This window comes from Bombina bombina, chromosome 4 (assembly GCF_027579735.1).
Source record: "Bombina bombina isolate aBomBom1 chromosome 4, aBomBom1.pri, whole genome shotgun sequence".
In the NCBI taxonomy this organism is placed as follows: domain Eukaryota; kingdom Metazoa; phylum Chordata; class Amphibia; order Anura; family Bombinatoridae; genus Bombina; species Bombina bombina.
Genome location: NC_069502.1, coordinates 948207860 through 948279948, shown reverse-complemented (window position 1 = coordinate 948279948; position 72089 = coordinate 948207860). Strand labels below are relative to the sequence as shown.

The 72089-nt window shown below is 39.9% G+C and overlaps 1 protein-coding gene across 1 annotated transcript; it reads left to right on the top strand.

Moving 5' to 3' along the window:
• Positions 1–30302: 30302 nt before the first annotated feature.
• Positions 30303–32546, top strand: MTLN (mitoregulin). The gene is made up of 2 exons (XM_053709292.1): positions 30303–30669; positions 32413–32546. Exon 1 carries the CDS (start codon positions 30444–30446, stop codon positions 30612–30614), a length of 171 nt encoding a protein of 56 aa, XP_053565267.1. The 5' UTR covers positions 30303–30443; the 3' UTR covers positions 30615–30669; positions 32413–32546.
• The last annotated feature ends 39543 nt before the right edge of the window (positions 32547–72089 follow it).

Here is a 72089-nt window from a genome sequence, read left to right as displayed (position 1 = left end):
GAGCAACCACGGCTGTAAGGGACTCACTAACTCTGCCTGTTAGCTGACTAAACAGCCCATTGAGAAAGGGCGCGAAAAGACGCCATATTGCCCGCCTCAGGCAAAGAAGAAAAGCCCAACTGCTGCACAGACAAGGGACTCAACGCAGCTAACTGCGGCCTAGATCATCTGCAGGACCCGGCAACTCACTGCGGACACGGCGGATGCCACTTCAAACCGGCATACAGACCTCCATCACAGCTTGCCTGCAGCCGACTGACAAGGTAACTTTGCCGATTCCCCCACACAAGTACATAGGGCCTATACTGGTAAAAAAAGGGATAAAGACGCTCACCACCCCAGACTCACTTTAGGCAGACTTGTTTCCTGCACCCGGACTTGGCCTGTGGGATTTTTGTCTGAGACATCAAATCTGGGTGGCGGAGGGTTGCCGGTCAGGCCTTGACACACTGTACCAGAAAGACTGCCCATTAACGCTGCCGGCTTTGGATTGCAAGTCGCCCTTCCATCTATACGGACATCTCCGGCAGGTTATAAATCTGAACTACTGAGTGGGTTTGTGCTGCCCTGACCACAGCCCTGCTGTCCTTCTGCAAAGCTTAATTTGCTTGATTTGTAATACCTACTGCAGGGGATTGGGGCTGCGTCGCTGAGAGACCAGATCTTGTCAGTAAAGGATTACAAACAGACCTCAATACACTATATTGCAGAAATTACTCCCTGCTGCAAGCTGCCACAGAACACAGGTCACCCCTCTCTCCCTGTAGACGTCTTCTTCATGTCATAAGTATGCCATGCTGAGGGGGGTTCTGCATTTCTAATCACAGACTTGCTGTGCTCCTGCATAGTTCATCTCTACTTTGTATATTGCTGATGCACTGTTTTTTTTTTCTTTTTTTTTTTTCTTTATTCTTTTTTTATTTATATATACCTGCATATAGCTACACTGTATTGTCATTGAATTGCTGTGGGGGATAGATAAGCACGCTTTGTATCAGGGGGAGATACTATATATATGGATAAATTTCTAGCTGGTGGAAAAATGTTGGGGAAAAATAAAAGCTCAGGAAAGACTAGGGGGGCTGCTGATCACCTGCATGATACATCCTCTAATGTGCAGGATACAAACACGCTACCATTTGAAACACATGTGGTGGTGCAGCAGCTCTCCTCCATCTTTCTCCCCAAAATGGAGAGCTTGCAGAGAGGCCTAGACCATCTGGCGGGCGAGATGAAACAGTTCTCGGTCCGCTTCACTGAAATAGAAAATAGGGTGTCATGGCTAGAGGACACTGCTGTCACCCATGGTACCCAAATTGATGTCCTGGTAAAAGAAAATGTGATCTTGCATCAACGGTTGGAGGATCTAGAAAATAGATCCCGCCGCAACAACTTGCGTATCTTAGGGATCCCTGAAAATGTCAAACCTAAAGACCTTATCCATTTTATAGAAAATACTTTACCACTATTACTTAACCTAATCCCGGCCATATTTAAAGGTAGTGTAGAGAGAGCACACAGGATGGGCCCCGATAGGCAACATGAAAGGGAAAACACACAACCCAGACAAGTGATGATTAAACTACTGCACTTCCAATTGAAAGTGGAAATGCTAAGGGCTTACAGAAAAGTCGCCCCAATAATGTATGAGGGCTCTAAAATACTCATTTTTCAAGATTACTCTGCCGAGCTCATGAGAAGGCGCAAAGAATTCTCCCCACTTTGCTCACGGTTAAATGGGGAGGGTAGGAAGGTATACCTCTTATATCCTGCTAAACTAAAAATGCTAACATCCTCGGGCCCCAAATTCTTTGACACCCCACGGGAAGTCAATGAGTACTTAAACAGGGAGCAAAATGAAATGGTGACTGGCTCATCTAGAGCGTCCCACTGAGACCCGGGCTGAAGAGTATTATCTGTACTATTATGAGTAGGTACGCACGTTCTTGTCTAGAGCGAACACTAATGAACCCCTAGTATATGTTATGATGGGGTTGTTAAATATGTATGATTATAGAGTTATTGTTATGACTGTTATAGTTTTGTTCTATGTTCAAATTGTATTTAATTTCAGACAATGTACCTCTCCAGGATCTGGGACAGTTGCCCGGGCCCCCGAGTCAGAGCAGATTCAGCCCCTTAGTTTAAATGTTCCTGACAATGCTGATGCAGATGAAATTCCCCGTCCTGGAGAGCACCAGCTACTCTGTTTGCTAGTAATGACGCTATCATATAGAACAGTAAGTTTATCCACCATACACCATGTTTTTTGGAAGAGCAAAGCTTTGCAAGTCTTAATACCACTCCTGTTTCAATATGTAACCAGGCTATGTGAGGCAATACTAGTCACTACACACGTTACAACCGCACACGCCTTAATCCATCGTAAGAATGGGTCAATGTATCTATGCCCGGGTGTGGCGAACCCGGAGTTCTTTAGTTTAAATAATCTAGACAATCCAAATGAGTTTATCAAACAACCCCATTCTGAAATGTCCCACAGCTCACCCTACCTACTCTTCAGACTGCATAGACTTAATCTTTTTGTACGCCTAATACTGATTTGTGGTTGTGAGAGTGTTGTGTTTCCCTTTTTTTTTTTTTTTTTTTTTTTTTTTTCCTCTTCTCTCTCCTCTTTCTCTTCTCCTCCTCTTCTCCTCTCTCTCCCCTTATCCTTACTAACTGCAGGTGTCTGGCCTGGTTCGGAATCGTGCATGACCATTTAAATGACGGTAAGACTTATGACATGGAACGTGGGAGGGATTAACTCCCCCACTAAGAGAAAAACTATACTTACACACTTAAGACGCCTAGGGACAAACATCGCACTGCTACAGGAGACCCACCTCTCTGAGGTGGAACATGAAAAACTGAAAAGAGACTGGGTGGGAGCAGTAGAGTATATTTCCTACACTAACTCTAGCAGAGGCATAGCAATTCTGTTTGGGAAGCAAGGGAATATAGAGGTTCTAAACACTCACAAGGACAGGGAGGGAAGATTTTTGATAGTTAAAGTCAGAATCCACCAGAAAGTTTTGGTTATATGTAACATCTATGCCCCCAACTGTAAATCCACAGCTTTCTGGACGAGACTAACTCAAACACTCTCACCGTACCTAGGCCTAGATATCATACTGGGGGGGGGGGATTTTAACCTGGCACCAAATCCCATCTGTGATAGACTAAGGGATCCAGAGCGCTTAACGGAGAGCTGTAGACCGAATGGCAAGGGTACTTTTGAACGGAAGATATTCTCGAGGCTCACAAATTCACTGCAACTAGTGGACATTTGGAGATTGCGGAATGCGGAGGGCAGAGACTTTACTTGCATTTCGAGGTCCGCGCCTACAGTGTCGCGAATCGATCTCTTTATGGTATCTTCTACTATAATCCCAAGAGTCACTAGCACCAAGATCCATAACGTAGTGGTCTCTGACCACGCGCCAGTTGAACTGGTGCTGTTGTCTGGCGCACGGATTGCTAACAAGCAAACGCTGAAATTTCCGGGATACTTATGTACCTCGGACGCTTTTACAAAACATCTGGTGCATGCATGGAATGATTACTATACTGATAATATGGCCCACCGTGATAACCCAGAACTGTTCTGGAATACGGCCAAAGCGGTCTTGACAGGCGACATTATTTCCTATGTTGCAACATTGCGGAGGAAAGCGCAAGCCAAGCTGCAAACGTTGCAAGAGGCTCTGGCGGAGTCCTATCAAACATATTGCGGAAATCCCTATCAATCCTCAAAAGATGAATACCTCACCCATAAAAATGCGCTGGATGTATATCTGAAGCACCAAGCGGTTTCTCAACTCCTGAGGTCCAGCGCTAAGTACTATAGAGAGGGTGATAGGTCTGGCAGATTGCTGGCCTCGCTGATCAACAAGAGAACGACTCGTAAACCCATTGCAGCCATTACATATCGCAAGCAAACACACAGGACTCCAGAATCCATAGTGGGTGCTTTGGCGAGTTACTATTCCTCATTATATGCAAGTCAAAAGATGCCACCTCAGGGGGCAATCGAGTCCTTCTGGAAGGGGCTAAATCTACCCCAGATCACAGCGGAACAGCTGGAGGCCCTCAACTCCCCTATCTCCTTAGAGGAGATCACAAAAACAATCTCCTCCATGTCCAATGGTAAGGCGGCGGGTCCAGATGGCCTTCCAATCGAATTCTTTAAACTATTGAAATCCCAGGTTGCACCTACCTTAACTCACTTATTTAACTTGTACTATAAAGACTCGGTCTCCCCTCCAAAAACGTTCACGATGGCGCACGTGTCCCTGATTCCGAAACCTGGGAAGAACCCCGGCTTGCCTGAATCTTACCGCCCCATTTCTCTTCTCAATTCGGATTACAAGATACTCATGAAGATCTTGACCGACAGGCTAAAGGGAATACTGACGGATATCATTCATCCGGATCAGACGGGCTTTATGTGCCACAGAACCTCAGTGACTAATGTACGGAGGATACTCCACGCAATGGCGCATTTTGCGACCGACTCGGGAGATCCGGGAGTACGGAGTGAGTCGGAGGCCTTCCTGCTGTCCTTGGACGCAGAGAAGGCCTTTGATAGAGTGGAATGGAGCCATCTGTTGGACACATTACAACGCTTTGGCTTCTCAGGATCCTTCCTGCAATACATAGGTAACATCTATGCAGCGCCATGGATCCACATCATGGCCAACGGCCTATTCTCGCCTCGTATTACTCTACAGAGGGGCACTCGACAGGGGTGCCCCCTATCCCCTCTTCTCTTCAACCTAGCCCTAGAGCCCCTGGCTATCAAACTGTGTGCGGTGTACCCAGGTATCTTACTGGGTGATGAAAGACTGCATCTTGCACTTTATGCAGATGACATGCTCCTGTTTGTGGAGCACCCAGCGAAACATATACCAAAAATCTTGGCAACTATCGAGGCGTTCGGATCCTTCTCGGGATACAGGGTGAACAACACCAAGTCGGAGATTCTGTGGCTCCGAAAACACGGGGTCCAGAACACTTCCTACCCTTTTCAAGAGGCCAAGCCCACTATGACCTACTTGGGCATTCAGCTGTCCACTGACAACCATACCCTGTACCGCACCAATGTTACTCAGATTTGTCGCGATATTGAACAGACTCTAGAGGGATGGAGAAACCTACCGGTCTCTCTTACAGGACGCATTAATCTGATAAAAATGGTGATCCTGCCACGGATTTTGTACCCTCTTTTAATGCTGCCACTTCTAATTACTAAAAAGGACTTGGCACTATACACCCGGGCCCTCTTAAAATTCCTATGGAGAGGGAGTAGACCTAGGATAGCGCTCGCGAAGCTGTACGCACATCCCTTGTTCGGCGGTTTGGGGCTCCCTAACCTAAAGCTGTATAACTGGGCGGCACTTGACCGCCTCATGCTCGACTGGCAACTACAAACAGGGCACTTCTACTCACCAGCACTGGAGAGACACGCCCTGGGGGGCTTCGACCTCTCTTTCTTACCATATGCCTCAATAAGTGACATTCCACCCAAAATCAAAGACAGCTTGTTATACAAAGATGTTTTGAGAGCTTGGCGGCTAACTCTTGGCCACATTGGCCGCTGCCGCGTGGCTTCGAGAATGATTCCACTACGGAATAATATTGAATTCCCCCCAGGGATCGACACCTCTCCGTTTGCTAATTGGGAAGGCAGGGGATTATGCTCTGTGGGGGATGCTCTGGATCTCTCTAGAAGGTGCATAAAGTCATTTATTGAACTACAAGTCCAATACGGGATTCCGAGGGTCCACTTTTTCGCTTACCTTCAGATGAGGCATTATATTGACAAGCTGATTAGAGGCGACCCACACTTCTGGGAACCACATGCACTTGCCATGCCGATGGCCTCCTTCAAAATAGGCTGTTTTTCAATTTCAGGGATCTATAAAACCTTGTTGAGCCAGATTGAATCTAAAAACTTACTCCTGCTAGAGAACAAATGGAACACAAGCCTGGAAAGGGAAGACTTAACAGAGATGATCCAACATAGTGTAGAAACTACCAAAAAAGCTACTCTGTCCATGACCCTTAGAGAGTCCCAGACTAGAATGTTACACAGGGATTACATTATCCCACGCAGACTATCTAAATGGAACCCCGGAGTGGTGAATGAGTGTAGCAAGTGCAGACTTTCCAACCCAGATTTCCTACACTACTTCCATGCCTGCCCCCGGGTCAGACAGTTTTGGGGTAGAATTGCCTTTTGGACCACTATGGTCCTCAAGCACAGGGTCCAAATTGAAATCGAGCAAATCTGCTTCCTGGAGTGGAGGGAACAGAGCCCTAGACACATCCCCCTGCTAACTACCATTATCTTGGTGGCTAGGAAGATCATTCTGAGAGTCTGGACGGAGAGTACGGCTCCGACATTCAATGCCTTTAAACATAGCTTGCATAAACAACTACTCACAGAACAGTTAGATACTAGGATGGACACCAATAGAAGACTAAAACACTTCATAAACAAATGGAAGGACTACATTATGACACTAAACGCTGACTTACAAAGCCAAATTTTAGGACCCTTTGCACACACTGAATACATGCTTACCGCCTCTTTGCGGGGAGAATGGGGTTTCTTGTATCGTACACGGGGCGACGCGGAGGGAGAGAGAGAGACAATCACTATATAAAAAATAACCCTACTGAACTGTTCCTGCTTCCCCCCCCCCCTTTTTTTTTTTTTTTTTTTTTTTTTATGCTCTCGCACCACAAGAGATTGGTGAACTGATTTCTAAGCTGCCACAGAGGCCGATTCTAATAGTTTCACTATATCCTGGTTAATTTGTTAATATGTTTAGGTACCCCACAACAGGGGACCAAGTTTGGAAGGGAAAAGAAAAAAAAAAGGGGAGGACCGAGAACCTGAACTTGTCAATATCATGATTGCATTCTTTGTATGTACATGTGATAATGTTGTTTAACCATGTCTCTTCTGATGTACTGAGAAAATGTACCTGTATACTGTTTTCGTGTCCTCAATAAAAAAAAGAATTTAAAAAAAAAAAAAAAAAACAGGTTCAGACTTGAAATCTATATCCATAATTTGAAAATAATCACATAAAATTGTTTAATCAATATTTTAATTACACATATTAGCATGTATAATTAGACAAAATAATGCATATCAAATTATGAAAATATAAAATTATTCGATTGTATGAGGGACATAATTGAATGTAATATTTCATGTCCATTAAAATAATAATATACCTAAATGTCAACTATAAAATGTATCCCTTTGTCTGATTGGTCAGAATCCTCTCTAGCACAAAGTAGGGGTAATGTATATAAAATAAACATATTCTAAAATAGGACCTGTATATATTCTGAATTCTTTGAACATTCTTCCTCCTACGATTCTTACATAGCATGCATTGTGAAAACTAACCTGGATGTATGGTCTTTGAAAGGCAATTCTCTTCAAAATATCAGTTTATCTTCATTAGGTGTCCTATTCATCATTTTCAAAATAGACGATTGTGAAATACCATCTAAAAATTATAAAAACAGAATTTATGTTTACCTGATAAATTTCTTTCTCCTACGGTGTATCCGGTCCACGGCTTCATCCTTACTTGTGGGATATTCTCATTCCCTACAGGAAGTGGCAAAGAGAACACACAGCAGAGCTGTCCATATAGCTCCCCCTAGGCTCCGCCCCCCCAGTCATTCGACCGACGGTTAGGAGAAAAAGGAGAACCATAGGGTGCAGTGGTGACTGTAGTTTGGAAAAATAAATTTAAACCTGACCAAATGCCAGGGTGGGCCGTGGACCGGATACACCGTAGGAGAAAGAAATTTATCAGGTAAACATAAATTCTGTTTTCTCCTACATTGGTGTATCCGGTCCACGGCTTCATCCTTACTTGTGGGAACCAATACCAAAGCTTTAGGACACGGATGAAGGGAGGGAACAAGTCAGGTAACCTAAACGGAAGGCACCACTGCTTGTAAAACCTTTCTCCCAAAAATAGCCTCCGAAGAAGCAAAAGTATCGAATTTGTAAAATTTGGTGAATGTATGCAGTGAAGACCAAGTCACTGCCTTACAAATCTGTTCAACAGAAGCCTCATTCTTGAAAGCCCATGTGGAAGCCACAGATCTGGTGGAATGAGCTGTAACTCGTTCAGGAGGCTGCTGTCCAGCAGTCTCATAAGCCAATCTGACAATGCTTTTCAGCCAGAAGGAAAGAGAGGTAGCAGTCACTTTCTGACCTCTCCTCTTACCAGAATAGACAACAAACAAGGATGATGTTTGTCTGAAATCTTTAGTCGCTTGTAAATAGAATTTTAAAGCACGAACCACATCAAGATTGTGCAACAGTCGTTCCTTCTTAGAAGCTGGATTAGGGCACAGAGAAGGAACAATGATTTCCTGGTTAATATTCTTATTAGAAACCACTTTTGGAAGAAAACCAGGTTTGGTACGCAAAACAACCTTACCTGCATGGAACACCAGATAAGGTGAATTACACTGCAAAGCAGACAATTCAGAAACTCTTCTAGCAGAAGAAATAGCTACCAAAAACAAAACCTTCCAAGATAGTAACTTAATACCTATGGAATGTAGAGGTTCAAACGGAACCCCTTGAAGAACTGAAAGTACTAAATTTAGACTCCATGGAGGAGCCACAGGTCTGTAGACAGGTTTGATTCTGACTAAAGCCTGTACAAACGCCTGAACATCTGGCACGGCTGCCAGACGCTTGTGTAACAAAACAGACAGAGCAGATATCTGTCCTTTTAAGGAACTAGCTGATAGACCTTTCTCCAATCCTTCTTGGAGAAAGGATAGTATCCTTGGAATCCTAATCTTACTCCATGAGTAACCCTTGGATTCGCACCAGCAAAGATATTTACGCCATATCTTATGGTAAATTTTCCTGGTGACAGGCTTTCTAGCCTGGATCAGAGTATCTATAACTGATTCCGAAAACCCACGCTTAACTAGAATCAAGCATTCAATCTTCAAGCGGTGGAACCGATGACATGTTCACCAAGTCCGCATACCAAGTCCTGCGTGGCCACGCAGGAGCTATCAGAATTACCGAAGCCTTCTCCTGTTTGATTCTGGCTACTAGTCAGGGGAGAAGAGGAAACGTTGGAAAGACATAAGCTAGATTGAATGACCAAGGCGCTATTAAGGCATCTACCAATGTCGCCTTGGGATCCCTGGACCTGGACCCGTAACGTGGAACTTTGGAGTTCTGACGTGACGCCATCAGATCCAGATCTGGAATGCCCCATAGTTGGGTTAACTGGGCAAAAACCTCCGGGTGAAGTTCCCACTCCCCCGGATGGAAAGTCTGATGACTCAGGAAATCCGCTTCCCAGTTGTCCACTCCTGGGATGTGAATTGCTGATAGATGGCAAGAGTGATCCTCTGCCCATTTGATGATTTTGGATACCTCTCTCATCGCCAGGGAACTCTTTGTTCCCCCCTGATGATTGATATATGCCACAGTCGTCATGTTGCCCGTCTGAAATCTGATGAATTTGGCCTCCGCTAGTTGAGGCCATGCCTGGAGCGCATTGAACATCGCTCTCAATTCCAAAATGTTTATCGGGAGAAGAGATTCTTCCCGAGACCATAGACCCTGAGCCTTCAGGGACTCCCAGACCGCGCCCCAGCCTAGGAGGCTGGCGTCGGTCGTGACAATGATCCACTCCGGTCTGCGGAAACTCATTCCCTGAGACAGGTGATCCAGAGACAACCACCAGAGGATTGAGTCTCTGGTTTTCTGGTCCATTTGAATCTGGGGAGACAAATCTGCATAATCCCCATTCCACTGTTTGAGCATGCACAGTTGCATTGGTCTTAAATGAATTCGAGCAAATGGAACCACGTCCATTGCTGCAACCATGAGTCCTATTACCTCCATGCACTGAGCTATGGAGGGTTGAGGAATGGATTGAAGAGCTCGACAAGTGTTCAGAAGTTTTAACTTCCTGGCCTCTGTCAGAAAGATCTTCATTTCTACTGAGTCTATTATTGTTCCCAGGAAGGGAACCCTTGTGAACGGGGACAGATAACTTTTTTCTATGTTCACCTTCCACCCGTGGGACCTTAGAAAGGCTAGAACAATGTCTGTATGAGCCTTTGCTTTGTGAAAGGACGACGCTTGTATTAAAATGTCGTCTAGGTAAGGTGCTACTGCAATGCCCCTTGGCCTTAGCACCGCTAGAAGAGACCCTAGCACCTTTGTGAAAATTCTGGGAGCAGTGGCCAATCCGAAGGGAAGAGCCACAAACTGGTAATGCTTGTCCAGATAAGCTAACCTCAGGAATTGATGGTGATCTTTGTGGATAGGAATATGCAGGTACGCATCCTTTAAGTCCACGGTAGTCATATATTGACCCTCCTGGATCATTGGTAAGATTGTCCGAATGGTTTCCATCTTGAATGATGGAACTCTGAGGAATTTGTTTAGGATCTTTAAGTCCAGAATTGGCCTGAAAGTTCCTTCCTTTTTGGGAACTACAAACAGGTTTGAGTAAAATCCCAGTCCTTGGTCTACTGTTGGAACTGGGTGTATCACTCCCATTTTTAAGAGGTCTTCTACGCAATGTAAGAATGCCTGTCTCTTTATCTGGTCTAAAGATAAGCGAGACATGTGGAACCTTCCCCTTGGAGGAAGGTCCTTGAATTCTAGAAGATACCCCTGAGAGACAATTTCTAATGCCCAGGGGTCCGGAACATCTCTCGCCCAGGCCTGAGCAAAGAGAGAAAGTCTGCCCCCTACTAGATCCGGTCCCGGATCGGGGGCTACCCCTTCATGCTGTCTTGGTAGCAGCAGCAGGCTTTTTGGCCTGTTTACCCTTGTTCCAGCCTTACATTGGTTTCCATGCCGGTTTGGGCTGGGGTGCGTTACCCTCTTGCCTAGTGGCTGTAGAGGTAGAAGCCGGTCCGTTCCTGAAATTGCGAAAGGAACGAAAATTAGACTTGTTTTTAGCTTTGAAAGGTCTATCCTGTGGGAGAGCATGGCCCTTTCCCCCAGTGATATCTGAAATAATTTCTTTCAACTCTGGCCCAAATAGGGTCTTACCCTTGAAAGGAATATTAAGCAATTTTGTTTTGGTCGACACATCCGCCGACCACGACTTTAGCCAAAGTGCTCTACGTGCTACTATTGCGAAGCTGGAATTTTTCGCCACTAATTTAGCTAACTGCATAGCGGCATCTGTAATGAAAGAATTAGCCAACTTGAGGGCGTGAATTCTATCCATGACTTCATCATAAGAAGTTTCCTTCTGGAGGGAGTTCTCTAATTCCTCAAACCAAAAAGCAGCTGCAGTGGTTACAGGAATAATGCAAGAAATTGGTTGTAGAAGAAAACCTTGTTGAACAAAAATTTTCTTAAGTAAACCTTCTAATTTTTTATCCATCGGATCTTTGAAAGCGCAACTGTCTTCTATTGGTATAGTCGTGCGCTTAGCTAGTGTTGAAACTGCCCCCTCTACCTTAGGGACCATCTGCCATGCGTCCCTTCTAGGGTCAACAATTGGGAACATTTTCTTAAATATGGGAGGGGGAACAAAGGGTACACCTGGCTTCTCCCACTCCTTAGTCACGATATCCGCATCGTAAATGCATCAGTGTGTACTGGGACTTCTAAGAATTTGTCCATTTTACACAATTTTTCAGGGATCACCAAAGGATCACAATCATCAAGTGTAGCTAGGACCTCCTTAAGTAGGGCGCGGAGGTGTTCTAGCTTAAATTTAAATGCTATGGCATCAGGCTCTGGCTGCTGAGAAACTTTCCCTGTGTCAGAAATTTCTCCCTCAGACAGGCCCTCCCTCACCGCCAAGTCAGATTGATGTGAGGGCACTACAGATAAATTATCCTCTGCGTCAGCTTGCTCATTTTCTGTGTTTAAAACTGAGCAATCACGCTTCCTAGGAAAAGCTGGCAGTTTAGATAAAAATGCTGAAAGAGAATTATCCATTACTGTCGCTAACTGTTGCATAGTAATCACAATTGGTGCGTTAGATGTACTGGGCAACGCTTGCGCGGGCATAGCTGGTATTGACACAGAAGGAGAGGATAGCGAGCTATCTTCACTACCTTCAGCTAAAGAATCATCTTGGGCTATGTTTTAAGTGTGATTGTATGGTCCTTAAGCTGCTTGGAAGCTATGGCACACTTCACACATAAATTTAATGGGGGAACCACCTTGGACTTTGAGCATACAGAACATAGGTTATCTGAAGGTTCAGACATGTTTGACAGACATCAACAGAACTTCAATGCAATAAAAATTATTTTTTACAAAAACGTTACTGTCTCTTTAAATAATAAAAGTGCACACTTTATTACTGAAACATCAAAAAACCATCAAATAAACATCCGATTTTAATGAAATTTTCACCACAGTGTCTTAATGCTTTGAAAAGATTGCACACAAGTTTTTAGACCAATTAACCCCTTAATGCCCAAACCGGAGCTAATAACAGTTATTAACCGGTTAACACAGTACAGTCCCCTGCCACAGCTTCCACTGTGGCCTTTACCTTCCTTAAGGGTTATTTTGGTAGCAAATAAGCCTCTCTGGAGTCCTTTTCTGAGCCTCTGGACTCCCCACGTGAAGCTGCATGAACTGCCTAGTCAATAAACACCCTGCAATTGAGGCGCGAAAATGAGGCCTCCTCCCTCTTCATTCCAGAGTGGAGGGGCCTTTCTGACTAGATTAGGTGTCTAACTAAGTGCCAGCCGCAAATTAAACCCCAAAAGTGTTTTAAAGTTTGAAAAAACACCTTATTTATAGCCAAAAACATGCTAAAAAGCAATCGATTAAGCCCACAATTAGTGTCAACCAGCATAGAGCCCTTAATATAAGCCATCAATTTATACTGAGTCTAAGAAAAATGGCTTACCTATCCCAGAGGGAAATTCTGACAGTCTTCTAGCATTACATGGTCTTGTTAGAAAAATGACTGATCATACCTGAAGCAGTTAAGCCTGCAAACTGTTCCCCCCAACTGATGTTCTCTGGTTTCAACAGTCCTGCGTGGGAACAGCCATGGATTTTAGTTACTGGTGCTAAAATCATATTCCTCTTAGCAGAAATCTTCATCACTTTCTGCTGCAGAGTAAATAGTACAAGCCGGCACTATTTTAAAATAACAAACTCTTGATAGAAGAAATAAAAAACTACAACTAACACCACATACTCTTTACCACCCCCGTGGAGATGCTACTAGTTAGAGCGGCAAAGAGAATGACTGGGGGGGCGGAGCCTAGGGGGAGCTATATGGACAGCTCTGCTGTGTGTTCTCTTTGCCACTTCCTGTAGGGAATGAGAATATCCCACAAGTAAGGATGAAGCCGTGGACCGGATACACCAATGTAGGAGAAAAATATGAACCATAAATGTCTCCCATAAGATACATCCTGCATCCCCAGTCTTGTTCTAGAGAATTGTTGCCACTTACCATGTGAACGCGTGTTAGTATGTTTTTCAAAGTCAGCACAGTTGAAAGACAATGCCACAGACATGATCACATTGGTATTCTTCACTTTCAGTATGGGATTTTTCACTTTCAGTCTGGAATTCTTCACTTTCAGTCTGTAGATGGAGTCATCTCTCTAATGGAAGATTAAGTGTAAATAAAATCATTAATAAAAATGTTTGACTTGGTTCTGCATCCCCCCCCAAACATTTCTGAAACTATTTAAATCAATAGCTTACTAAGCGTGTGTATCAGCTTGTTTTATGTTCTATCAATCAAGTGTGAAGCTGAGTCATACATTGTGCAGACCTAACCACTGATGTATGACTTAGAATCACATAGTATTGCTAGAGTATCCCTTTCTGGTTATCTAAAAATCTAGTAATGTGTAAACTAAATAGTACATTTAAAATTGTATACCAAATGATGGATCATTGTGCAAAATCTCCCCCCACGTCCATACATTGTGTATACTTACCATCTGTTGTTGTCTTTGAAAATCAGGTGGCAAAGTCATTACAGGAGCCAATGCCAGAGTCATCTGATATCTAAATTACCTATGGTAATAAAAATATAAAAAATACATTTGCTAATCCTAACATGTTTTGACAATTCTCTACTTCTCATTTCCCTAAATTGCACACATATTCACAATGCTCCTATATAACTTCTAGTACTGTATTTAACGTCTGAAGTTGCGGTTGATGATGTTTGCTCTGACATTGAGCCCCTCATCCCGGAATGGCCCTTCTAGAACAGGGTCATCCTCCTCATCTTGGAGGAGGTCTCGGGGCACCTGAACAGCCTGCAGCATCCCAGCCCGCCTTCGCATTGTTATGCAGCACGCTGCAGGCTATAACGATCTTTGCCACCTTGAGAGGACTGTATTGGAGGGCTGCTCCAGACCTGTCTAGGCATCGTAACCGCATTTTGAGGAGCCCTAACATCCTCTCCACTACAGCCCTAGTCTGCTTGTGCGCCCGATTGTAGCGCTCCTGGGCCTCGTCTGTGGGGTTACTTATAGGCATAATGAGCCAAGGCAGGCTCATGTAACCTGAATCACCTATAAATAATGAAAATAACAAAATGTTGAAAATTAAAAATATGGTTAAAATTATTATATTAAAATACAATGCATTTGTGTACACGAAAATCGCCTAAAATAGACATTTGTTAAAGAGAAAGAAATGATTAAATTGCATCCTAGAGTTGCATATTTAAGCTAGGACATGCTACATATCTGTTTGGAGCTAAAACTAGACATTTGCTGAAAGAGACAATTACATGGTTAAAGCGCATCCTAGAGCTACACATTTAAGCTAGGATATGCTACATATGTGTATTTCGCATAAACGAGACATTTGCTAAAAGAGAAAGAAATGGTTAAATTGCATCCTAGAGCTGCACATTTATGCTAGGACATGCTACGTATCTATTTGGAGCTAAAACTAAACATTTGCTGAAAGAGACAATTACATGGTTAAAGCACATCCTATAGCTGCACATTTAAGCTAGGACATGCTACATATGCATATTTTGCATAAACGAGACATTTGCTAAAAGAGAAAGAAATGGTTAAATTGCATCCTAGAGCTGCACATTTAAGCTAGGACATGCTACATATCTATTTGGAGCTAAAACTAAACATTTGCTGAAAGAGACAATTACATGGTTAAAGTGCATCCTATATCTGCACATTTAAGCTAGGACATGCTACATATCTGTTTGGAGCTAAAACTAAACATTTGCTGAAAGAGACAATTACATGGTTAAAGCGCATACTAGAGCTGCACATTTAAGCTAGGACAAGCTACATATCTATTTGGAACTAAAACTAAACATTTGCTGAAAGAGACAATTACATGGTTAAAGCGCATCCTATAGCTGCACATTTAAGCTAGGACATGCTACATATGCGTATTTCGCATAAATGAGACATTTGTTAAAAGAGAAAGAAATGGTTAAATTGCATCCTAGAGTTGCACATTTAAGCTAGGACATGCTACATATCTATTTGGAGCTAAAGCTAGACATTTTCTGAAGGAGACAATTACATGGTTAAAGAGCATCCTATGGCCTCTATTTAACAAAGTCTGGCGGACCTGATCCGACAGTGCGGATCAGGTCCGCCAGACCTCGCTGAATACGGAGAGCAATATGCTCTCCGTATTCAGCATTGCACCTGCAGCTCACAAGAGCTGCTGGTGCAACGCCGCCCCCTGCAGATTCGCGGCCAATGGGCCACCAGCAGGGAGTTGTCAATCAACCTGATCGTACTCGATCCGGTTGAATTCCGGCAATGTCTGTACGCCTGCTCAGAGCAGGCGGACAGGGTTATGGAGCAGCGGTCTTTGTGACCGCTGCTTCAAAACTGCTGTTTCTGGCGAACGGGTGACATCTGTAATATTCTATATATAAGTGATTGGTGAGATGTCAATATTTTACGCGTCCGATTGTAATCGCAATAATAATGAAGATCTTCCGACTGACATCTATAATATTCTATATATAAGTGATTGGCAAGATGTTAATATTTTACGCGTCCCATTGAAATTGCAATAATAATGAAGATCTTCCAACCCTCTTGTTTACGTATATGTAATATTGTAGTATTGAGTGAGAAACGTCTGAATGGGGTGGTACAGTCCCAATGCACCTCACTGACGAGGCCCACAGAAGGCCGAAACGATCGTCTGTGGTTGCCTTTTCCTTGTTCAGAGGAGAATTGCCTGGTATTTCGGGGCTGGACTGACCATGTCGGCGGGATCAGACTGATATACTACAGGAAAGTTTTCCTCTGTGAAAAGCACAATTGGGCAGAAAGAAGCTACTTTCAGGTGGTAACCGGGCCATAGAACAAGCTATTGATGCTGCTGTTCGTTCCTGGCAGACTGCTTCTCTTTCTGTTTTGCATATGTAAATATAACCCTGGGGATAGTCTCCCTATAGGTGATGGGGGAAAGCAAACGTGGACTCCTTGCCCAATGTGCTTAGAGGAATATGGCTGCACCTCACTGACGAGGACCACAGAAGGCCGAAACGATCATCTGGGGTTGCCTTTTCCTTGTGCAGAGGAGAATTGCCTGGTATTTCGGGCCTGGACTGACCATGTCGGCAGGATCAGACTGATATACTACAGGAAAGTTTTCCTCTGTGAAAAGCACAATTGGGCAGAAAGAAGCTACTTCCAGGTGGTAACCAGGCCATAGAACAAGCTATTGATGCTGCTGTTCGTTCCTGGCAGACTGCTTCTCTTTCTGTTTTGCATATGTAAATATGACCCTGGGGATAGTCTCTCTATGGGTGATGGGGTAAACCAGACGTGGACTCCTTGCCCAATGTGTTTAGAGGAATATGGCTGCACCTCACTGACGAGGCCCACAGAAGGCCGAAATGATTGTCTGGGGTTGCCTTTTCTTTGTTCAGAGGAGAATTGCCTGGTATTTCGGGCTGGACTAACCATGTCGGCGGGATCAGACTGATATACTACAGGAAAGTTTTCCTCTGTGAAAAGCACAATTGGGCAGAAAGAAGCTACTTCCAGGTGGTAACCGGGCCATAGAACAAGCTATTGATACTGCTGTTCGTTCCTGGCAGACTGCTTCTCTTTCTGTTTGGCATATGTGATAATATTTGTAGTTAGATGTTGCTAGATGAGTGTATGTTCCCGTCTGTCTATGTAAGTCAAGGTTAAATGGGTTTGTGTGCCTTTTTTTTCAAACACCCGAGATCTTGTAACTTTGATCCGTTCTATTTTGACATGAAAAATTTTAATATGAAAAATAAATATTGTGGAGTGTTTGTATGAGTGTAAGTGTACTTTGTGTAATGTTTTTGAAGTGATTCATGGATGTTTTTGTTAGCGGTATATCATTAACTACTGGGTCTGGGTTTACGTTATGGATTTGAGCGTAGATGGTTATTTTTGTGGCGTTACGGAAACTTGGAATACCAGCGGTAGTGAAAAAGCAGCGTTATGAGGCTTTTTCACTCATAACGCAAAACTCATAATCTAGCCGTTTATTTTAAAAAGCAGGAATAAAAGCTTTGGAGCCAGCCCATTTTAAGTTGAGAACCTGGGTTGCGCTTGCTGATTGAATGGCTAAATGCAGGCACCAATCAGCAAGTCCTATCCAGGGTACTGAACAAAAAATAGGCCAGCTTCAAAGCTTTCATTCCTGCTTTTTCAAATAAAGATAGCAAGAAAACGAAGAAAAATTGCTAATAGGAGTAAATTAGAAAGTTGCTTAAACTTGCATGCTCTATCCGAATCATGAAAGAAAACAATTGGGTTTACTATCCCTTTAAGCAATTTACTGTTGAGAGGAAAGGTTTCGTATTTCATATTTATAAATTCATTTTTTTTTTACTGTGGTATATTTTAAAAATTGCACTAGTCATTGTGGCTAAGTTGAAACTATTTAATGCCATATTGATTGAGCTGATAAATTTGTGTAAAAATCTCTGGTTGATTATTTAAAGTATTATAAGACTATTTTGGGCCAAATAGTTTAATTATATTTTTCTAGAAGTTCTATTAGATTTATTGATATTTGGTAAGATTTGTGCTGAAGTATTTGGTTATATTGTTAACTAAGCATTGTTAAGGTAGTCCATATTTTGGCATTGGACTAAGTGCTGCTGGTTAAATACTGTCAGGGTGTCAGGAATCAGACTGAGATGAGAAGTGCAAAAATAATCACACCTTTATTAATAACAAAATAATAAAAAGTCCATAAGTCAAATAACAAGCCAGGAGTCAAAACCAGAGCTGGTAGTCAAAAGAGCCGAGTCAGGAGCCAAAGCGAGTAGTCAGACGAGCTGGAATCAGGAACAAGGAGAACAGCAAAGTCAGGGATCAGGAACCAGAAGAGATGTTAGACTAGCCAGGTAATACACAGGAACTCACAAACAGGTGTGAGAGAACGCAAGGGCAAAGAATACTGAACAGAGGCCCTTTAAATAATAAGTGATGACATCACAATTCTGAGACTGCAACATGTCTCACACGGATTATGTACAACAGTCTGATCATAAAAGGGCGTGCAGAAATGAGCATCACACACTCTGAACCAGATTCAGCAAGAAGGGTGAGTAAAATGGCTGCCAGCAGCACATGGCAAACAAAGCAGGGAAAAAACCCTGACAGTACCCTCCCCTCATCGACTCCTCCCCCGTGGGAGGACAAAAGGCTTATTGGGGAAACGGACATGGAAGGTATGGAGGAGGGCAGGAGCATGAACATCAGAGGAGGGAACCCATAAACGCTCCTCCGGACCATAACCCCTCCAGTGAACCAAATACTGTACGCGACCCCTGGACATACGAGAGTCAATAATGCTGCTGACCTCATATTCTTCATGGTTGTCAACAAAGATAGGACGGGGACGAGGCAACACAGTGGTAAACAAATTACAAACCAATGGTTTCAAGAGGGAGACATGAAAAACATTGGAAATGTGCATTGCAGGAGGAAGGTCAAGAGCATAGGCCACAGGATTGACCCATCAGAGTATCTGAAAAGGACCAACATAACGGGGAGCCAGTTTATTGGAAGGCACACAAAGGTTTAAGTTGCGGGAGGACAGCCAAACCCTCTCACCAACCTGGTAGGAAGGTGCGGGCAAATGCCTACGATCAGCTTGGAACTTTTGGCGCTGCATAAAACGATGAAGGCAATCCTGAATATGCACCCACGCTGAACGGAGTTGCTGGAGATGCTCCTACAAAGCCGGAATTCCCTGAGACATGAATGAATCGGGCAACAAGGATGGTTGAAATCCATAATTCGCCATGAACGGGGATAACTGTGAGGAAGCATTAATAGCACTATTACGAGCAAACTCTGCCCAAGGTAACAGTTCAGACCAATTATTGTGGTGATCTGAGACATAGCAATGGAGGAACTTGATTAGAGAGCAATGGAGAGCTTGATTAGACCATTCCGCAACCCCATTAGATTGAGGGTGATATGCAGAGGAGAAGAAACGCTGGATCCCCATTTGAGCACAAAAGGAACGCCAAAATCTGGAGACAAACTAGCTACCCCGGTCTGACACTATCTACTTGGGTAACCCATGTAAACGGAAGACCTCCTGGGCAAAAATTGAAGCAAGCTCCTGAGCAGTAGGCAACTTCTTCAAGGGAATGCAATGTGACATTTTAGAAAAATGGTCAACCACCATTAGGATAACAGTATTGCCATTGGAAACAGGGAGCTTGACAATGAAGTCCATGGAAAGATGTGTCCAAGGACACTCATAATTAGCAATAGGTTGAAGAAGACCCACAGGTAGACGTCGAGGAGTCTTATTCTGTGCAACATCAGAACGAAGACCTGGCCACCAGAATTGTTGAGTGACAGACCAAATCATTTGGTTCTTGCCCGGGTGACCTGCTGATTTAGGATAGTGGTAAGTGTGAAATATTTTAGTTTGAAGATTCTCAAGTACAAAGCACTTACCACTAGGTTTCTCAGGAGGTGCATTGGTTTGTGCAACCAGGATCTCCTCCCCTAAGGGAGAAGTAAAATTAGTATGTATGGTGGCCAAAATATGGTCAGGAGGTATAACTGGAATAGGGACAGACTCCTCTTTGGACAGAGGCGAAAATTGACGAGAGAGGGCTTCAGCCCTAACATTCTTACTACCAGGCAGGTAGGAGACCACATAATTAAACCGAGACAAAAATAGCGCCCATCTGGCCTGTCGGGCGACAAATGTTTTGCTTCTGATAGATAAGTCACATTCTTGTGGTCAGTAAGAATGAGCACTGGTACGCTAGTACCCACAAGAAGGTGCCTCCATACCTTGAGTGCCAAAATTATGGCCAGTAATTCCCTGTCGCCAATATCATAATTGCACTCCGCCGGAGACAATTTCTTAGAGAAGAAACCGCATGGATGCAAGGAACTATCAGGCATAGGACGTTGAGACAAGAGGGCACCTACTCCAGTCTCAGATGCATCGACCTTAAGAACAAAAGGCAGGACAGGGTTAGGATGAGCCAGAACTGGAGCGGCAGCAAAGGCAGTCTTAAGACTCTCAAAAGCCTTATTGGCAGTAGGTGACCAATGGAGTGGATCATTCTCCTTACGGGTCATGTCAGTGATAGGTTTGACCAAGGAAGAAAAGTTTTTAATAAACTTCCTATAGTAATTGGGAAAGCCCAAAAAACGTTGAAAAGACCGAAGACCAACTGGGCGAGGCCACTGCAGGACTGCAGACAAATTGTCAGGATCCATGGAGAACCCTGCAATGGAGATTACATAACATAGAAAGGTTACTTGAGTCTGATGGAACTCACATTTCTAGAGTTAACAAAACAGGCCATTCTCACGTAGTCTCTGAAGTACTCGTGTAACATCAGAACGATGAGCCTCAAGAGTGGGTGAGTGTATGAGGATATCATCTAAGTACACCACAACACACTGTTGCAACATATCTCGTAGAACATCATTAATAAATTCCTGGAAAACAGCTGGAGCATTACATAGGCCAAAGGGCATTACAAGATACTCATAATGCCCGCTCCTCATGTTAAATGCTGTTTTCTATTTGTGGCCCTCCTTAAGATCCTCTCAAATCAAGTTTAGAAAAGACCTTAGCTCCTTTGAGAGGTCAAAGAGTTCCATAATGAGCGGAAAAGGGTACACATTCTTAATGGTAAGATGATTAAGACCCCTATAATCGATGCATGGTCTTAACTCGCCACCCTTTTTCTTCATGAAGAAGAAGCCAGCCCCTGCAGGAGAGCAAGATTTGTGGATGATCCCCCGTGACAGAGCATCGGTAACATACTCCTCCATAGCAAAATTTTCAGCAACCGAGAGAGGGTAAACCCGGCCCGTGGAGGAATGGCTCTGGGTTGCAGGTCTATGGCACAATCGTAAGACCGGTGAGTAACGGCACGCACCTTGTCAAAAATGTCTTGGAAATCTCGGTACTCCTCAGGCAATTGAGATACTGAAGAAGTGCACAGGACTTTGACTGGTTTCCGAAGACAAGTGGAAATACATTGCGGAGACCACAACAAAATTTCGGACCTAAGCCAGTCGAGACTGGGATTGTGATTTTGGAGCCAGGGATAACTCAGAACAACTGGAGAATGCGGAGAGTTAATCAACTGGAACTGGAGGGTTTCAAAATGGAGAGCCCCAACAGCCATAGATAACGGAGTGGTTTTGTGAGTAACGAGTGCAGGCTAAAGAGGCCTACCATCAATGGCCTCAATAGCAAGTGGAACGGACCGAGGCAATACAGGAATGGAGTGCTGTGATACAAAAGCACTGTCAATGAAAAAGCCTGCAGCACCGGAGTCAACAAGAGCCTGGGTGACTATGGAGGAGTCCACCCAGGAAATGACAACCGTGACCAAAGGTTTCTCCTTTAGTGGTTCCGGGGACAAGTATAAACCACCCAAGGTCTGCCCCCGACAGGACCCTAGGTGCGAGCGTTTAACGGGCCGTGTAACCCGCAATAGAGACAAAGCCCCTCCCTCCTCCTAAAGGCCCTCTCCGCCGTGGAGAGACGCGTAAATCCCTACTGCATCAGCACAGCAGTACCTAGTGACTCGGGACCAGGAGACATAGGAGGAGAAGGAGGCATGGGTGGGAACGACAACATAGGAGACAACGGTATAGGAGGTTTCCGCAAGCACTCCTTGAAAAAGGGCCTCTCTCTGAGTCTGATGTCAATTAGGATTAAAAAAGACACCAAAGCCTCAATATCCTCTGATAAATCTCTGGCAGCAACTTTGTCTTTAATCACTAAGCAAAAGGTGTGTGTGGACTGAGAATAAGCTAAACCAGAAATGCCAACCCTCCTAACTGCACTTCTCACAACTTGTGGAATTAAATTCAGGGAGTTCCAAATTTTTTTTACAAAGGTTGGAGGTGGCGCCAAAGGCTATCTGGCAAATGTTAGATTGATGCAATAATTTGCTTATTACAGAGCCTGTTTAATCTGAATTCTAAGGGTGGTTAATGATGAAAAAAATTCAGTAATAACTAAATAATTAAAACAATAAGAAAAAAAAATTATTAAAAAATGCAAGTTGCTGCAGGGATATAGTCTTCATAAAAAGAATTTATTAATACATATATATTAAATTACTCACAGAAAGCATTCACTTCATCAATTTCCTGAGTTAAAACAAACATTCCTGTAAGATTATGACACCGGTGTCAATCACTATCGGCTAGATTTAGAGTTCTGCGGCCAAAGGGGTGCGTTAGCTACGCATGCTTTTTTTCCCCCGCACCTTTTAAATACCGCTGGTATTTAGAGTTCACAGAATGGCTGCGTTAGGCTCCAAAAAAGGAGCGTATAGCATATTTACCGCAACTGCAACTCTCAATACCAGCGGTGCTTACGGACGCGGCCAGCTTCAAAAACGTGCTCATGCACGATTCCCCCATAGGAAACAATGGGACAGTTTGAGCTGAAAAAACCCCTAACACCTGCAAAAAAGCAGCGTTCAGCTCCTAACGCGGCCCCATTGTTTCCTATGGGGAAACACTTCCTAAGTCTGCACCTAACACTCTAACATGTACCCCGAGTCTAAACACCCCTAACCTTACACTTATTAACCTCTAATCTGCCGCCGCCGCTATCGCTGACCCCTGCATTTTATTATTAACCCCTAATCTGCCGCTCCGTACACCGCCGCCACCTACGTTATCCCTATGTACCCCTAATCTGCTGCCCCTAACACCGCCGACCCCTATATTATATTTATTAACCCCTAATCTGCCGCACCCAACGTCGCCGCTACCTACCTACACTTATTAACCCCTAATCTGCTGACCGCACCTCACCGCTACTATAATAAAGTTATTAACCCCTAATCTGCCTCACTCCCGCCTCAATAACCTTATAAGAAATAGTATTAACCCCTAATCTGCCCTCCCTAACATCGCCGACACCTAACTTCAATTATTAACCCCTAATCTGCCGACCGGATCTCGCCGCTACTCTAATAAATGGATTAACCCCTAAAGCTAAGTCTAACCCTAACACTAACACCCCCCTAAATTAAATATAATTTAAATCTAACAAAATAAATTAACTCATTAAATAAATTATTCCTATTTAAAGCTAAATACTTACCTGTAAAATAAACCCTAATATAGCTACAATATAACAAATAATTATATTGTAGCTATTTTAGGATTAATATTTATTTTACAGGCAACTTTGTATTTATTTTAACCAGGTACAATAGCTATTAAATAGTTAATAACTATTTAATAGCTAAAATAGTTAAAATAATTACAAAATTACCTGTAAAATAAATCCTAACCTAAGTTACAATTAAACCTAACACTACACTATCAATAAATTAATTAAATACAATACCTACAAATAACTACAATTAAATAAACTAACTAAAGTACAAAAAATAAAAAAGAACTAAGTTACAAAAAATAAAAAAATATTTACAAACATTAGAAAAATATTACAACAATTTTAAACTAATTACACCTACTCTAAGCCCCCTAATAAAATAACAAAGACCCCCAAAATAAAAAAATGCCCTACCCTATTCTAAATTAAAAAAGTTCAAAGCTCTTTTACCTTACCAGCCCTGAAAAGGGCCATTTGCGGGGCATGCCCCAAATAATTCAGCTCTTTTGCCTGTAAAAAAAAACATACAATACCCCCCCAACATTACAACCCACCACCCACATACCCCTAATCTAACCCAAACCCCCCTTAAATAAACCTAACACTAAGCCCCTGAAGATCTTCCTACCTTATCTTCACCATGCCAGGTTCACCGATCCGTCCTCCGAAGTCTTGATCCAAGCCTCCGAAGTCTTCATCCAAGCCCAAGCGGGGGCTGGCGATCCATAATCCGGCTGAAGTCTTCTATCAAGCGGCGGCTGAAGAGGTCCAGAAGACCCACTAGTTACGCGACCCCCGGCATGCAGTTCCTTAGGTGCCGACCTGGTCCACATGATTTGGCGATGTCCAAAAATTCAACAATTCTGGCGAAAAATTCAATTCTGGCTGAATAGAATACTTTCTATACAGATAGTTTTAGAGCTGCAACACACTATTTTCCTAATAGATCGGAGCGATCTTGTGGAATACGTCCCTAATATTGAGCTAATAAATACAGTAATTCTGGGAGGGAGATATCTCATTTTGAAAAATTGGAAATCCACTAGGGCACCAACAATCAATAACCTAACTTTCCTTCTACACTCTCAATATATACTAGAACAACTTGATATCTCTAATAATGGAACAACTCAACAAGATAGATTTGAATGCAAGTGGTTAGAATTTATCAGAAGCTACAGAAATAATTTAGAAAATTAGCTGAAATCGCACTTTTCTTTTTTTTTTTTCGTCTTCTTGCTTTCTCGCTCCTTTCTCTTTCTCTCTCTATTTTCTCTCTCCCTCTTTTTGTTGGTTGATCGCCTCCCCCCTTCCCCCATAACCAAGCATAATTGCCTAACAGGTTTAGTTTGACTATCTGTTAGAAGCCAATAGCTGATATTCACATCTGGTTTAATGAACTTTGATGCAGAAAGTACGTGGTAGTAATTTTATGTTAAATAACGAACTAGTATAATAGAAAGCTAACTGCTCTTTGTTTTGCTTTGATTTGTTTTGTTAAAATTTAATGAGGTTTGTTGTATCTGCTACACATAAGAATGTCTATAACACTCTGTGGTGGAACTGACTGAGGTGGTTCACATAGATTATTGGTTAGATTTCTTAAACACTTTGATGTAAGGATGTATACTGTGTGAATTCTGTTGACATTTGACAATGGTTGTGTAAACCTCGAATTAACAATAAACTGTAAAAAAAAAAAAAAAGAGGTCCAGAAGAGGCTCCAAAGTCTTCATCCTATCCGGGAAGAAGAGGAGATCCGGACCGGCAATCATCTTGATCCAAGTGGCATCTTCTATCTTCATTCGATGACGAACGGCTCCATCTTGAAGACCTCCGGCGCGGATCCATCCTCTTCTTCCGACGTCCAACTGAAGAATGAAGGTTCCTTTAAGGGACGTCATCCAAGATGGTGTCCCTCGAATTCCGATTGGCTGATAGGATTCTATCAGCCAATCGGAATTAAGGTAGGAAAATTCTGATTGGCTGATGCAATCAGCCAATCAGATTCAAGTTCAATCCGATTGGCTGATTGGATCAGCCAATCAGATTGAGCTCGCATTCTATTGGCTGTTCCGATCAGCCAATAGAATGCGAGCTCAATCTGATTGGCTGATCCAATCAGCCAATCGGATTGAACTTGAATATGATTGGCTGATTCCATCAGCCAATCAGAATTTTCCTACCTTAATTCCGATTGGCTGATAGAATCCTATCAGCCAATCAGAATTTGAGGGACGCCATCTTGGATGACGTCCCTTAAAGGAACCTTCATTCTTCAGTTGGACGTCGGAAGAAGAGGATGGATCCGCGCCGGAGGTCTTCAAGATGGAGCCGTTCGTCATCGGATGAAGATAGAAGATGCCGCTTGGATCAAGATGGTTGCCGGTCCGGATCTCCTCTTCTTCCCGGATAGGATGAAGACTTTGGAGCCTCTTCTGGACCTCTTCAGCCGCCGCTTGATAGAAGACTTCAGCCGGATTATGGATCGCCAGCCCCCGCTTGGGCTTGGATGAAGACTTCGGAGGCTTGGATCAAGACTTCGGAGGACGGATCGGTGAACCTGGCATGGTGAAGATAAGGTAGGAAGATCTTCAGGGGCTTAGTGTTAGGTTTATTTAAGGGGGGTTTGGGTTAGATTAGGGGTATGTGGGTGGTGGGTTGTAATGTTGGGGGGGGTATTGTATGTTTTTTTTTACAGGCAAAAGAGCTGAATTCTTTGGGGCATGCCCCGCAAATGGCCCTTTTCAGGGCTGGTAAGGTTTCGCAAACAACAAATTGGTGCCAAACTTGCCACTTTATATATTTTACCTTTTCTAAATACGTCATTAGTATTTTAAAAAGGATAAAATCATTTGGGCCACTCATTTATGTGTGTATATATACACAAGGCGTGAACCCATCATAGAATAGACATGTTGTCAGCCTGGCCAAGCGCCCTTTATTGCAAACAAATTGGTGACAACCTTGCCACTTCATATATTTTACCTTTTCTAAATAAGTGGTATTTTAAAAGGGCTAAAATCCTGTGGGCCACTCATTTCTGTGTGGATATATACAGGGCATGAGCCCCTTTAAAGCACAGACATGTTCTCAGCCTGGCCCAACGGTTTTTATGACAAACAAACTGGTGCTGACCTTGTTAAATCACATATTTTACCTTTTCGAAATAAGTTACTGCTATTTTGAAAGGGTTTCTTTGCAATATAAATATTTGGGACAGTCTGAAAACACTTGGATTGTACAAAGGGGCTCACACCCTATATAACCGCACCGAAATTAGTGGCCCAAAGGATTTTAACCGTTTTAAAATACTATTTACTTACTTAGAAAAGGTAAAATTTATAGCGTGGCAAGGTTGGCACCAGTTTATTTGCCATAAATAGCATTGGGCCAGGCTGAGAACATGTCTCTCTTATGATGGGGTTCACGTTCTGTATATATCCACACCGAAATGAGTGGCCCAAAGAATTTTTACCCTTTCAAAATACCAGTTACTTATTCAGAAAAGGTAAAATGTATGAGATGACCACGCTGGCACAAGTTTGTTTGCTTAAAAAGCTTTGGGCCAGGAAAACATGTTTATTCTATGAAGGGGCTTACTCCTTGTATATGAAGGGGGATCACTCCTTGTATATATCCACACAGTAATGACGGCCCAAAGGATTTTAACCCTTTTAAAATATCTGATTCCTTTTTAGAGAAAGGTAAAGTATATGAGGTGGCAAAGTTGTCACCAGTTTGTTTGCTTCAAAAAGAGTTGGACCAGGGTGAGAACATGTTTATTCTATGGAAAGGTTCATGCCCTGTATATATCCACAAATAAGTGAGTGGTCCAAAGGATGTTAACCCTTTTAAAATACCAGTTACTTATTCAGAAATTTAAAAATATATGAGATGGCAACGTTGGCACCAGTTTGTTTGCTACAAAAAGCGTTGGGCCAGGCTGAGAACATATTTATCCTATGAAGGGGTTCACCCTTCCGGTATATATCCACACAGTAAAGAGTAGCCCAAAGGATTTTAAGCCATTTGAAATACCAGTTATTTATTTAGAAAAGGTCAAATATATGAAGGGGTAAGGTTGGCAATAGTTTTTTTTGCCATAGAAACCATTGGGCCAGGCTGAAAACCTGTTTATCCTATGTAGGGCTTCACGTTGTGTATGTATCCACACAGAAATAAATGGCCCAAAGGATTTTAATCCTTTTTTTTAGGGGAGTGCAGGGGGTGCCCTAGTGGTTGGTATACAGTGTAATCCCAAAGAAAAAGAAAAAAACTATTTGGCACACACCTAAACACATAGGTAGATCCAAAGAAAGGGAGCCAAAAAAATAAAACAACTTTTACTGTCAAATATTAAAATACAAATATTGGAGCATCTGGATTAAACACACTACAATTGTCTATTAAATTAAGCAGATTCCAACACTGTCAGAGGCCCATTGTAAGATGTCCACCGAGATAGAAAAAGATCCCTAATAAACTACTGACTTTGATTTGGTGCTACCCACAAAAGTGGGTGAAGGGTGGGGCTTATCAGAGTATCTCTTGGTAGACAGCTGCTTACAATTATTGTGAAAAAGATACGGGCTTGCAGTGACTAAGGTTTAGAATTACCTGTATATCAATCACAGAGAGCACACAAATAAAGTATAACCATGTCCAGATTACTCACAGACAGGCGAACGCCTAATGCACGTTCCCTGGGCTTTCTTAGAGCCTCAACGATTTGACAGTAAAAGTTAAAGTGTCAGTAAACCTTAAAAATAATGTTATATAATTCTCCACAAAGTGCAGAATTATATAACATTATATTAGCGCAAACATTATAAAACATAATATACCCTTTGAATTTTTTTAAAAAACGGCTGTTTTACAGACCCGCTCTCTGTGCTCTTCTGAGCGGGTCTGTTTTTTTCACACAGCGCATCGGGCCAGCTGTATAGTCACAGCCCGGCCCGACTGCGCCATAACACTAAGTGCAGCTCGCTCCTGCTCTGTCTGACAGCAGGAGCGAGCTGCACTGTGTATAATGGCGCGGTCGGGCCGGGCTGTGACTATACAGCTGTAAAACAGACGTTTTTTTAAAAAATTCAAAGGGTATATTATGTTTTATAATATTTGCGCTAATATAATGTTATATAATTCTGCACTATGTGCAGAATTATATAACATTATTTTTGAGGTTTACTGTCCCTTTAAGTTTTAGTTTTCTGCTCCCTTTCTGCAGATCTACCTATGTGTTTAAGTGTGTGCCTTTTTTGGTGGATTACAAAATATATGAAGTGACAAGGTTGTCACCAATATGTTTGCCATAAAGAGCGTTGGGCCAGGCTGTTAACATGTCTGTTGTATGATGGGGTTCAAGCCCTGTATATATCCACATATAAGTGAGTGGCCAAAAGGATTTTAACCCATTTAAAATATCAGTTATTTAAAAATATGCCATGTTTTATAAAATTTAATTTTGTTTAGGTTTTTGAAAAGTGTATTATTGTATTTAAAATAAAAATAATGCTAGATATCTTTATTTTGCAAATTGCAATCAGTTGCAGAAAAAGAAGCTGACTAAATAAGAAGACAACTTCAGCCTCATACATTTTGCAGCTTTCTTGTACTTAATGTTCACTCTCAGTCACAGTGGTTACCTTATAAACGACAGTCAGCACAAACCACTGTGAGTGAACATTAAGAACAAAAAAGCTGCAAAATGTTTCGTTTTCAGAATGATTGTCTATAGGTTGTTTGTTACATTAAAGTTGATTTAAAAAAAAAAAAAAGCAAAGAAAAAAAGCTTTGAGTGGAGGTCACATGTTTCCTGTCTAGAGTGGAGCTCCAGTCTGCAGTAGACTTGAGAAGGATCTAGCTGCAGACTGGAGCTCCACTCTAGACAGGAAACATGTGACCTCCACTCAAAGCTTTTTTTTTTTCTTTTTTTTATCTACTTTAATGTAACAAACAACCTATAGACAATCATTCTGAAAACGAAACATTTTGCAGCTTTCTTGTTCTTCTTAAAGGGACATTAAACACTAAATACATGATAGATAGAATGATGCATTCAAAGAAAAGATTAGTCCATGACTAACATGTAGATGTATTTTTTAAAGTTTCATTAGTTGTTTAAAAAGTGACAAAATAAGTGTAAAGTTTTAGTGTCTATAAAACACTGGGAGCTGCCATGTTGTAACTTGTGTTACCTTCTCTGCTGTGGCCAATTAGGGACAGTTATACATAGGTCATTAGAGTGTGCAGCCAATGGTTGTGCTGGATTTAACAGTGTTCTGCACTTCCATTTCTAACAGGAATTGAAAAGCTCACAATTTCAGAATGGAATTACAGGCAAAGAGGGCAAAATAAATAATGAAAGTATATTGCAGAGCTGTTTTATTATATACAATGTATCATTTTATATTACCATCTCAAAGTGTTTAATGTCCCTTTAATGTGCACTCACAGTGGTTACCTTATAAATGACAATCAGCATAAACCACTGTGAGTGCACATTAAGAAGAACAAGAAAGCTGCAAAATGTTTCGTTTTCAGAATGATTGCCTATACGTTGTTTGTTACATTAAAGTTGATTAAAAAAAAAAAAAAAAGCTTTGAGTGGAGGTCACGTGTTTCCTGTCTAGAGTCAGTGGAGGTCACATGTTTCCTGTCTAGAGTGGAGCTCCAGTCCAGTCTGCAGTTAGACTACTTTGCAGCTAGACCTTTCTCGGTGGCTAAAGGTTGAGCTGGTGACCTTGTAGGAGTAGAGAGAAGAGGTGGACCTTGGTGGATTGAGAAGGCTGCTAGGTCCTATTACACACCGTGTGCCATGAATGAGGTGTCGGAGCGTAGTTTACAGGTGGCCGTGCTTGTGTCGTTCGCCAGCGGGGTGCTAGTGGGCTGGCAGGCAAACCGAATGAGGAGGCGATACCTGGACTGGCGGAAGAAGAGGCTGCAGGACAAACTAGTAGAGACACAAAAGAAGTTAGACCTCTCCTAAGTTGGTCCCAGCAGATACACGCGACTGAATGACGTTCATCTTATTCATACAGGAGGTGAGGAACAATATAGAGAATTGGGTACAAAATATGCACGTATGACTCTTGTATTGACAACAGTGAGTTTATTAACATTTTTTAAATTTGTTATAGTACTTAAATTTAGTTGTTTAAATTAGTATTTCCCCGTGCATTTAATATAATTTTTAGTCAACTTGTCACTGTGTTTTACTTTTTTACTGTTGTTTATTTAATTTTGTATAGTACTAGAAAATGTATTCATGTTACGATAATTGGCAGTGAAGATATTACTACGTAAATTTAAGATATCAATATGACAAACTAATACAAGTGTATAACGAGGTTACGGATCAAACCCACCAGTCAGTATATAATTGTAGGGATGGGCAATAAGACAGCCCCTAACTCTAGCCTATGTAAAACTTTAGGGGGTCTCCTGTGCTAGGAGAGGGTTGATGTAAGAAAAAAAAATACAATTCTAGAAGTCAAGGGTTATGATTCTAAAACAGTGTCTTTTGTGAAAAAATAAACAAAAATTGCTAAATTATTTGTTTAGATTCTTGATTTAGAGTTAAATATTGTTAAAACAATAATATAATTTCTTTGTTTACATTGATTTAGTTAGATCAAGGATATTTTATTGTTTTAACCTCCTTATGGAGACGTTTCTGTGAACACCAATGTTTCACACTTCATACAATGTAGTACTCAAAAGGTACAATACATTCAACATACCAGTTAAAGGAACATGAAGCCTATCCTTTTTTTTCTGTCATAAACAACTTTTCTTTTTACTTCTATGATCAAAGTTGCTTCATTCTCTTGTTATTGTTTGTTGAAGGAGCAGCAATTCACTACTGGGATCTAGCTGAACACATCAGGTAAGCAAATGACAAGAGGCATATATGTGTAGCCATCAATTAGCAGCTAGCTCCCAGTAGTGCATTGCTGCTCCTGAGCCTACCTAGATATGCTTTTCGAGAAAGGATAGTAATAGAAGGAAGCAAATTTGATAATAGAGGTAAACTGGAAAGTTGTTTAAAACTGTATGCTCTATTTGAATAACATTTGGGTTTAATTTCTCTTTAAGAGGAGAAATTCAAAGTGATGTACAAATAAACTGTTGGCAAATTTATTTTATTATACCTAGGTATGTCAAATTAGCGACAGACCTAGGTATGCTCTTTAAAATGGTAATGTGTGATATGTTCCATTTTGCAGACACATACAGTGTTTCATAATAGGAACTGTAGGTAAGAATACTACTGACTACTATAAAACATTATTTTCTAGTATTTTTTAGGTCAGTTGAGGTAGTTTTTTTCAATTACATTTCTGATTATAATGATTATGTAAATGAACTGCTCAGTGTGTGGGCTCCTGCTTTTATGTGCGCTCTATGTGCACACCTTCATGGTTTTTAATTGTCTAGGAGATACAGTAGATGGCTCTGTGTTGTCAATCCAAATCACTTGCAGCATAAATGGCTACGTGCATATACGCTATATTTACACATATGCCCATGCATTCTTGCAGAGAACACACTGAAAAAAGGCCCTAAATGTATAGTGGTTTAAACAGAGATGAAGAATCTTTTATTGTGGAGGTATAATAAATCTGTTATACTTTTTCCTGATCATTTCAATACTGAAAAAAAGAAAATTGCACTAATTTGTCTGTTGTAATCCAAGAGCTAAGAGACTTACTTATACAGTTTTACTATTGATTGACAAAATTGGTAAGATTTGTAACATAATTGCCTTTTTTCTTTTCTTTTAGACTACTGCAATATTCGATGGACAGAAATGATTCGGCTGCTATGTGTTTTTCTTTAAAAATATGTATATTCCCTCTATTTTATAAATAAGATATTTTATAGGTTAATGAAATAAATGCCATATTGCTGAATAAAACTGCCTTCTTTCATATTGGCAATAAAAAATGTTAATATATGGTTTATTAAATTAGTCCTAGATCTTGGCTTGATAAATTTGTTTAAAATATCAGGCGGAATTTCTATTATAACAGGGCTTGACAAATTTGATTGCCAGGGACACATAAAAATGGACCCTGCTGCCCGCTCCATTAAAGTAGAGATGTACAGGGTTGAGACCTGCACCTCTCTAATATGCACACAATTTGTTTTTTTGGCTAGCCATGAGTCATATCAGCCCATCTTCAACATTTATGCTGTGCTGTCATAGCCTCTGAGTACAGAGAGAGGCACGTCATTTTGAAGTGACCGTTAATTGTATTTGTGAGCTCTGTCCATGCTGTTCTACTTACCATAAACTCATGCTCTCTGCTTTAATTGTAACGCAATTGCACTAGGCACTCTTACACACATTCCCAAAGACTACATACTGTGTGGCCAGAGGAGGATGAGGTTGAGGGTTTATCATCATTTAATGTGCTCTGGCTCGCACATTTAGCCAGTGTGTACATGCCCTGTACTTAGGAATACTTCTGCTCCCACAGAAGGTGGAATTGGCGTAGAGGGTACGGGGAGGAGAGCAGGTAGGAAGGTTAATTGCTTGCCCCTACCCCCATCCAGTCAAAGTAAGTGACAGCCAATGCTGGGCAAAGGATCATTACAGCCCATTGTAGGGCATCTGCAAAGTCAGGTCTGCTATGTTTTTCCAGGGTTGGCTGCATTCATCACTTTCAGGAAGAGGGAACTTCTGTAATCCCTTGAGTTGTAAGAAGCTGATAAATCAGCCAATGGGTTAATCCCTTCCTGCTTACTATATGCATTTTGCTTCCTACACTTTCATTATAGTTTTATCTTACTTGTTTTCTATATAAAACACATTCCGTTTTTTTCCCTATTTGATCCACTAAATCTGATCTCATTTAAAACCTTGAGCTTTAAAGGAGATAATATGCTTGTATAGTTCACAGATACAGTTATATAGGGTACTAAACTGCAGATTATTACCCATACTGCATACTTAAAGGGACACTACCCAAATATTTTCTTTCGCGATTCAGATAGAGCATGACATTTTAAGCAACTTTCTAATTTACTCCTATTATCAAATTTTCTTCATTTTCTTGGTATCTTTATTTGAAATGCAAGAAATTAAGTTTAGATGCCGGCCCATTTTTGGTGATCAACCTGGGTTGTTCTTGCTGATTGGTGGATAAACTCATCCTCCAATAAAAAAAGTGCTGTCCAGAGTTCTGACTTAAAAAAAAAGCTGATGTCTTCTTTTTAAAATAAAGATAACAAGAGAACGAAGAAAAATTGATAATAGGAATAAATTAGAAAGTAGCTTAAAATTGCATGCTCTATTTGAATCATGAAAGAAAAATGTTGGGTTCAGTGTCCCTTTAAGGAGACACATAAGTGACCATTGGTAAAGTTAATAATAAAAAAAAGTCCTGTGGGTGAATACAAATGTTGCAGAGCTCAAAATCACAGACTGACTCAATCCAGGGATAAAAATTAATTTATTCAAAATATAAAAAGAACACAGTATGTTAAAATAGAAAAATATCTTTAGAACTTCAGTGAACACAGGTGTGCAACCACAGACAGCTGACGTGTTTCTAGTTAAAGATTATGTCCAGTAGTGGCTAGTTGAATCCTAAGTAGATATGTCAGTGGTTTCTAATTGGTGAAACATCAATGACCTAAGGTGCATATACTCGTATTAAATAGGAATAGACCAAATGCTTTGTGTAAACATTAATATGAACTATACATGACACCTATTGGCTTTTTAACCTAGTTCAAACACCCTTATATAATCAAGTCAATACAAAATACATTTAAATAGACAGATACTTGAATTTCTAACATCTATATTAATTTGAGTAGGCGTATTATACTTATCCCACGATAGACCAATTTTTATAAGACTAAATGTTGATATTATGATAATAATAATACTGCTACATGAGAACACTTTCATTAAACGCTGAGAGCAAAGAGCGTCACTAGGCTACACTATCAGTAATGTGTAACTATGTATCAAATATAGGGCTCACATAATATAAACTATACATCTAGTAGTATACTAAAAGGAAACATAATACATAAAAATTAATTAAAAAAAATAGTTTCATTTTATTTATTATTATAATTTGAATCTAGTGCCATATGATCAACTCTTACGCTGAAAGCGAACTATATAACGACCTATCTGCATACAAAGAGAGAAGCGCTCTACCAGGAACGAACAACAGCTCATTAGCTAGTTCTATGGCAATTTACCACCCAGAAGCAGCCTCTTTTAGACCAGTGTGCTTTTCACAAAGGAAAACTTTCCTTAAGTATATCAGTCTGATCCCGCCAAGTAAGGTCAGTCCAGCCCCAAAATACCAGGCAATTCTCCTCTGAATAAGGAACATGACGACCCCAGACGATCGTTTCAGCCTCGTCAGTGAGGTGCAGCCACATTCCTCTAAGCACACTGGGCAAGGAGTCCACGTTTGGTTTATATAACAACCTAAATTTTAATACAACCATGTAGTAAATAAATATGTAAATGAATGAAAGAATATCTCACATGAAGTTTGTGAACAATGATAGTTTTGACTAATGACGCTGAGTATTAAAATTTAAATCAACTGGATAAAGGTCTGAAATATGTTCCATAGGTTAACTTAAAGGGACACTCAGGTTTTATAACATTTTCATGATTCAGATACAGCATGTAATTTTAAACAACTTTCCAATTTACTTCCATTAAAAAAAATGTGCACAGTCTTTTATATTTACACTTTTTTTGAGTCACCAGCTCCTACTGAGCATGTGCAAGAACTCAGACTATACGTATATGTATTTGTGATTGGCTGATTGCTATCACATGGTACAGGGGGAGTGGAAATATATATAACTTTAAAATGTGTTAGAAAAGAATCTACTACTCATTTGAAATTCAGAGTAAATGCTATTGTATTGTCTTGTTATCTTGCATTTGTTGATTATGCAAATATGCTGTGTTTACTGGTCCTTTAAATGCTTCATGAGATACATGGGTGTATTCTACATATCATGAACATGTGTTTGCATAAGCACCTAATGTACATATATGAATAAAAAGTATATCTTAATGGAACATACAAATTGCAGGAGCAGCATTCAAAGGCTACAACTTATCCAATAATTATTTCCTAACAGTTTATTATGTTGAAACTGTGAGCTAGTCAGGTTTGCAACTTGAATATCCAGAACATCTCACGGCGACTAAGTAACTCTAGCCTATCTCCTGAGTAACCTGTTCAATTTCCTGCCATTTAAAGTTATTCACTTTTTTATTATGTATATGTTTAAAGTTTTTGGCAAGAATCAAGCATTCACGTTCACACTTAATATGACTGAGGTGTTCTCTGATATGATGGGATCGCACCTCCCCAGTGGTGAGACCCACATATTGCCTTCTACATATAACAATATAAAATATAGTAATTATATCCTTCAGGGATTTATAAAAAAATTGGTAACGTATACTTTTATGACCATTCATTACTTAAAGGGACACTGTACCCAAATGTTTTCTTTCGTGATTGAGATAGAGCTTGACATTTTAAGCAACTTTCTAATTTACTCCTATTATCAAATTTTATTTATTCTCTTGGTATCTTTATTTGAAATGCAAGAATGTAAGTTTAGATGCCGGCCCATTTTTGGTGAACAACCTGGGTTGCTCTTGCTGATTTGGGGATAAATTCATCCACCAATAAAAAAAGTCCTGTCCAGTGTCTGAACCAAAAAAAAAAAGCTTAGATGCCCTCTTTTTAAAATAAAGCTAGCAAGGCAACAAAGAAAAATTGATAATAGGAGTAAATTAGAAAGTTGCTTAAAATTGCATGCTCTATCTGAATCACAAAATAATTTTTTTTTTGGGTTCAGTGTCCCTTTAATACAAGGGCTACATTAGTTGGATATCAATGTAAGTATTAGCTATTAAACAGACACTTTTGGAAGATTTTTTTTAATTAGATTTTTATTAGGAGTTTGAATTAACCCCTTAAGGACACGGCCATTTTTCAATTTCTTTCCCTTAAGGACCAGGGCTATTTTTACATTTCTGCGGTGTTTGTGTTTAGCAGTAATTTTCCTCTTACTCGTTTACTGTACCCACACATATTATATACCGTTTTTTTCGCCACTAAATGGACTTTCTAAAGATACCATTATTTTCATCATATCTTATAATTTACTATTAAAAATATTATAAAATATGAGGAAAAAATGGAAAAAAACACACTTTTTCTAACTTTGACCCCCAAAATCTGTTACACATCTACAACCACCAAAAAACAACCATGCTAAATAGTTTCTAAAATTTGTCCTGAGTTTAGAAATACCCAATGTTTACATCTTCTTTGCTTTTTTTGCAAGTTATAGGGCCATAAATACAAGTAGCACTTTGCTATTTCAAAACCACTTTTTTTCAAAATGAGCGCTAGTTACATTGGAACCCTGATATCTGTCGGGAATACCTAAATATCCCTTGACATGTATATATTTTTTTTTAGAAGACATCCCAAAGTATTGATCTAGGCCCATTTTGGTATATTTCATGCCACCATTTCACCGCCAAATGCGATCAAATAAAAAAAAATGGTAACTTTTTCACAAACTTTAGGTTTCTCACAGAAATTATTTACAAACAACTTGTGCAATTATGGCATAAATGGTTGTAAGTGCTTCTCTGGGATCCCCTTTGTTCAGAAATAGCAGACTTATATGGCTTTGGCGTTGCTTTTTGGTAATTAGAAGGCTGCTAAATGCCACTGCGCGCCACACGTGTTTTATGCCCAGCAGTGAAGGGGTTAATTAGGGAGCATGTAGGGAGCTTGTAGAGTTAATTTTAGCTTTAGTGTAGTGTAGTAGACAACCCAAAGTATTGATCTAGGCCCATTTTGGTAAATTTAATGCCACCATTTCACCGCCAAATGCGATCAAATTTAAAAAAAAACGTAATTTTTTTCGCAATTTTAGGTTTCTCACTGAAATTATTTACAAACAGCTTGTGCAATTATGGCACAAATGGTTGTAAATGCTTCTCTGGTATCCCCTTTGTTCAGAAATAGCAGACATATATGGCTTTGGCAATGCTTTTTGGTAATTAGAAGGCTGCTAAATGCTGCTGCACATCACACGTGTATTATGGCTAGCAGTGAAGGGGTTAATTAGGGATCTTGTAGGGAGCTTGCAGGGTTAATTTTAGCTTTAGTGTAGAGATCAGCCTCCCACCTGACACATCAGACCCACTGATCCCTCCCAAACAGCTCTCTTCCCTCCCCCACCCCACAATTGTCCCCGCCATCTTAAGTACTGGCAGAAAGTCTGCCAGTACTAAAATAAAAAGTATCTTTTTTTTTTCTTTTTTTTTTTTGGAGCATATTTACATATGCTGCTGTGTAGGATCCCTCTTAGCCCCAAACCTCCCTGATCCCCCCCAAACAGCTCTCTAACCCTCCCCCTCTACATTATTGGGAGCCATCTACCAGTACCCAGTTTACAAAAAAAATGTATATTTTTTATTTTTTCCCCACTTTTCTGTAGTGTAGCTTCCCCCCCAAGACTAAACCCCCACCCCCTCCCAGATCCCTTCGATTAACATATTTATCCCCCCTCTCTCCCTCTAATTAGAAACCACTGTTCCATAGTGTAATGGTTCCCACCCGCTCCCTCCCCGTGCACGCGCTCGCCCGCCTCCCCTGTGCACGCGCGCGCGTCCGTGCGCGCCCCCCAGCAATCCCGCCCACAATCCCGCCCACCGGTAAGCCATCAATCGCCGCCCACCCGCCTCCCACGTCTGCTCCCACCCACCAACGATCGCGGCATCGATGTCCGGTGCAGAGAGGGCCACAGAGTGGCTCTCTCTGCATCGGATGGGGAAAAATGTTATTGCAGTGATGCCTCGATATCGAGGCATCACTACAATAACCGGAAAGTGACTGGAAACGATCAGGATCGCTTCCAGAGGCTTTCAACCCCAACGTCGTACAGGGTACGTCGCTGGTCTTTAAAGACCAGTTTGTGCAAGACGTACCCTGTACGACGCGTGTCGTTAAGGGGTTAAACAAATAATGGTTGTTGAGTACACTTGTGAGAGCATAAATGAAAATTGCATATACAAATATGCCTCTCCTATTAAAGGGACATTAAACTTCTGGGCACAGCTACAATGACAGGGTTACTACTACCATGCTATTGGGTTTTCCTCCTGTCACTGCATCTGTCTTCAAAGATGTTATTTTAACCATTGAAAAATTATGCATCTTCACACTGGGTGCCGCCATGTTGGAATTTAAGAATTCTTGTACCCTGTGACAGAAGTGTTCTATATTCACAGCTAAGTGATGTTGTTTTTTTTACAAGCCATATAGAAACAGAAATATATATATTGACGGTAGATAAGAGCCATAGACCCAGAAAGTCTGCCCAATATTTCCTAAAAGTATAAACTTATCTACTTTGTAGGATAGCCTTATGCTTGTCCCATGCATTTTTAAAGTCCCCCACTGTGTTTGTCACTACTACCTCTTGTGGAAGTTTATTCCATAAATCAATCACTCTTTGTGTAAAGTGATTCTTCAAATTACTCTTGAATATATACTACCCTTCAGCTTGAGATCATGACCACTTGTTCTTGAATTTTTCTTTTTATGTAAAATACTCACTTCCTCAGCTTTACTAAGCCCTTTAATATACTTGCTATCATATCACCTCTTTCCCTTCTCTCCTCTAAGCTATACATATTTAGGTCATTGAGCCTTTCCTGGAACATTTTATTTTTAGACCATGTAACATTTTGGTAGCCCTCCTTTGCACAGATTCAAGTTTGTTTATATCCTTTTGAAGATATGGCCTCCAGAACTGCACACAATACTCAAGATGAGGCCTAACTAATGATCTGTAAAGTGGCATAAGAACCTTACTATATCTGCTGCAAATACCTCTACCAATACATCCAATCATTTTGCTGGCCTTTGTTTACTAAAGTTTAAATCATCTGAAATAATAATTCCCAAATCCCGTTCCTGATTTGTAACAGTGAGTAAAGTGTCATTGAGTCTGTAATTAACGTTTGGAGTTTTCTTCCCTAAATGCTTAATTTTATACTTTGCAATGTTAAACTTTAGATCCCAGTCATTTGTCCAATCCTCCAATTGTTGTATATCACTTCTCATTTTGTCTACCCCTCTGGAACATATCTACTTTATTACAGTTTTTTGTATAATCTGCAAACAGACATACTTTCTCTTGCAGCCCCTTGCTGATATCTCTGATAAATATGTTAAACAAATAAGGCCCAGAACTGACCCCTGTGAAACACCACTAGTAACAGCCCCCTCTGCTAAATGTACTACATTTACCAGGACACTGTTTTCTATACTTAAAGGGACAGTCTACACCAGAATTTTTATTGTTAAAAAGATAGATAATCCCTTTATTACCATTCCCTAGTTTTGCATAACCAATGCAGTTATATAAATACACATTTTACCTATGTGATTACCTTGTATCTAAACCTCTGCAAACTGCCCCCTTATTTCAGTTCTTTTGACAGACATCCATTTTAGCCAATCAGTGCTGGCTCCCTATAACTCCCCGTGCGTGAGTACAGTGTTATCTATATGACACACATGACCTAACGCCCTCTAATGGTGAAAAACTGTAAAAATGCCATGAGAGAAGCGGCAACCTCCAAGGTCTTAGAAATTAGCATATGAACCTCCTAGGTTTAGTTTCAACTAAGAATACCAAGAGAACAAAGCAAAATTGGTCATAAAAGTACATTTTAAAATTGTTTAAAATTACATTCTCTGGGGCTGATTTATCAAGCTCCTTATGGAACTTGATGCCCCTTGTTTCCAGCGAGCTTTCAGGCTCGCCGGAAACAGACGTTATGAAGAAGCGGTCTAAAGACCGCTGCTCCATAACTTGTCTGTCTGCTCTGGGGCCGCGGACAGAAATCAACCCGGTCGAATACGATCGGGTTTACTGACACCCCCTGCTAGTGGCCGATTGGCCGCAAATCTGCAGGGGGCGGCATTGCACCAGCAGTTCACAAGAACTGCTGGTGCAATGATAAATGCCGAGTTGGCATTTATCGATGTGCAGCGGACATGATACGCTACATTGTATCATGTCCGCTCGCACTATGTTAAATATACCCCTATATCTGAATCATGAAAGTTTATTTTGGACTAGACTGTCCCTCTAAGTCAGGATTCTACCCAGTTCACAGCTTTTTTACTCTAGACCAAGGAGATGCAGTTTGTGAATTAGTTTGTTGTGTGGGAAAGTGTCAAAGGCTTTGCTGATATCTAGATATGCTACATCAATTGCTAAACCCTGGTCTTATACTTTTGTTACATAATCAAATAAGTCAATTAGATTAGTCTGACATAATCTCCCTGAAGTAAAATCATGTTGATTTTGGTCCTCTAAATTGTTTCTCTTTATGTAAGTCATAATTCTTTCTTTCAAGAGACTTTCTATTAATTTTCCTACTACTGAAGTTAAACTAACTGGCCTGTAGTTGCCAGATTCTTCCCTACTACTTTTTATGATAAGGTACTACATTTGCTATTCTCCAATCATCTGGAACAGCTCCTGTTAATAGTTTCAGCTTATTGTCATTTTGATTATACTCTTGAAAAAGTCTGAGCGAACTCAGAAGAAACGTATGTAGAGTTATCTGTATTGTACCACCAGGAGTAATTTTAGTTCCAGCACCTCTCACCCAGACTTGGTATTATTCGACTGAGATGTTCGTGCCTGGGCTGTGAATTCGATTACCTAACTGGAGGGATCATTTTAACCCATTTTGCTGTTTTATCTCCTAAACGTTTGTGAGTATGTATTGTGTACTTGCACTTATGTCCTGATAAATTATCCTGCACTTGAATTGGGCTGCACCTGTCTTCCATTCTGTCCTAGTTCCTGTTTCTGATTGGGTGTCACCTGAGAGCACACACCTTCCACTACGGGCAGCGGCACACCCGGATCTGAACAGCAGAGGTTCCGGGATCATCAGCTGGTTTGTCCACACCAGCCAGCCTGTGGATTTTCACCTTCAACTTAGAACAGCTAAAACCGGCTTCTCATTCTTCAATATTTACCCCTTACCAACTACCAGGACCCAAGCGCTGATACTGGTAACTGTTTTTCTCCTGTTAATAGTGACTGATTAAACAGAGCAGTTAGCACTGATCGACTTTCTTTTAAAACCCTTGGACTTGTTTACATTTATTTTTGATAATGCCAACAAAACCTCATCCTCTGTAAAAAGATTAGTGTTTTAAGTTGTATTTACATTTTTGCAGTAGGCGCGAGAATGACGTCATGAGTAACGGTCATTCACATTAGAGGACAGTTAAGGGAAGGAGAATGTAACCACAGTTCAAGGTACAATAATGAATGTAATATGTATGTATATTGTTTGTTAATACTTGTTATACAAACAATGATTGTATTAATGGTTATGTCATGTGCTGCCTATATTTGCTATAGAATTGATTATGGCAGTAGATTATTGGGTCCACCATTTCGTATTGGAACTCTACTGCGCATTCCCAGAAACTACTCTGCTTATATTTAAGGTGCCCATTTTAGGAATCCTAAACGTATTGTGCAGTTTAGAAATCTAAACATCTAAATAATGCAAACTCTTGTTCAGTGAACAGTATGTGCGTATTAATTCTAACAATACATACTGTAATTTATAACAGAACACATATGTTGCCAAACAATGAAAAGCTTTGAGCCAAATCTTTTCAACTTACCATGGCCAGTCTCCATCACCTGCTCGGGCATCAGGTCCCCTTGGGGAGAGGCAATAGGTCTCTACCTTGAAGGACCTGGTTCCTCCTCTCTGTTTGGAGAGACAGGTGATCTATCCCGCTCCACTGAAGGCGGTTGTAAAGCAGGTGGGGATGGGAGTTGGAGGCCCATTAGGCGGCATAAGGTCGCCTAAAAGCATTGAAGAACTGGTGGTCATCGAGGTGTCTTTGGTGCATCACCATTACCTCCGAAACGACCACCAGCCCTCTGCCGCATGAGAGCCTCCATACGCTGCAATCTGGTCTTCATGTCCCCAAGTCTGTTCCTCACCTGCGACTTGGTCCTCCGAGTGTCTGACACTGAATTTATAGCTTCAATGAGAGACACCCAGATACCTTGTCTCACTTAGGAAATGGTATAGATCATCTGGTCTCCAAACAGCCTGGAGTTGTTTGGCTGCAGGGCAGAGACAAGTGCCTTGTTCTCCTCGATAGTGAACCTGATGCCAACTATATTTTAGGAACAACAAACAAGATTCCAGCTGAATAATGAAAACTGACAAAATGGTGTACTTGTAGACTGTATTGATTGCTGAACTTTATCATGGGACTCGGTCTAAATGTTCTGATAGGATGATTTTTTTATATTTTGTATCAACTTTTGGATTCTCACACACTAGTGTTATGGCTATCAAGTTTTTAAGAATGTGTTCATGGGTGTGACTTTGAAGCGTGTGTCTAGACAAATAATGTAATGTAATACTAGGCCTCTGCTCAATTACTTGTACGTAGTGTTTGTGTAATCATTTTTTATTTGAGATATAGGGGTCAATTTAGTAAATGGCAAGCAGATATGATTTGCTAATAGTGATCAGCCTATATTACAAACATAACTAGTATACATTATTATTAAAGGGACAGTATACACCAATTTTCATATAACTGCATGCAATATACACTACTATAAAGAATAATATGCACATATACTGTTATAAAAATCCAGTATAAAATGTTTTAAAACTTTCTTAGAAGCTCCCAGTTTAGCTCTGTTAAAAATGTTAGCTGGAACACCCACTGAAAGTGATTGTATAGCGAAAATAGAAGACCCTCCCCCTTCCTTTGCATATGAAAAGACTCTTTACACAAACAGGAGTAAGCTGGAGGAGGTATACATCAGTATACTTCTACAACATTGGGGCTTGGCTAGGAGTCTGAAAATCAAAACAATGTTATTTAAAAATAAGTAAAACTATACATTTAAAAAATAAACAACAAACCTCTAAATAAATGGATCATCTACAAAACATTTATGCAAAGAAAAATCTAGTGCATAATGTCCCTTTAAAGCGTTTTCAAACAAATCAAGCATGGTTTATTATAAGTATTACATTCAATATACTGTCATAAGTCTTTGTAACTTCATAACCTTTCTTTTTAGACTTACAATATATAAGGATTTTTAATTTGGAAAAATATATATTTTATTTTTTAATTAAACAAAAGAAAATGTTTTTCTTTGATGAAACCTATATAATAAAACATTAAAATTATGTCAAAAAATGAAATTACCAGTTTGTATTTTGCAAAGTTGTTGTAATACAAAGTATCTCCTGATCTACAGGAGACATCACATCCTGTTCTTTCCTCCCTTGCATATTCTCTAGGGGAATATCAGTTAGTAGCAAGCTTTTTGCGTGCGTTGGCTAGCGCTCATATTACAAATAGAAAGTAAACTGTTTTCGATGTGCGTAAAAAGCCGAAGTTAGAATATTGCATGCGCGATAATGTATTCCCCCGGAGAAGTCAATGAAGCAAAAAAAGTAGACCCTAGTCATGCAAATCCGATCGCATATTCACAAGTGTGCTAACCCAACATAAAAATATGAATATTTCTCATTCCAATGTTCTTCACATAGAAGACTATGTTCTATTTATTCACAGATACATATTTCTACATATATCTGATGGTATTTTGGTACATTATCTATCTATCTATCTATCTATCTATCTATCTACAGGGAGTGCAGAATTATTAGGCAAATGAGTATTTTGACCACATCATCCTCTTTATGCATGTTGTCTTACTCCAAGCTGTATAGGCTCGAAAGCCTACTACCAATTAAGCATATTAGGTGATGTGCGTCTCTGTAATGAGAAGGGGTGTGGTCTAATGACATCAACACCCTATATCAGGTGTGCATAATTATTAGGCAACTTCCTTTCCTTTGGCAAAATGGGTCAAAAGAAGGACTTGACAGGCTCAGAAAAGTCAAAAATAGTGAGATATCTTGCAGAGGGATGCAGTACTCTTAAAATTGCAAAGCTTCTGAAGCGTGATCATCGAACAATCAAGCGTTTCATTCAAAATAGTCAACAGGGTCGCAAGAAGCGTGTGGAAAAACCAAGGCGCAAAATAACTGCCCATGAACTGAGAAAACGAGATACAAATAACCAAATGACTTCTTGTAAGTAGGCCTATGGGCGTGTTGGAGCGGTGTTCTTAGTACATCAACTCATTTCAAAAAGGTGGACAGTAACAACTATGTCCACCAAACCAGTTGTCATCATAGAAATTGGAAAGCTAACATCCCAAAGGGACAACTTTTAAGGATGAAGAAAAATTGCTCAGATCCTCAAAAATGGAAAGAACAAGCCCAAATAATCAAGGCTAAATTCCTGGAGAGAGGCTATAATGAAAAATTCTTGGACCAGAAGATAGAAGAAATAGAAAAAATTGAAAGAAAAGAACTAACCAAATATAAAGATAAGATAAGTGGGAACGAAAGCAACGAGATCCTTAATATACCATTAATAACGGAATACAGTGAAAACAGCCATATCATTGAGAACATTTTCCAGAAGCATTGGAATATATTGAAGGATGATGACATCCTCGGAGAAAAACTACCGCAAAGACCAAAATTTGTGTATAGAAGGGCTAACAATTTGAAAAACAAACTAGCCCCAAGCATAAAAAAGGTCAAAAAATCTGAAATAAAAGACACATTCAGGAAAACTGTAAAAGGTTTTTTCCCTTGCCATACATGCAAGGCATGTAAATGTGGTAGCAAATCCGCGGAATTCCAATCACATAACAATCAAGAAAAATATAAGATCAAGGACCTAATACGCTGTCAAGATAAAAACGTTGTGTACCTACTCCAATGTCCCTGTGGTCTCCAGTATGTGGGACAAACATCTAGGACATTGAGGGACAGAATACGTGAGCATTTGTTGTGCATTGAGAAACTCAACAAAGAGACCGTGTTGTATAAACATTTCTCCGAAAAACATCTTGGAGATATTAGAACATTGAAATATATGGGAATACAAAAAGTACCAAAGGACTGGAGAGGAGGCAACCAGGAGAAAAAACTACTCACAGAAGAATCGAAATGGATCTTTCGTTTAGATTGTCTTTTTCCGAGAGGATTAAATAATAAAGAAGATTTGTCCCACTTATTAAATCTGAACTAAGGAGAAATCTAGAATAATCATTGGAGTAATTTACAAGATCTTAAACTTCAACTACCCTTGAAAGATAAGGAATGTAGAACAAATCATGCTTTCCAATTTTTGAGCGAGAAAACTTGATGACCCGTTAAATCATTCCAGCTCCTAAAAGGAAATTAATGGTCCCAGATACACACTGACGGAAATAATAACAAGAGATGATGTCCTTTCTCCCTGAATTCACCCTGATGAATGATATTTCTTAATCTGACCTGGCGATAATTAAACCAGAAAATTAAACAATGGCATAAGAATGAAAACAAGATGTGCAAGCAAGAGCTCTCCCCTTTTTATCTCTTCTCTGACCTAGATATGAATCCATCTATAAGTTGTGCATATTATAATAGTGATCCCAGGGGGCTAAGCTTCTCCTGAGCCCACTAGACACGTATGCCACACCATTAGACATATCTGTTAAAATACCTAACCACTACAAGGGCATACGAATAAAAACCAGATGTGAAAACAAGAGCTCTCCCTTTGTATCTCTTCCCTGACCTAGAAGTGAATCTATTTATAGTTGCCCATATTTAATAATGATCCTAGGGAGTAAAACCTCTCCTGAGCCCACTAGACACATATGTCATACCATAGATATATCTGTCAAAAATCTTGACCACCACCATGGAAAAATCATGGGTGAATCCAATCCAAATTTTACATTGTTATCCTCCCATATAGGACGATTAATATATCCTCGTACATACAAGTTTAGCGTATCAAGAAAAAGCAACTTTTGAGTAATCTAATTAGTTGAAAAAGTCAAAATATATATTGAACATTGACTAGCCAAGATACAACCTTTTGAAATTTCCTTTCAAAATCCCTTCTGACATTCGAGATTATAACTATCTCCTCTACAAATTCTAATATGTCTCTGCAGATTAGTTTCATTATATCTTTTCAGGCTAAATAAGAACTGAATACCAATAAATACCGTAAGAATATTCAAATTCTACATATATGAAAAAGCTAGCTACTCTGAAATAGTGATAAAATCCCTTTTTTAAAAAAATTCTAAGTTTTTCAAATTCTACATATATTAAGAAGATAAAAAGCTAGCTACTCTGAAATATTGATACAGTCCCTTCTTCTATCATACATTTGAATAAAAGTTTTTTTTTAAAAATTCTAAGTTTTTAAATTTATTAAACATTTTTATAAATTTTAACACATATAGGAGAATCAGAAAATTAGTCTTAAATTTATTATACAACACTCAAGTTGTGATATACTTGGAAAACCGCTGAAAAGATCAAGAATAGTTAATAAAGTTTGATCATAAGCACAAGGAACATTGTACAGGGTCTACTTTCCTAGAAGGCAGTCATGTTAAAAACTAAATCTATTATTGTGAAGTAAACATTCCGTGTCATATTCTGTATAAAGTCCAACTAGTACACTTTAAGATGACACATATAGGACTCACACACACTCCGGAATATTGTAGCAATTTAAGATCCAAATCTATGTGCTATAAAGGATTATTAAGGCTCACACAATCCAACTGATATCTTTTATATATAATAGTTGGCAGTATTGAAAAATTTAACAAAAATTTAACACAACGATCTCTCTCGTATCATATCCACAGAAACCAATAGATTTTTGCAATTCATTACACACCTCCAAATTTAACCAATCGTTAAGGAGTGTGTATATTTTATGGCAACCAATAGGCAGGCTGAAAAAACGGACAAGCAGTCCTGTAACCACAGCTACCTATAACATTACCAATGGCCAATAGAGTGGATATCTTATAACCCGCCCCCTATCTAGCCAATCGAAAGGACTATGTGAATAAGGCTAACCAATAGGGGAGCACACAAGTTATCCGCAAAAGAATTGTCCCACAGCTATTTAAAATAAATAAAACAAATAGGGATGAAGACATAGAGAAAAATGCCTAACAATCTGAGAAGTTATACACGGCACCCAAGAAACATAAGAAATATCGGAGTTACGTGAAACCGGAAGTCGAGAGGTTCACTTCCGGTATAACGAAAAATTGGCAATTACCAACAAAGGTATAAAAAGACCCAAATTACATTAAAAAACCAGTCTTGATAAAGGTCAGTGGATGACCGAAACGCGTCGACTGGTGAGTGACATTTTAATATTATTATCCTTTTTAAACCATCTACACTATTGTTTATTTCTTTTTTGGCAGAAGGACTTTTATCTGCAGCGAGTTGAATTCATTGCTTAGAAGACACATTGCACCCTCAAATCTTGGAGGATAATCATCACATACACATTTTTGGCTGTGTGACTGTTTTACACCAATTTGAACAGACATTTTTTTCTCTTTTTCACTTGACTTTATGGATCACAATTCCTTTTTATTTTGATCACTGGATTATATTTGCACAATTGTGAAGACCACATTTTCACTATTATATATTTTTACTGACATTACTTTTACTGTCAATCAGTTATGAAGACGGGTTGAACTTAGATAAGTACCGGTTTTGTACTTTTACTGGATTTTTTTTCCGTTTACACTGTTCTCTGCTAATCCTTTTTTTGTGCAGTTTTTTCACTATTTTTCAAAAAATATTTTTCAAAATTTTTTTTTATTTTGTTTGTTTTTAATCAATACACTATCGACTTTTATTCAATGCACTATCGACTTTGACACATAATATCTAACAAGCCTACAATCTTTCACCACACGGCAAACTAGGGTAAGATACATTTCTTAGATTCAAGGTACTAAGAACACCGCTCCAACACGCCCATAGGCCTACTTACAAGAAGTCATTTGGTTATTTGTATTTTGTATTTTTTATTGCAACTCTTGTCATCTCCCAAGGAGTTTGGTATTTTAAATATTGTAAAATCTTGGATCCTCGATTATTGTTTTAATTGTAACATGTTTTAATCATATTATTCAAATTTGTCACATTTTATATTGTCACATTAAATTTTCCAAACTGTTACATTGTTATATTTTTATTCAAATGCAAGTGCTTGAATAAAACTCATTGTATACCATTTAGACCCTGCCATTGTTATTTGGCGCTTTGATAATATTTCTTCTGATTCTCCATATAATCTCTGACCGCTAGGGGTCATTTTATTAAAGCTAAGGGTCATCATTGTAGTAGGCGCTCAGTGACAAACTCTATTTACCATGAACTGAGAAAAGTCAAGCGTGCAGCTGCCAAGATGCCACTTGCCACCAGTTTGGCCATATTTCAGAGCTGCAACATCACTGGAGTGCCCAAAAGCACAAGGTGTGCAATACTCAGAGACATGGCCAAGGTAAGAAAGGCTGAAAGACGACCACCACTGAACAAGACACACAAGCTGAAACTTCAAGACTGGGCCAAGAAATATCTCAAGACTGATTTTTCTAGGGTTTTATGGACTGATAAAATGAGAGTGAGTCTTGATGGGCCAGATGGATGGGCCCGTGGCTGGATTGGTAAAGGACAGAGAGCTTCAGTCCGACTCAGACGCCAGCAAGGTGGAGGTGGAGTACTGGTTTGGGCTGGTATCATCAAAGATGAGCTTGTGGGGCCTTTTCGGGTTGAGGATGGAGTCAAGCTCAACTCCCAGTCCTACTGCCAGTTTCTGGAAGACACCTTCTTCAAGCAGTCGTACAGGAAGAAGTCTGCATCCTTCAAGAAAAACATGATTTTCATGCAGGACAATGCTCCATCACACGCGTCCAAGTACTCCACAGCGTGGCTGGCAAGAAAGGGTATAAAAGAAGAAAATCTAATGACATGGCCTCCTTGTTCACCTGATCTGAACCCCATTGAGAACCTGTGGTCCATCATCAAATGTGAGATTTACAAGGAGGGAAAACAGTACACCTCTCTGAACAGTGACTGGGAGGCTGTGGTTGCTGCTGCACGCAATGTTGATGGTGAACAGATCAAAACACTGACAGAATCCATGGATGGCAGGCTTTTGAGTGTCCTTGCAAAGAAAGGTGGCTATATTGGTCACTGATTTGTTTTTGTTTTGTTTTTGAATGTCAGAAATGTATATTTGTGAATGTTGAGATGTTATATTGGTTTCACTGGTAAAAATAAATAATTGAAATGGGTATATATTTGTTTTTTGTTAAGTTGCCTAATAATTATGCACAGTAATAGTCACCTGCACACACAGATATCCCCCTAAAATAGCTATAACTAAAAACAAACTAAAAACTACTTCCAAAACTATTCAGCTTTGATATTAATGAGTTTTTTGGGTTCATTGAGAACATGGTTGTTGTTCAATAATAAAACTAATCCTCAAAAATACAACTTGCCTAATAATTCTGCACTCCCTGTATATACGTATATACAGGGAGTGCAGAATTATTAGGCAAATGAGTATTTTGACCACATCATCCTCTTTATGCATGTTGTCTTACGCCAAGCTGTATAGGCTCGAAAGCCTACTACCAATTAAGCATATTAGGTGATGTGCATCTCTGTAATGAGAAGGGGTGTGGTCTAATGACATCAACACCCTATATCAGGTGTGCATAATTATTAGGCAACTTCCTTTCCTTTGGCAAAATGGGTCAAAAGAAGGACTCGACAGGCTCAGAAAAGTCAAAAATAGTGAGATATCTTGCAGAGGGATGCAGCACTCTTAAAATTGCAAAGCTTCTGAAGCGTGATCATCGAACAATCAAGCGTTTCATTCAAAATAGTCAACAGGGTCACAAGAAGCGTGTGGAAAAACCAAGGCGCAAAATAACTGCCCATGAACTGAGAAAAGTCAAGCGTGCAGCTGCCAAGATGCCACTTGCCACCAGTTTGGCCATATTTCAGAGCTGCAACATCACTGGAGTGCCCAAAAGCACAAGGTGTGCAATACTCAGAGACATGGCCAAGGTAAGAAAGGCTGAAAGACGACCACCACTGAACAAGACACACAAGCGGAAACGTCAAGACTGGGCCAAGAAATATCTCAAGACTGATTTTTCTAAGGTTTTATGGACTGATGAAATGAGAGTGAGTCTTGATGGGCCAGATGGATGGGCCCGTGGCTGGATTGGTAAAGGGCAGAGAGCTCCAGTCCGATTCAGACACCAGCAAGGTGGAGGTGGAGTACTGGTTTGGGCTGGTATCATCAAAGATGAGCTTGTGGGGCCTTTTCGGGTTGAGGATGGAGTCAAGCTCAACTCCCAGTCCTACTGCCAGTTTCTGGAAGACACCTTCTTCAAGCAGTGGTACAGGAAGAAGTCTGCATCCTTCAAGAAAAACATGATTTTCATGCAGGACAATGCTCCATCACACGCGTCCAAGTACTCCACAGCGTGGCTGGCAAGAAAGGGTATAAAAGAAGAAAATCTAATGACATGGCCTCCTTGTTCACCTGATCTGAACCCCATTGAGAACCTGTGGTCCATCATCAAATGTGAGATTTACAAGGAGGGAAAACAGTACACCTCTCTGAACAGTGTCTGGGAGGCTGTGGTTGCTGCTGCACGCAATGTTGATGGTGAACAGATCAAAACACTGACAGAATCCATGGATGGCAGGCTTTTGAGTGTCCTTGCAAAGAAAGGTGGCTATATTGGTCACTGATTTGTTTTTGTTTTGTTTTTGAATGTCAGAAATGTATATTTGTGAATGTTGAGATGTTATATTGGTTTCACTGGTAAAAATAAATAATTGAAATGGGTATATATTTGTTTTTTGTTAAGTTGCCTAATAATTATGCACAGTAATAGTCACCTGCACACCCAGATATCCCCCTAAAATAGCTAAAACTAAAAACAAACTAAAAACTACTTCCAAAAATATTCAGCTTTGATATTAATGAGTTTTTTGGGCTCATTGAGAACATGGTTGTTGTTCAATAATAAAATTAATCCTCAAAAATACAACTTGCCTAATAATTCTGCACTCCCTGTACACATAGATGATTATATATAGGTATAGATATATACAGTATACAACAGACATGAGTACACCCCAGTGCAATATCACTTAAATGTCAAATGATACAAAATTGTATAACCTAAGAGTAACTGCATATTACGGCTAAGTTTTACAGTAGGGTATTTGTTCTTATGTAAAATTAAAAACTAACAGTTTACATTTACTATATTAAAAATAACAGCCCCAAAGCAGGAAATCATTGGATCAAAAGTCAGTGCATCTTTCATTACTGAGATTCAAATCTTTTATTTTTTTCAATATTTTGCATGTCCACCTTTATTTTTGATGACAGACTCAATCTTCCTTGGCATGGAGGAAACCAGTGTCGTACAAATTTCTGGAGAGATTTGCTGCCCTTCTTCAGAGATCATTTTTCCAGCTGCTCTTTGCTGGAGGGGTTGTGTTGCTCTTCTATTCTCTTTAAAATACTCCAAAGGTGTTCTACTGGATTCAAGTCAGGTAACATACTTGGCCAGGTCATAGTTTTCACTTGTTTCTCTTTTAGAAACTCCTTTGTGATTTTGGCAGTGTTCCTTGGATCGTTATCATGCTGGACTATTCGTCCTCTGCCAAACTTCTGGAGACTGGGAGTCATCTTGTCAGCCAGTATTTTGGTATATTGCAGGCATTCATGGTACATCTATAAATGTCATCTCCCCAACACCTTTTGCAATCATGCAGCCCCATATCGTCACACTCCCACCTCCATGATTCACTGTTGGGACTATGCATTCACTGTAATTATCCTGACCAGGTTCACACCAAACATGCTGCACCCCACCCCATCTGAGCCGAAAAATTGTATCTTGGTCTTGGCCATCTTACCAAATAATGTGCTCCCAGTATTCATCAGGCTTTTCATGTTGTTTAGTAAAGTTTAATCTTGCAGTTTTGTGCTGAAGAGCAAGCAAGGGTTTATGCAATGTCCTTAGCACTGTCTGAGCTCCAATTTCTATCGATAATCCCTGAGCCAAATCTGAAGCACTTGCCTGTTGCCTGTTTTTCAGAACTAGATTGTGCAAGTAGCGCACTGTCCGTGGTGTCATTTTAGGAGGACAGTCACTGCGGCTGATTTTTGGCACTGTGTATCAATCTATACCTCCTGATTACTGCTGCAACTGCTTTTTGACTGATTTTTAGTTGGTCACCAATCTTCCTGTATCCTTTTGTGAAGTCTCACAATCAGATTTTTCAATTCCTCTGGCAATTTACATTTAACTTGTGTTGTGAAAAACATAATTTATGCTTACCTGATAAATTTATTTCTCTTGTAGTGTATCCAGTCCACGGATCATCCATTACTTATGGGATATTAACTCCTCCCCAACAGGAAGTGCAAGAGGATTCACCCAGCAGAGCTGCTATATAGCTCCTCCCCTAACTGCCATTACCAGTCATTCGACCGAAAACATGCAGAGAAAGGAAAACCATAGGGTGCAGTGGTGACTGTAGTTTAATGGAAAAATTACCTGCCTTAAAGTGACAGGGCGGGCCGTGGACTGGATACACTACAAGAGAAATAAATGTATCAGGTAAGCATAAATTATGTTTTCTCTTGTTAAGTGTATCCAGTCCACGGATCATCCATTACTTATGGGATACCAATACCAAAGCTAAAGTACACGGATGACGGGAGGGACAGGCAGGCTCTTTATACGGAAGGAACCACTGCCTGAAGAACCTTTCTCCCAAAAACAGCCTCCGAAGAAGCAAAAGTGTCAAATTTGTAAAATTTGGAAAAAGTATGAAGAGAAGACCAAGTTGCAGCCTTGCAAATCTGTTCAACAGAAGCCTCATTCTTAAAGGCCCAAGTGGAAGCCACAGCTCTAGTAGAATGTGCTGTAATTCTTTCAGGAGGCTGCTGTCCAGCAGTCTCATAGGCTAACCGTATTATGCTACGAAGCCAAAAGGAGAGAGAGGTAGCCGAAGCTTTTTGACCTCTCCTCTGACCAGAATAAATGACAAACAGGGAAGACGTTTGTCGAAAATCCTTAGTTGCCTGTAGATAAAATTTCAGGGCACGGACTACATCTAGATTGTGTAGCAGACGTTCCTTTTTCGAAGAAGGATTAGGACACAAAGATGGAACCACAATCTCTTGATTGATATTCCTGTTAGTGACCACCTTAGGTAGGAACCCAGGTTTAGTACGCAGAACTACCTTGTCTGAATGAAAAATCAGATAAGGAGAATCACAATGTAAGGCAGATAACTCAGAGACTCTTCGAGCCGAGGAAATCGCCATTAAAAACAGAACTTTCCAAGATAACAACTTGATATCAATGGAATGAAGGGGTTCAAACGGAACCCCCTGTAAAACATTAAGAACTAAGTTCAAACTCCATGGTGGAGCAACAGTTTTAAACACAGGCTTGATCCTAGCTAAAGCCTGACAAAAAGCTTGAACGTCCGGAACTTCTGACAGACGTTTGTGTAAAAGAATGGACAGAGCTGAAATCTGTCCCTTTAAGGAACTAGCGGATAAACCCTTTTCTAAACCTTCTTGTAGAAAAGACAATATCCTCGGAATTCTAACCTTACTCCATGAGTAACTCTTGGATTCGCACCAATATAAGTATTTGCGCCATATCTTATGGTAAATCTTTCTGGTAACAGGCTTCCTAGCCTGTATTAAGGTATCAATAAATGACTCAGAAAAACCACGTTTTGATAAAATCAAGCGTTCAATTTCCAAGCAGTCAGCTTCAGAGAAATTAGATTTTGATGTTTGAAGGGACCCTGGATCAGAAGGTCCTGTTTCAGAGGTAGCGACCAAGGTGGACAGGATGACATGTCCACTAGATCTGCATACCAAGTCCTGCGTGGCCATGCAGGCGCTATTAGAATCACTGATGCTCTCTCCTGTTTGATTCTGGCAATCAATCGAGGAAGCATCGGGAAGGGTGGAAACACATAAGCCATCCCGAAGGTCCAAGGTGCTGTCAAAGCATCTATCAGAACCGCTCCCGGATCCCTGGATCTGGACCCGTAACGAGGAAGCTTGGCGTTCTGTCGAGACGCCATGAGATCTATCTCTGGTTTGCCCCAACGTCGAAGTATTTGGGCAAAGACCTCCGGATGAAGTTCCCACTCCTCCGGATGAAAAGTCTGACGACTTAAGAAATCCGCCTCCCAGTTCTCCACTCCCGGGATGTGGATTGCTGACAGGTGGCAAGAGTGAGACTCTGCCCAGCGAATTATCTTTGATACTTCCATCATTGCTAGGGAGCTTCTTGTCCCTCCCTGATGGTTGATGTAAGCTACAGTCGTGATGTTGTCCGACTGAAACCTGATGAACCCCCGAGTTGTTAACTGGGGCCAAGCCAGAAGGGCATTGAGAACTGCTCTCAATTCCAGAATGTTTATTGGTAGGAGACTCTCCTCCTGATTCCATTGTCCCTGAGCCTTCAGAGAATTCCAGACAGCGCCCCAACCTAGTAGGCTGGCGTCTGTTGTTACAATTGTCCAGTCCAGCCTGCTGAATGGCATCCCCCAGGACAGATGTGGCCGAGAAAGCCACCATAGAAGAGAATTTCTGGTCTCTTGATCCAGATTCAGAGTAGGGGACAAGTCTGAGTAATCCCCATTCCACTGACTTAGCATGCACAATTGCAGCGGTCTGAGATGTAGGCGTGCAAAGGGTACTATGTCCATTGCTGCTACCATTAAGCCGATCACCTCCATGCATTGAGCTACTGACGGGTGTTGAATGGAATGAAGGACACGGCATGCATTTTGAAGCTTTGTTAACCTGTCTTCTGTCAGGTAAATCTTCATTTCTACAGAATCTATAAGAGTCCCCAAGAAGGGAACTCTTGTGAGTGGAAAGAGAGAACTCTTCTTTTCATTCACCTTCCATCCATGCGACCTTAGAAATGCCAGTACTAACTCTGTATGAGACTTGGCAGTTTGAAAGCTTGAAGCTTGTATCAGAATGTCGTCTAGGTACGGAGCTACCGCAATTCCTCGCGGTCTTAGTACCGCCAGAAGAGCACCCAGAACCTTTGTGAAGATTCTCGGAGCCGTAGCCAATCCGAATGGAAGAGCTACAAACTGGTAATGCCTGTCTAGAAAGGCAAACCTTAGATACCGGTAATGATCTTTGTGAATCGGTATGTGAAGGTAAGCATCCTTTAAATCCACTGTGGTCATGTACTGACCCTTTTGGATCATGGGTAAAATTGTCCGAATAGTTTCCATTTTGAACGATGGAACTCTTAGGAATTTGTTTAGGATCTTTAAATCCAAGATTGGCCTGAAAGTTCCCTCTTTTTTGGGAACCACAAACAGATTTGAGTAAAACCCTTGTCCTTGTTCCGACCGCGGAACCGGATGGATCACTCCCATTAATAAAAGATCTTGTACGCAGCGTAGAAATGCCTCTTTCTTTATTTGGTTTGTTGACAACCTTGACAGATGAAATCTCCCTCTTGGGGGAGAGAATTTGAAGTCTAGAAGGTATCCCTGAGATATGATCTCTAACGCCCAGGGATCCTGGACATCTCTTGCCCAAGCCTGGGCGAAGAGAGAAAGTCTGCCCCCCACTAGATCCGTTCCCGGATCGGGGGCCCTCGATTCATGCTGTCTTAGGGGCAGCAGCAGGTTTCCTGGCCTGCTTGCCCTTGTTCCAGGACTGGTTAGGTCTCCAGCCTTGTCTGTAGCGAGCAACAGCTCCTTCCTGTTTTGGTGCAGAGGAAGTTGATGCTGCTCCTGCTTTGAAATTACGAAAGGAACGAAAATTAGACTGTCTAACCTTAGGTTTGGCGCTGTCTTGAGGCAGGGCATAGCCTTTACCTCCTGTAATGTCAGCGATAATTTCTTTCAACCCGGGCCCGAATAAGGTCTGCCCTTTGAAAGGTATATTAAGCAATTTAGATTTAGAAGTAACGTCAGCTGACCAGGATTTTAGCCACAGTGCTCTGCGTGCCTGAATGGCGAATCCGGAATTCTTAGCCGTAAGTTTAGTTAAATGTACTACGGCATCGGAAATAAATGAGTTAGCTAACTTAAGGGCTTTAAGCTTGTGTGTAATCTCATCTAATGGAGCTGATTCAAGTGTCTCTTCCAGAGACTCAAACCAAAATGCTGCTGCAGCCGTGACAGGCGCAATGCATGCAAGAGGTTGCAATATAAAACCTTGTTGAACAAACATTTTCTTAAGGTAACCCTCTAACTTTTTATCCATTGGATCTGAAAAGGCACAGCTATCCTCCACCGGGATAGTGGTACGCTTAGCTAAAGTAGAAACTGTTCCCTCCACCTTAGGGACCGTTTGCCATAAGTCCCGTGTGGTGGCGTCTATTGGAAACATCTTTCTAAATATCGGAGGGGGTGAGAACGGCACACCGGGTCTATCCCACTCCTTAGTAACAATTTCAGTAAGTCTCTTAGGTATAGGAAAAACGTCAGTACTCGCCGGTACCGCAAAATATTTATCCAACCTACACATTTTCTCTGGTATTGCAACTGTGTTACAATCATTCAGAGCCGCTAACACCTCCCCTAGTAATACACGGAGGTTTTCCAGCTTAAATTTAAAATTTGAAATATCTGAATCCAGTTTGTTTGGATCAGAACCGTCACCCGCAGAATGAAGCTCTCCGTCCTCATGTTCTGCAAATTGTGACGCAGTGTCTGACATGGCCCTAATATTATCAGCGCACTCTGTTCTCACCCCAGAGTGATCACGCTTACCTCTTAGTTCTGGTAATTTAGCCAAAACTTCAGTCATAACAGTAGCCATATCCTGTAATGTGATTTGTAATGGCCGCCCAGATGTACTCGGCGCTACAATATCACGCACCTCCCGAGCGGGAGATGCAGGTACTGACACGTGAGGCGAGTTAGTCGGCATAACTCTCCCCTCGTTGTTTGGTGAAATATGTTTAATTTGTACAGATTGACTTTTATTTAAAGTAGCATCAATACAGTTAGTACATAAATTTCTATTGGGCTCCACTTTGGCTTTAGCACATATAGCACAGATATCTTCCTCTGAATCAGACATGTTTAACACACTAGCAAATAAACTAGCAACTTGGAAATACTTTTCAAGTAATTTACTGTAATATGAAAACGTACTGTGCCTATAAGAAGCACAGAAAAAGTTATGACAGTTGAAAATTAATAAACTGAAAAGTTATAGCATCAAATCTTTGTAAAAAAAAAACAACACAATTTTAGCAAAGGATTGCTCCCATTAGCAAAGGATAACTAACCCTGATAGCAGAAAAAAAAAAACAAAAAAAAAAAAAAAAAAAACGTTTTTTTATCACAGTCAACTACAATCTCACAGCTCTGCTGTGAGTGATTACCTCCCTCAAAACAAGTTTTGAAGACCCCTGAGTTCTGTAGAGATGAACCGGATCATGCAGGGAAGACAATAAACTTCTGACTGAATTTTTAGATGCGTAGCAAAAGCGCCAAAAAAGGCCCCTCCCCCTCACACATAACAGTGAGAGAGATCAGTAAACTGTCATAAATTAAATAAAACGACTGCCAAGTGGAAAAAAATAGTGCCCAAAACATTTTTTCACCCAGTACCTCAGAAAATTAAACGATTTTACATGCCAGCAAAAAACGTTTAACATTAATAAATTGAGTGTTATTAAAAAGCCTGTTGCTAGTCCCTGCAAATTAGGCTAAAGTTTTATGCATACAGTATAATTCCAGTGAAGTGCCATTCCCCAGAATACTGAAGTGTAAAATATACATACATGACAGCCTGATACCAGTTGCTGCTACTGCATTTAAGGCTGAGTTTACATTATATCGGTATGGCAGAATTTTCTCATCAATTCCATTGTCAGAAAATAATAAGCTGCTACATACCTCTTTGCAGATTAATCTGCCCGCTGTCCCCTGATCTGAAGTTTACCTCTCCTCAGATGGCCGAGAAACAGCAATATGATCTTAACTACTCCGGCTAAAATCATAGAAAGACTCAGGTAGATTCTTCTTCAAATTCTACCAGAGAAGGAATAACACACTCCGGTGCTATTATAAAATAACAAACTTTTGATTGAAGGTATGAAACTAAGTATAATCACCACAGTCCTCTCACACATCCTATCTATTCGTTGGGTGCAAGAGAATGACTGGTAATGGCAGTTAGGGGAGGAGCTATATAGCAGCTCTGCTGGGTGAATCCTCTTGCACTTCCTGTTGGGGAGGAGTTAATATCCCATAAGTAATGGATGATCCGTGGACTGGATACACTTAACAAGAGAAATACTTACCTTTTTAATCTTGACAGCCGCTCCAGCTTCCCCCGATCGTCACAAGCCTCTTCCTACGTCAGAAATGACGGATCGGTCATCCTCCAATCACGGCTTCCCCCCCAGTGGAATCAGTGTCTGATTCAACGCTGTGATTGGAGGAAGCCGGATGCCTCAGTTTAGACCCAGGAAGAGGCTTTGTGATGGGCGGAGGAAGTGATGCAGCGGCTGTCAAGATTAAAAGGTAAGTATTTTCATGAATTAAAGTGCCCCTGTTTTTAATCAAATTTTTAAATACCGGGCACTTTATCATCAAAATTTACATTCACTTTAAGTTTCTACTTTGGGGCCTGTATTTTCAATATAATCTTTCTAAAGTATTTGTTTTTGATTGTTTATAATAGGAAATGTCAATTTAGGAATAAAACAATTATTGAAAGGTGATACAATTTTGAATAATTTGATATTTAAGTAATATTGCCCAGGGGTGTACTCACTTCTGTTGTATACTGTATATTTAGAAATATCTATTTATAAATACATAGAATATATTCCCCTATAGGAAGAACATTGGAATGTGAAATATTCATGGTACATACACAGTATAACACTTTATAAAATATGAATATTGCATAACTGTGTTTTTACATGTTTTCATCTGCTGTGCTTAACTGCAAAGGGCTCCAAATCACTTTTATATATGTTTATATGTGTGTTCATATGTATTTATGTGTTTATATGTGTATATATGTCTGTAAATACATATATACACATATAAATACATAAATACATATGTATACACACACACATATATACTGTATATATATATATATATATATATATATATATATGTACACTCACTGGCCATTTTATTAGGTACACCTGTTCAATTGCTTGGTAACACAAATGGCTAATCAGCCAATCACATGGCAGCAACTCAATGCATTTAGGCATCTAGAAGTGGTGAAGACGACTTGCTGAAGTTCAAACCGAGCATCAGAATGGTGAAGAAAGTTGATTTAAGTGACTTTGAAAGTGACATGGTTGTTGGTGCAAGACGGGCTGGTCGGAGTATTTAAAAAAACTGCTGATTTACTGGGATTTTCACTCACAACCATCTCTAGGGTTTATAGAGAATGGTGAGAAAATATCCAGTGAACGGCAGTTGTGTTGACAACAATGGCTTGTTGATGTTGATGTTGATGATGAGGAGAATGGACAGACTGGTTTGAGATGATAGAAAGGCAACAGTAACTCAAATAACCACTTGTTACAACCAAGGTATGCAGAATACCATCTCTGAATGCACAACACGTCGAAACTTGAAGCAGATGGGCTACAGCAGCAGAAGACCACACCGGGTGCCACTCCTGTCAACTTAGAAGGCAAACAGGGTTCCAACCTGGTACTAGCAAGGTGTACCTAATAAAGTGGCCAGTGAGTGTATATACATACATATAAATATTTAGACAAGTATTTGTATGTATCTGAAGTTTAAAGTGCTTTAATTACTTGAGACCTCAAATATTTGAGCTCTTTTAACTTTTTTTGTGCAATATTTTTTATAATCATTTTTATTATATATTGCTATTATGAGTGTAACTGTACTTTGTAATGTATTTTTGATGTGTTTTGTGACACATTTTTTCTGCGAAACAGTTAACCAGCTTTGAGGATGCGGAAATCATTCTAGCGTTAATCAGGATTTTGCTCAAGTGATCACGTTTACTTTCAACTTTTAATACGAGCGATAAACCCGATGCGTGCAGACACCCACGATAAACCCCTTTTGGCTTGCGAGTAAGTGTTAATGCAACACTCGTAATCTGGCCCTAAGTATACTAACCCTTTGATGGTGTATTATACAAAGTTGTTGTAATGCAAAGTATCCCCACATCTGCAGGAGACGTCAAATTCTGTTCTTTCCTCCCTTGCATGTGCTATAGGGGAATGTCTGTTCATTAAAGGAGGAACAACAGAGAAGAGTGAGATATATAAATAGGTATAAGATTATTATAGTTAATCTATTGCGCAACTATTGGGCCTAAAACACTGAGCTCAATTCCTCTATTCAAATGTCTGTCCTTCTTTCTGACATGTCACTAACCCAATAAAGTACATTATAGCAGTGGTCACAAAGATGAATTCTGTATTTTACCTTGTTTATTTCTTGTTGAGCTTGGAGGTCCTGCAGCAGTCCTCCTTGCTGTGCAATGTTGTGAAGAATGCTGCAGGCAATGATTATTTTGCAATTCATTGAAGCACAATTTAAAAGTAATAAAGACATTCAGAACAATTTCAGAACTCAAAACACCATAAAAGCATAAAATGCTCTTTGCAATGTGCAAATTACAAGAACATTTTGAGAATCAGTATAGACCTTATAACATGAAACACCTCTCCTGACCAATGAGTAATGCTTACGAATGATCAATTAAAGGCAGCAGTACTTATAATACATACCTCCCAACATTTCAAAATTCAAAAGAAGGACAGCCCCCCCCCCCCCCCGCGACAAAAATTGAAATGTGGCGGACAGGAGCAGGAATGGGGTTAAAAAAAAATCAAAAGACCAAAGTAATATAAATATATTTCTAAATTTAAAATATATTTTAATACTCTTAGGCAGCAAATCAAACACACTGATTTACTGATTCTTTATATTTTGCATTTTTCTAGCATATCCATATCCATATTCTTGTATTTCCTTTGATAGTTTATCTATTATCTTTTTCAACCTGCACTCCAAGGTCTTAATATTTACTCTTTCTTTTTACCTAAACAACTTTATTTTAATTTACTTTTCTATAAAATTACTCTGTATAACACCTACTCTTTCTCAATACAATTGGGCCGAAACAGGAGCTTGATGTGCCTGTTTCCGCGTGAGCCTTCATAACTGGTCTGCTGCCTCTGAGGCTGCGGTCTCCAATCCACACGATCCTATACAATTGGGCTGATTGACACTCCCTGCTAGCGAATCTGCAGGGGGCAGCATTGCACAAGCAATTCTGGTGAACTGCTTGTGCAATGTTAAATGCAGACAACGTATGCTTGGCCCCATTGTCTCTGTAATTACCCATAATACTTAAAGCTTCCTATATCTGCAAGGTTGCCTCATATAAAGTCCACCCTATTGCTTCTTATATTCTATATATTTTTTGTCAGAGTATCACCCCAAATAACCATCTTTTAATTAGTCTTACTTTTCTGATCAGGATTTTCTTCATCTGGAATTTTCTTTTTCAATTTGCTAAAAAACAAAAACAAGATTAATATTAAAAAAAAATGTACAAGTATATTTTAAAATTGATCTAAGTATGGTTTGCAAATGTAGTAAAGTTTATTCAAATTAATTTAAGAGCCTTAATGGGCTGCCCACATGCTTTATACAAAAATATCAATAAATAAAGAGCTAAACTTAATACTGTAGAATGATTTTTTATTGGAGGGAACTCATGGTGACTTACCTTGTGCACTTTTTAACCATCCATACTCCAACTCCAAGTAGCAGAAGCAAAGAGATCCCAGTTATGAAGATAACTGCCCTGTCAATTTTGACTGTAGAGAAACATCAAAAAATAAGAATATTATTTACAATGTACAGTTTTACAACAGAACCAGGGGCGTATTTATCCCTAGGCCAACAAGGCCAGTGCCTAGGGCGGCAGATTTGGGGGGGCGGCAAAGTGGCACTTTCAACTGCATAATTTTTTTTTATTTTTTTTCTCCGGTAAATTTAAAAAAAATGTTTTCGTTCTGCTGTCACGTGAGCCGGCTTTTTGCCGAGGTCACGTGACGTTTTCCTTACTTCCGCTGCCCGCCTTCCTAGACTGTTAGCCGACTTGCCGCACATTGGAGGGAGACATGCACGTGCGCACATGATCTCCCTCCCAGGGCAGTGAGGAGCGGCTGTGAGGACTGACGCGCATGATTGCAGCAGTGAGCAGTCAGTGTGAGTGGGATCGTCGGCATCGCAGCAGATCAGACAGGCGTCAGGAGGAGTCTCAGGACAGTCACCGGAGGCCGGAGCAGAGAGGACTGGTGAGGAGGGAGGGAGGGGGTAGCAGGGCAGGGGTGACCAGGCGGGAGGACTGGTGAGGAGGGGGGCGGGGGTGATGAGCGTGCCGTGCCAGCAAGCTTTGTTATGATATTGATAGAGGGGACTGAAATGTAATTTGCAGATATCATACAACTCCCTGACAGCTAAGGACTTTCCCTCAAATACAGTTTACTACTCAAATACAGTTTACTACAAGTTGCTAACTTTGGGGATTTACACGATAAAGATCTAATGTGTTGTACTTTTTGGTAATGTGTACATTACAGGTGGATGAAAAAGCTGAACTACCAAATTAACACGTATTTGTGTTCCCTCAAACTAATCTCTTAGCTGTGTGACTGATAATATCTCCATTTGTGCGTTAGGGGTTTATTACTATAAGTGGTAAACAAAGTGATGCGCTTTTTTTCTCCCTGGTTTACTTCATATTTATGTCTCATTGGTTCTTAAACAAAAAATATTGATTGTGTCTTTAGACCCAATGTGCATAATTTAGATTTTGACATAGCAACTTCTTTAACTGTCATGAAAGGAGCAATAATTATGTTTTATTAAACGTGTTATGAATACATTAACCCATAGTTCCTAGTTAGTGTGCACTTTTTAAGCATCCTTTTTCACCTAGGAGAGTTTGGTAAATACTTCCCTATTGCATTTTCCCTCTAGTGAGGAAAGTTAGTGAAAGAAATGGTCACATAGGATGCTTGGGAGGGAGCTCATAGGAAACCATGCTTGATGTTTGCACTGTGCACCCAGGCTGAGCTCTTTCAACGTGAAGTTAATACAACAGCAGCTGTGTGGAATGTTTTTTTATCCCCTTTGGTGCCTTACCCAGATTATGCTCTGAAATCAGAAATATTCCTTAACTCTTTAACTGTTTTCAGATCTGTCCATGAAATTAGTGTAGTTTTATGTATTTTGTGGTCTCTAAAATAGTTTTGTTCTTATCAACCTGCTAGAACTCCCAAATGGATTTGTGTAACAAGGCATACTTACTGTTAGTTTCATATTTCATTTAAACAAATTTAACTAGTTAAATATATATGTATGATGTTTTTCCATATGAGCAGTCTTGTAGTTTAAAAGCATACATGGTCAACATGATATGAACCAATATGGTTCATATGATTAAGATATAGTATATAATTAAAAAAAAAAAAAACACACTTTTTATTTATTTTCTATTATCATATGTAATTCATTCTCTTGGTATCCTTTTTTGAAAAGTAGTCACAGTGGCATTCTTGTAAAACGACTGCCACATAGTGCTCCAGACACCTGCAAGCTTTCATACCTAGATATTCTCTTCAACAATAAATACCCTGAGTACAGATTCAATTTGATAATAGAAGTAACTTGGATATTTGTAAAGCTGTATGCTTAAAGGTAAAGGAAACCCCATCATTTTCTTTCATGATTTGGATAGAACATGCAATTTAAAAAAAAACAACTTTCCAATTTCTTCTATTATAAAAGTTTCTTCATTCTCTTGTTATCTTTTGCTGTATGAACAGCATTGCACTACTGGAAGCTAAGTAAACACACTTAGTTAGCCAATCAGAAAAGACAAATGTGTACAGGCACCAATCAGCAGCTAGCTCCCTCTAGTGTAGGATATGTGTTATTCTTTTTCAACAAGGGATACCAAGAGAACGAAGCACATTTGAAAATAGAAGTGAAATTAAAAGTGTCTAAACATTACATGCTCTGTCAGAATCATGCAAGTTTTTATTTTTGACTTTCCTATCCCTTTAATCTTAATTATGAAAAGCAACACATTGTGTATCATGTCCCTTTAACACCAGGTGGTAGACTTACAACACTCAACGCCATAACCTTTTAAGAAGCCACCCAGATACCAAAATATGTTATGGGCAAAAAAGGCTTAAAACCTGGGGGGGGGGGGGGGGGGTGTAGGGGGGGCAGCAGAATTGTGAGTGCCTAGGGCAGCACAAAACCTAAATACGCCCCTGAACAGAACGATTGTAAGTGTATTAAAATATTTCAGAAACTTTAAAACAAAAAAATAAATACAATGCTTGAATTACATTAAAATGCTTAGTTTGACTGAGGGCCTATAAATAATATGTAAGAAACTACCGTATAAATCTATGCCTCATAAAAAAAAGTTTAAAAATACTTACATATGATGGACAGTTTTAAAAGTAACCCTGTAAAAACAAATAAAAATAAATAGTGAGCTATAAATATATATATAAATGACAGTAAATATTTCTACCTATAAGACATTTTATACATTTATAAGTCATTCCTTTAAGATTGCTATGTGATATTTTTTTCTACAAAAAAGTCTACATAGCAATTATCAACAAAACATGAACTGTTTCTGTTTTTGTTTTAACAGTTTTATACTACAGTTGTTCATGTAAATCTGCTATCTTGAGAGTAATCACTACCAGACTACTAGGGCAGATATTTCTACTGGACACATAGAGGCCTATTTATGAAAGGTCTTGCGGACCTGATCCGACAGTGCAGATCAGGTCCGCAAGACCTCACTGAATGTGGAGAGCAATACGCTCTCCATATTCAGCATTGCACCAGCAACTCTTGTGAGCTGCTGGTGCAACACCGCCCCCTGCTGACTCGCGGCCAATCGACCGCCAGCAGGGAGGTGTCAATCAACCCAATCGTATTCGATTGGGTTGAATTGTGGGGATTCCTGTGTGCCTTATCAGAGCAGGCGGACAGGGTTATGGAGCAGCGGTCTTTAGACTCGCCAGAAACTCGCCAGAAACACTGCCCTTCAAGCTCCATACGGAGCTTGATAAATAGGCCTCAAAGTGGCCCAGATAACAAGTGGAGCACTATTGATAGTGCAGTCAGCATTATATATATTGTGTACCCATGCTTAAGATAAAGCGCAATCTGGTATTGCAAGTGAATAGTACAACAGATTGACTAGAGAATGTTTAGTGCGGCTGACATCTCTTTAGCATGCCCTATACTTTCACTTTAGCAACACTAATAAACATCACTCAGATTACAAGTTGTGAGTTATGTATTGCACTTGAATGTAACACATAACAACTTAAAAAAAATAGTGTGACTGGAGACCTGAAGTGCTAGAGCTAAACTTAACAAATCACATGTAAAACATATTAAAACAAAGTATTACACGTGTGTGTGTAGATATATATATATATATATATATATATATATATATATATATATACATATCCATATTAAATGTGAAATATATACTGTTTTTTTAACCCCTTAATGACCACAGCACTTTTCCATTTTCTGTCCGTTTGGGACCAAGGCTATTTTTACATTTTTGCGGTGTTTGTGTTTAGCTGTAATTTTCTTCTTACTCATTTACTGTACCCACACATATTATATACCGTTTTTCTCGCCACTAAATGGACTTTCTAAAGATACCATTATTTTCATCATATCTTATAATTTACTATAAAAAAAAATATAAAATATGAGGAAAAATTGAAAAAAACACACTTTTTCTAACTTTGACCCCCAAAATCTGTTACATATCTACAACCACCAAAAAACACCCATGCTAAATAGTTTCAAAATTTTGTCCTGAGTTTAGAAATACCCAATGTTTACATGTTCTTTGCTTTTTGTGCAAGTTATAGGGCCATAAATACAAGTAGCACTTTGCTATTTCCAAACCACTTTTTTCCAAAATTAGCGCTAGTTACATTAGAACACTAATATCTTTCAGGAATCCCTGAATATCCCTTGACATGTATATATTTTTTTTTAGTAGACATCCCAAAGTATTGATCTAGGACAATTTTGGTATATTTCATACCACCATTTCACCGCCAAATGCGATCAAATACAAAAAATCGTTCACTTTTTCACAAATTTTTTCACAAACTTTTGGTTTCTCACTGAAATTATTTACAAACAACTTGTGCAATTATGGCATACATGGTTGTAAATTCTTCTCTGGGATCCCCTTTGTTCAGAAATAGCAGACATATATGGCTTTGGCGTTGCTTTTTGGTAATTAGAAGGCCGCTAAATGCCACTGCGCACCACAAGTGTATTATGCCCAGCAGTTAAGGGGTTAATTAGGGAGCTTTTAGGGAGCTTGTAGGGTTAATTTTAGCTTTAGTGTAGTATAGTAGACAACCCCAAGTATTGATCTAGGCACATTTTGGTATATTTCATGCCACCATTTCACCGCCAAATGCGATCAAATTGAAAAAAAAGTTAAATTTTTCACAATTTTAGGTTTCTCACTGAAATAATTTACAAACAGCTTGTGCAATTATGGCACAAATGGTTGTAAATACTTGTCTGGGATCCCCTTTGTTCAGAAATAGCAGACATATATGACTTTGGCGTTGCTTTCTGGTAATTAGAAGGCCGCTAAATCCTGCTGCGCCTCACACGTGTATTATGGCTAGCAGTGAAGGGGTTAATTAGGGAGTTTGTAGGGAGCTTGCAGGGTTAATTTTAGCTTTAGTGTAGAGATCAGCCTCCCACCTGACACATCCCACCCCCTGATCCCTCCCAAACAGCTCCCTTCCCTCCCCCACCCCACAATTGTCCCCGCCATCTTAAGTACTGGCAGAAAGTCTGCCAGTACTAAAATAAAAGGGTTTTTTAAAAAAAATAAAAAATTTTTTTAGCATATTTACATATGCTAGGGTGTAGGATCCCCCCCTTAGCCCCCAACCTCCCTGATCCCCCCCAAAACCGCTCTCTAACCCTCCCCTCTGCCTCATTGGGGGCCATCTTGGGTACTGGCAGCTGTCTGCCAGTACCCAGTTTGCAAAAAAAAGTGCTTTTTTTATTTTTTTGGGGCTTTTTTCTGTAGTGTAGCTTCCCCCCCCCCACACAGACAAACCCCCACCACCTTGCTGATCTTTTTTTTTTTAAATATTTCGAAATTTATACATTTTTTATTAAATCATTTTCTGTAGTGTAGCGGTTCCCACCCGCTCCCTCCCCGTGCACGCGCCCGCCCCCGCCCTCCCGTGCACGCGCGCGCGTCCGTGCGCGCCCCTGCTCGTCCCCGCCCACGATCCCGCCCCCCCTGCACATAACCAGGGCCATCGATGGCCGCCACCCCGCCTCCCGGTCCGGCTCCCACCCACCAACGCAGGTAGCCACCGATCTCCGGTGCAGAGAGGGCCACAGAGTGGCTCTCTCTGCACCGGATGGCTACCAAAGGTTATTGCAGGATGCCTCCATATCGAGGCATCACTGCAATAACCGGAAAGCAGCTGGAAGCGAGCAGGATCGCTTCCAGCTGCTTTCCAAACCGAGGACGTGCAGGGTACGTTCTCAGGCATTAACTGCCTTTTTTTTGAGGACGTACCCTGCACGTCCTCGGTCGTTAAGGGGTTAAATAAAGAGTGTCTAAAAAGTTTTAAAGAGGTGTGGTATATGACATCACCATATGTTTTGGCTTTGATTAAAAACCTCAGTGACAATTAATTAATCTATTCCTGTGTCTCTATAGCCCCCTTGTCCCTAAGATTGTTTCAGTACCACCTTCTATCACTTCTCCTAAGTCTTTCTAAACCAAATATGCTACAATTAATTTTGAGTGTTTTATAAGTTTCCCTGTCCCCTTATTGCTCCACACCCTGTTTCTATTGTCCAAAAATACTCCATGATTTGTATTCTTCCTTAATCCATTACCAAATAAATTGTATTTTTCTTCCTATAGGAAACATCATTTGTAGTCCAAAGCAATTACTGAGGAAAGATATGTAGATAATCTTACCTTGCTTGGTGCTCACATTGCTGCAAGTCACAGTTTGCCACAAAACAAAAAATATAAATAACTTCAGTAAGAAACTCATTTTTACTGCTCTCCACTCGCAGTCTCTAATCCCACAGAAAATTACTGCTCTGACTAGCTGTAGCAAAGAAATCTTTATGTGTGTGATGTCATAGTAGTACTGTGACATCACTTCAGGTTACCTCTTGCTCTTTTGTTGTATATAGACTGATACCTATAATAATGTATAATGATAGCTATGCTATGTATTTATGTATTGATGATAAACAAACTTTACTACATACACAGTTCTGCTCAATACAAAGAGAGCCTTAAAGTCTATAAAAACCCTTTTGGTGGAAGATATGCATCACTAAAGCCAGGAATATAGTAATTAGCACATACCTGTTAATTGCCCCTGAGCCAACTAAATACACATAAGGCAGCTGAACTCATGTTTACCTATAGACATTTGGGATATATATATATATATATATATATATATATATATATATATATATATATATATATATATATATATACAGTTAACCAGAGCTTTGAGGACGCGGAAATCATTCTAAAGTTAATCAGGATTTTGCTCAAGTGATCACATTTACTTTCAACTTTTGATACGAGCGATAAACCCGATGCTTGCAAACACCCACGATAAACCCCTTTTGGCTTGCGAGTAAGTGTTAATGCAACACTCGTAATCTGGTCCTGCAGCAGTCCTCCTTGCTGTGCAATGTTGTGAAGAATGCTGCAGGCAATGGTTATTTTGCAATTCATTGAAGCACAATTTAAAAGTAATAAAGACATTCAGAACAATTTCAGAACTCAAAACACCATAAAAGCATAAAATGCTCTTCGCAATGTGCAAATTACAAGAACATTTTGAGAATCAGTATAGACCTTATAACATGAAACACCTCTCCTGAGCAATGAGTAATGCTTACGAATGATCAATTAAAGGCAGCAGTACTTATAATACATACCTCCCAACATTTCAAAATTCAAAAGAAGGACAGCCCCCCCCCCCCCCGCGACAAAAATTGAAATGTGGCGGACAGGAGCAGGAATGGGGCTTAAAAAAAATCAAAAGACCAAAGTAATATAAATATATTTCTAAATTTAAAATATATTTTAATACTCTTAGGCAGCAAATCAAACACACTGATTTACTGATTCTTTATATTTTGCATTTTTCTAGCATATCCACATACTTATTCTTGTATTTCCTTTGATAGTTTATCTATTATCTTTTTCAACCTGCACTCCAAGGTCTTAATATTTACTCTTTCTTTTTACCTAAACAACTTTATTTAAATTTACTTTTCTATAAAATCACTCTGTATAACACCTACTCTTTCTCAATACAATTGGGCCGAAACAGGAGCTTAATGTGCCTGTTTCTGCGTGAGCCTTCATAACTGGTCTGCTGCCTCTGAGGCTGCGGTCTCCAATCCAAACGATCCTATACAATTGGGCTGATTGACACTCCCTGCTAGCGAATCTGCAGGGGGCAGCATTGCACAAGCAGTTCTGGTGAACTGCTTGTGCAATGTTAAATGCAGACAACGTATGCTTGGCCCCATTGTCTCTGTAATTACCCATAATACTTAAAGCTTCCTATATCTGCAAGGTTGTCTCATATAAAGTCCACCCTATTGCTTCTTATATTCTATATATTTTTTGTCAGAGTATCACCCCAAATAACCATCTTTTAATTAGTCTTACTTTTCTGATCAGGATTTTCTTCATCTGTAATTTACTTTTTCAATTTGCTAAAAAAAAAATACAAAAAAAAGATTAATATTAAAAAAATGTAAACACTATGCCTAGCCTTAAATAAGTTGATATCACCTATAAGGAAACTTTTCTTCTAATTACTTTTTTATTTTTTTTACTGACTATAGTAACAATTATATATGTACAAGTATATTTTAAAATTGATCTAAGTATGGTTTGCAAATGTAGTAAAGTTTATTCTAATTAATTTAAGAGCCTTAATGGGCTGCCCACATGCTTTATACAAAAATATCAATAAATAAAGAGCTAAACTTAATACTGTAGAATGATTTTTTATTGGAGGGAACTCATGGTGACTTACCTTGTGCACTTTTTAACCATCCATACTCCAACTCCAAGTAGCAGAAGCAAAGAGATCCCAGTTATGAACATAACTGCCCTGTCAATTTTGACTGTAGAGAAACATCAAGAAATAAGAATATTATTTACAATGTACAGTTTTACAACAGAACGATTGTAAGTGTATTAAAATATTTCAGAAACTTTAAAACAAAAAAATAAATAAAATGCTTGAATTACATTAAAATGCTTAGTTTGACTGAGGGCCTATAAATAATAGGTAAGAAACTACCGTATAAATCTATGCCTAATAAAAAAAAGTTTAAAAATACTTACATATGATGGACAGTTTTAAAAGTAACCCTGTAAAAACAAATAAAAATAAATAGTGAGCTATAAATATATACAGGGAGTGCAGAATTATTAGGCAAGTTGTATTTTTGAGGATTAATTTTATTATTGAACAACAACCATGTTCTCAATGAACCCAAAAAACTCATTAATATCAAAGCTGAATAGTTTTGGAAGTAGTTTTTAGTTTGTTTTTAGTTATAGCTATTTTAGGGGGATATCTGTGTGTGCAGGTGACTATTACTGTGCATAATTATTAGGCAACTTAACAAAAAACAAATATATACCCATTTCAATTATTTATTTTTACCAGTGAAACCAATATAACATCTCAACATTCACAAATATACATTTCTGACATTCAAAAACAAAACAAAAACAAATCAGTGACCAATATAGCCACCTTTCTTTGCAAGGACACTCAAAAGCCTGCCATCCATGGATTCTGTCAGTGTTTTGATCTGTTCACCATCAACATTGCGTGCAGCAGCAACCACAGCCTCCCAGACACTGTTCAGAGAGGTGTACTTTTTTCCCTCCTTGTAAATCTCACATTTGATGATGGACCACAGGTTCTCAGTGGGGTTCAGATCAGGTGAACAAGGAGGCCATGTCATTAGATTTTCTTCTTTTATACCCTTTCTTGCCAGCCATGCTGTGGAGTACTTGGACGCGTGTGATGGAGCATTGTCCTGCATGAAAATCATGTTTTTCTTGAAGGATGCAGACTTCTTCCTGTACCACTGCTTGAAGAAGGTGTCTTCCAGAAACTGGCAGTAGGACTGGGAGTTGAGCTTGACTCCATCCTCAACCCGAAAAGGCCCCACAAGCTCATCTTTGATGATACC

Coding starts and splice junctions, on each gene's coding strand:
- MTLN (XM_053709292.1), top strand. CDS start 30,444: ATGAATGAGGTGTCGGAGCGTAGTTTACAGGTGGCCGTGCTTGTGTCG.